General features: G+C 41.3%; 1 protein-coding gene across 1 annotated transcript; it reads right to left on the bottom strand.

Moving 5' to 3' along the window:
- Positions 1-12,281: 12,281 nt before the first annotated feature.
- On the bottom strand, positions 12,282-70,414 carry Sesn3 (sestrin 3). Its single transcript, XM_027415132.2, has 10 exons — positions 70,337-70,414; positions 35,377-35,442; positions 32,613-32,810; positions 30,732-30,914; positions 29,516-29,752; positions 28,087-28,261; positions 23,536-23,654; positions 22,618-22,808; positions 21,545-21,689; positions 12,282-19,781 (listed from the first exon to the last, which is right to left on the bottom strand). Exons 1-10 carry the CDS (start codon positions 70,412-70,414, stop codon positions 19,695-19,697), a joined length of 1,479 nt encoding a protein of 492 aa, XP_027270933.1. The 3' UTR covers positions 12,282-19,694.
- Positions 70,415-72,089: the final 1,675 nt, after the last annotated feature.

Below are 72,089 nucleotides of genomic sequence, written 5' to 3'. Positions count from 1 at the left end.
CAGGGATGGGCCTAGGTCCTATCCCAAAGGATATGATAGACTCTGATGACACCCTATGGAAGGACTCACCATCCAGGGGAAGCTGAAAGGATATGTGATAGGTAGGGTTCCCTAAACTGCAGGGAACTTGAAGAAGCTGGTATGGAGAAGCAGAAGACCGTGTGGAAGCAGAAAATATGAAATTGAAGTTTTATGGGTAAGAAAAAAAAAACAAGATAAGAAGAGATTTGAAAGGAGGGAAGGAGGGACACATTTATCAAGAAAGGATGACAAGTTCCCAAGTGTTACCAGAACACTGTCCCTCCCTGTGCACCAGACTCCCTTGACTCCTGTCTCTTGGTCCCCAGTCTATCTTCCTGTCCCCTCCGAATGGCCTCTGATCTTAAGGTTGACAACTGTCACTGGTCATCATACTGTGGGCTGGGTTTCCTGGCCTCTTATACAAAGAGTTGAAAAGTTTGGCACCACACAGATTTGCAAGATGAGGACAGTAATTTTATCTGGGGTGAAGCATTAACACAGGAAACACAGCAGACTGACAGTGGCCGCAGACTGACGGGGAGTGAGAAGATGCCATTTACTGTGGCACATAGAACTGGAGTCAAGGAATGCTTGTCAGGGCTTTGGGAGGGCTTGGATGGAAAGGGAACAGTGTCTCAGTATCTTTCCTCCTCTACTCTGGGTATGGTGGGAGATGTATGTATCTATATCTTCTATATCTATATTTTCTATAGTTATAACTATATATTACCTACATATCTGCCTCATTATCTGTGTCTACATGGCTGCTCATCTGTTTCACCATTAGCTGTACTTGTCTATACCTTTGTCATTCCTAGTTAATTTCTCCAAGCCAGACAGCACTGTGTTTGTGACTCCTCTTTTATTTATTGGCAGCAGACTTTCCACAAATTCTATAGCCTGCCTGGGGGGGGGGGTTCACTGTCAGTAAGGCTGGCATGTTCTCACAGTGAAGGCAAAGCCCCATCCCACCTTCCCCTGGTGTGATAATGAGGGCCTTTGTTTTCTCTCCAGGCAGAAACCTCCCAGAAGAGCTGGGATTGCACTTTCTTTGGAATCCTAGAAGAGACAGAAGCCCAGGGTGTGGAGGATCAAGACCAGCCAAATGAATGTGGCTACAAAAAGACATTATTTTCCTTTAAGGCAGAGATGACAAGCCCTGGCTGCCTGAGAGAAAGTCTTACAGACTTATAATGGCTGTCCCCAAACAATACGCTTGTCAAATTTTAGCCTGCAGGAAAAAAATGTCAACAACAGTTCCTTTTCCCAGGTGCTGACTTGGTTGGTGACCTTTACACACAGTGGAGATGTGGACACCTGCAAATTCAGAGGTCAGAGATGAGAAAGAATGAAACCCTTGATGGGCCTGCCTGCCTGGTAGATGCAAGTGTACTCTTAGATGTGCTGCTGCGCCCTGTGCAGGACTGGAGAGCCAACATTGTTTGGTTCTAAAAGCCTGCAGTTGCAAAATACACACCCAGACTGCATCTGCATACATACACACATGTACATACATATGTCACGCACACATCTACAAGGGAATTTAGAGACCCTTGACCAGCATCTCTGGGTTCCCAGAAGGTCTTGGTGGAAAGAGCATCCCTTCTGGGATATACACAGCAGACCTGAGTCTACTGCCGCTTGGGAGCAACAGGAACATCCACAAGGCTTTGCAGATCTAGGGCAAAGTGTTTGTTCCCAGCTGTGGCTGTGTGGCCAAGCCTGGCTCCTGGAACATCCTGGGAGGACAGAGCTATGTGAGTCCCAGTGTTCCTCCACCTCCCTTTCCAGCTCTGGAGACACGTGGCAGGGTGTGAGATGGAAAGGGGTAAGAAAGGTCTGTGAGAACATTGGTCACTGCTGCCCTTTACTTTTCTTTGGATTGGAGTCTTGGAGAGTAGAGGAAGCTTCCAGATGTAGCCGTGGTTCTTCACAATCTCCTGGGCTCCCAGAATCCACCCTGGGGAAAGCCACTAGTCTGGGTCCCAGGGTGCCCTCCTGCTCGGCCAGGTGCAGGACCTTGAGGGTCCTGACTGAGATGAGAAGGCTAGTGGTGGAACCAAGCCGAGGGTCTCTTGCTAATTTGCATGTAGAAAGTGCCCCTGGGGGTCCATGCCTGACAGCAAGGGAGTGGGACAGGAGCAGAAGCTGTTGGAAGGCGGCGCTCTCAGAGGGAGTTGAGTTACATCAGGCTCGGACAGACTGCTAACTTCTTTCCAGGTGGCCAGACGGCACTCTGAATGCCACAGTGCCCTCTTTACTGTGGAGCCTCTGAGCATTCCTGTGCCACCAGGGAGCAGCCTGGACCTACCCTGCTGTTCTGACCACTCTTGCACAGTGCCTGCATTTCCTAGTTTTGCCTGAAGAGGGCATGCTTATTCCAGGTTTCTGATTGTGCCCCTGAGCATCTGGTGAGGTAGGACTTGGGCATCTTCCAGGTTGATATCCATCTTCTTGGCATAGCTTCTCTTTCCTGACCCTCTCAGGTCAGCATGGGGCATCCTTTGGTGGTTCTAATGAGCCAGGCTCTCCAAGAGGAAGTTTCTGTCCTTGTCACTAGTAAAGCCCTAACCCTTCTTCCTTTTACCAATTGTTAACATTTTAAGTAGCTGAAAAGTCTCCAACATGAGGCAAGACGAAGAAGGGCTGTGTGAACTGTGTGTCTGTATGTCTGTGTGTGAGAGTGACCACCTGTGTGCAGAGGCCTTTGCTGCATGCTGTAGTAATAGCAGCCACTGTGGGCAGGAGAACTCGACAGCCTCAGTGGTCCTCATGAGTCTCCTCTCAGAGTGGTTCTTCTTGGCCATTAAAGGCTCATGATCAATTCATCATTAAACACATATTTATGCAATACCTACTATATGCCACTTAAGGAGGCTTTGATGGGCCTGTGTTCAAGACCCTGAGTGTCCAGCTGCTAGAAAGGGCAGATGGACAGAGCTCCACTGTATGGCAGATGGTGGAGTCCATTTGAAAGCAGTTGGAAAACTTCTTTGACATTTAGCAGCAGATGGAAACTGATATTCACAATCTGAAGACCAGAGTAGTGGAGAGAGAGAGAGAGAGAGAGAGAGAGAGAGAGAGAGAGAGAGAGAGAGAGAGAGGGAGAGAGAGAGAGAGAATTGAACCTTGAACCATGGGAGCAGTACTAGATTTGAAAGGTCTCCTAACCCATGATGTATGAGTACATGGAGGACAATTCTGAAAAGGATGGAGTGGCCCTGACCAAGACTGGAAAACTTCGGAAGAGAGAGGAAAGTGGCTTTAAAGCAACTAAAAATGTCGATTAGCAGACATCTGTTTGAAGAGGACCTAGCTAGAAAGGGGAAGTGAGGTTGTCAGGGTTCAAGTGTGATTGGAAGGGTTTCTTCTGTGACTGCTGTGATTGGAAGGGTTTCTTCCAGGACTACTGTGGTTGATGAAGGAAACCCAAGCTCTAGGGCAGCGTGGGTCACAACCCCTTTGGGGCTCACATGTCAGATATCCTGCATATTAGATATTTACATTAAAATTCATAACAGCAAAATTACAGTTATGAAGTAACAACGAAAATAATTTATGGTTGCAAGTTACCACAATATGAGGAACTGTATTAAAGGGTCACAGCATTAGGAAGGTTGAGAACCGCTGGTCTAGATGGTTGGTTTATGCACCTATTATTTGTGCCTCAGAAAGGAACTGTTTATACATTGTGTTGTAAGTGCCACTCATAAAACTGACATAAAAAATCAATGTAAATAAAAGGAGAGCAAGTTTCGGTAGAAGAGCTGAGTAGTATACCCTAGACCAATTACTAAGTAGAGACACTCTACTTGTACAAGGGGTTGTACAAGTCCAAGCAATGGAGGCCAAGGGGTGGGGGTAGCAAAGCTGGCATTCTATCACCCTCTGGTCAAACTAACCAGACACGCAGTACAGTACAGAAGAGACTTGGCAGATAGAGTGGCCTGGGCTCACAAGTAGTGTGAGAAAGATGTGTCCACCATGGCAGTCCTGGGGAGAAGAGCAGTCTCTTGTCTAATTCACGCTTGCATCTCTGTGTCTAGGGCTACTTCTTCGCCTTTGCCACACAACTCTGGTCTGCTGCCTGCTCTGCATGTTCATCCTTCATTACCTCTCCCAGCATGCACCTGCCTACTCCTGAGAGAACGGAGCCACCCTCATGGCTGTGTGGCTCCCTCACAGGTCTGCATTGACTTCTTCCTTTATATATTTTGCTTGTCATATCCCACATAGGCAAGGTTGCCAGATTCAGCAAAGGGTGAAAATAGATGCTCCTTTAAATTTCAAGTTTAGTCAAAAATATTGTGTGGTCAATACTTACTCACATTTGAAACATTTTCATATGGAATTCAATTGTCCCTGAGTGTCCTGTAGTTTTACCTGGGAACCTTATGGGAATGTCAGTTTTAAAACTCCATTTCCATGGTTCTAAATGCTTCCAGTGGTTCCTGCTGTCTCTATGGCTGGGGCCAGGAACTCAGATTCATGTAGGTAGTTAATGCAAAGATGAAAGTGGGTAAGAGGGAGACAAAGTGTGTTTGAAGGTAAGGTAAGAAGGTAAGGTAAGAAGCAGAGCAAATATTTCCCCATCTCGGACATTTACATGTAGATTTAAAAACTATGTAATGAATCTCAACTAAAGCAAGCAAGCGCGCGCGCGCACACACACACACACACACACACACACACACACACACACACACACACACACACAACCTGCACACACACAGTTGTCAGATCACTAGTTACAGAGTGGAAGTCTAGCCCAAGCCAAATCACTTGGCCTTTACTTGAAAACCCTTGTTTGGGCTCTTTGCCCCTTTCTCTCACTACTGTCCATCTTGGACCCTGTTCTAGCTTATCTATACCAGCTAACCATGTTTAGCCCTCACAGCCATCTTACTCCTATGCTAGTGCCCCTGCCACACAGGACTACTATCCCCCCCCCCCGCCTGTTCCCTTTCCAAGGCCAAAGTGCTCTGTCTGTCTAGGGGCAGCTCTGATAGTCATCCAGTCTTTCTCTCTAGCAGACTTAAAAGGAGACAGTTCCACAGGACTTGGCCATGTCCCATGGCCTCTGTTATCTCCCCAGTGACAGTTACTTAAGGGCAGTGACCCTATCTTCTGTACTTTCAGATGCCACAGGAAGCATTGTTGCAAACACACGCTTAGTGTATATTTACCCTGGGTCTGAAAACTCATAAATGCATCAGCTGCAGACTGGTGGCAAAGCTGAAGACCAGGGCGCACGCACCCCCAACACTTCCTGACCACACCTGTCCCCTCCCTACTCTAGTTTCAAGCAGTTTCCAAATCAGAACTTTCAGCCCCGGTTGTTTAAGCATTGGCTTCAATGATGCTTCCATGTAGAGCTAGTTAGAGCTCAACCTTGGAAGATGGTTCTTTTTAAGGCCTCATTCCTGTTGGGCACATGTTTCAAAGCTAAACATGGAGCTTTGAAAAGAATTCCACTTTGGCAAAGTCTGTCTTCTGGTTCTGAGGAGGGAAAAGGCCCAAGGAACATTGCTGACTCCGAGACTTTACATAGGTTAGAATACTAGAAAAATGAAAATTAGATGTTATACTTGGCAAAAGAGACAGGCGCTAGTCAGGTAAGCTCTAATTTGGGTAACTTTAAAAGCTTTAAACATATCACCTTCTCATTCGTTGGTCCACCCAGTGACATTCTGGCCTGTCTGAGCTAGGCAAGGCTGGCTGCCAGTTCTGGGACTGATGTGCTGCTGGCTGTGCTTTCAGAGAACTCCCTCTTCAAGGCTTCCTCCAACTCCAGACATCACCGCTTCCTCTGGGAGCTGCGTGGCCAGCCAGGGCCCCTCTGCAAAGTCCAGTGCCATCTAAATCCTGCCTGTTCCCCTTCTTTGCCTGGTCTTTCTCATTCCACGGGAAGAAGTGTCTGAAGAATTGCAGCCTCTGGCAGTGTTAGCCTCAGAGCTGCACAGGATAAAGCTGGAGGTGGGGGTCTCAAGCAGACACTAGAAGTAGCTCTTCATTTTCCACCAGCTTCAAAGAGGCCACATCAGGCCCCTTGGCCAGGACTACAGTGGAGGGACTGGAGATCATGGTCAGAAGGGAGACTAGCATGGGGTGAGGGAAGGGTTCTACTGGGCTAGTGGTTTTCTTTCAATCACCCTGTGTTAGTGTCTGGTGGGTGAAACTGGCATACACGGTGTGCCAGGTGCTAGGAAAGGAGCTTCAGAAAGTGAATAAAATATGGAAGTGGCTTAAATACAGTCTCTGGATGTCTCACCCAATGGAGGAGATGGGCATGGGTGCCATGGGCACTGGAGTTGGCAGCACAGTACAGTGGTTCAGAGCACTCACCTGGTGCCAGAGAGTCTGGCTTGGCCAGGTTGTGTGTCATTGAGCTGGTCACTCCGTTTCCCTTTATCTTGTATTTTGTATTCTGAGGTCACACGCTCACTTCTAAGCCTGTTCTGTAAGGTGCCCGGTGCTGTTTCTCATTCACGTGTAGGAGGTGGAGGAAGGATATAGGTGCAGAGAAAGGAGCAGCTCCCAGGATAAGGTGGGGTGCAGGGGCTTCAAAGAGGAGGTGACATTTGCTTTGCACCCTGAAGACAAGTGGGAGTTCAGTAGACTTGGGAGGTTCAAGGGAAGCTGGAGTCTGGGGTATGTGGTCACAGAGAAGCCTGCGGCTGTGGGCAAGGATGCACATGTGTAAGGTGGAGGAGTGAAAGCCTGCACTGTATCTGGGTAGGTTGGGAAGGGCCTTAAAATCATGGAATAGTCGTTACTTCACCATCTGGCTTTTCATTGCTTCCATAAAGGTGAAGAAGGAAGGCAAAACATTTTAAGGAATTAAAAAAGTAAACATAATCTTCCCAGGGCCACTGAATCAGTTGGTGGAGCTGGCATTTGAGGTGGGGTCCTGACTCTTTGTGATTTTGTGCCCTGTTGCATTGCACAAGCCTCCTGACTTGAAGCCATGCCACTCATGGACCCAATTAGATTGGGTTGCCATGCATCAGACCACACTTCTCAAGAATTAAAGGAACCTAGAATGCCGGTGACATGGACCTTGTTGAATCATCAAGATTTAGGGTGTTTCAGACAACTAACAAACCTGTTAAGGCTGTGCCCAGATGGCTTGGGCCCCAGTAAGTATGACCACCTAGTGCTCTACGCATAAAAATCACCATGGCAACCACTGTTATCTTTGCTTTGGTGTTGGCTTGGCATGGCTGAGAGAGACTCCATACTGGCTGTGTAATTTTGCTTTAACCAAGGGCTTTGTTCCCTTTGTGACCCATCATGGACCACTTTGTGCAGGTTCCAGGCCTGGGGATGAGTCCAATTGCCAGTAAACAACAGGCTAAGAATTCTGCTCCACTTGGGTGAGGCCCAGCATGAGCAAGATGGTTGATAAATGCCAGTCTGATAGCAATGAGTGGTGGCAGCCAGCAGGGAGAGCATTGGCAGGTGGCACTCTATTGTTACAATCCTCGTGTCTGCTTGACTATTAGGATCCTTAGTCCTACAAACATTGTAGCACATTTGCAGGCCTCAGTTTCAGAACCCTGGGCTCCTGGCAGTGGCCAGCTTTACAATGCCCAGCTCTCTGGAGCTCTCCTGGTAAGCAGGCCTTCATGTTTTCCTCCTCTCTGGCTCCTCCCAATCTTTTATCAGTGCTCTGCTCTCTCATCACCTCTATAGCTTTTCTTTTCCGACTATTGCTCTGGAATTGTTATCACCAAGGCTGGTTGACCTTTTGTATCTGCTATCTGAATTAGCTGAAGTGCTGACCTGCCCAGGACTGTGCATGCAAGCTGCGTACCTGCTACCGGTGTGGGAGCTGGAATGGCTGGCTGACTGCTCAGGACCTGGGCAGCAGCATTTGCGACAGCGGGATTGTTGGCCACTAGGTGGGATTCAGGCAAGCAGACAGGGTCTCCAGTGGACAGGCAGGGTGCACAGCAGGGGGGGGCACCCATTGCAGGAGTCTCAGCCATCAAGCAGTGTTACTAACAGATGTGAGGTAGGCTGTTTGGGAGCATAGTGATGGGGACTGAAAGCTGGGCAGCAATGGGGTCAGCTGCTGAGCTCTTTATCAGCCTTCAAGTCCACCGCTGCTGCCTCATCTGTGCGGCCTCTGCTACCAGCCTACTCTGCACAAGAAGCTGTGTATGTGAGGAGAGAGGAAGAAGGAGAGGGAAGGGCTGGAGAGGGGAAGAGGGAGAGCACCCATCCCTAACTGGGCCTCACACTATAGTAGGGAGCAGAGGAGAATGTCTCTCAAGGGCTGTTTGGACCAATCACTGCACTTGTTTGGATCAACCATAGCCCTGCCTCTTAGCACCAATCAGTCATTAATGCTTGTGGGTTCGACCAATCTTTAGCACCAATCCCTTCACCCTGGGAAATGTCACCCCCCCCCCCAGGAGGAAATGGTTTAACTAGGCTTGTGACTACAGGAAGGTAGACACAAATTGTTTCAAACAGGCCTGGCAGGAGCTGCCTTCAGGAGCCAGGTGATCAGCTGGAAGTTTTGTGCTTGTTTGAAGAAGTCATGGAGAGTTCTGGCTAGCTGGTGTTGGTATAAGGCTAATTAATCCCACCGACCATTAAACAGTACGGCAGTCCTTTGCTTAAGACAGGACAGGAAAGAAGTGAGAATCCAATACCTGCTGATCAGAGTCCAAATGCCCCTTCCCCAACATCATGGCTTATTTACAGGAACATGAGCAGCAGGTGCTTACACCATAAACATAAGAACTATGAACAATAGTTTTAACAGATTTTAAACATGCTTTAACAATGCTTAACATCTTACTCAGTGCCCAGAGAGGATCAAATCCTCCCACCTGTCTCAAAACTGGGCCATCATATTCATAGACTTTCCATTTTGTTGTTCTGAGTGGATTCTTCAGCTGGTCTGATTTTTTTTTGGAGACACTCACTGGTCAAGGCACTTAGTCGCTCTGTCCCCCAGAACCTCCTGGGAAAGTAGCTGGGGAGGGAAGACCTTGTAGTGGGCAAGTAGGCAATTGGTAGAGGGGATTCCCATCTACATCATTTTCTGATGTTAGGAGCTGAGACACCACCACAGAACCTACAGATAGCACTTACCATGGGGCACCTGGCACTCACTAGCATCCTGGCATGGACTGACTGGCTTGCCTTAACACTTACTCTTATTTCTTGTCTTTCCCTCTGCTCCAACATGTAGTTTTGTGGCCTCCTTGCTCTTTCTCCTCCATTTTTGTTCCCTCTACCATAAATTCCATGTGAGGACCACGTCTGCTCCACTCCCTGTTGCAGCCAGCCTGAGGAAAGGTATGACAAGGGGCCCTTTTCTCTGCATCACTGGTCCTTGGTTCTTTCCACTTGTCCTGGCCCACAACTCTCAGGAGTCCCTCAGCCGTCCTTCATCTCTTATTGTTTCCCTAAGCCCCATATACATAAGTCTGGATTAGTCTACTTGATATCTTTGCTCAAGTGTCTTAAAGCCATCTCAGATTCCAGATATCAAGACAAGTGGTATTTTATGGAATCATATCAAATGTGAGAGATTCTGGGAAAAGAGACATTTTCTGAGATGGACTTTGTCCCCACAGAAAGGAAACCTTACATTAGAAGCTATAACTTGATTTATAACTTTATTATATAGAAGAAAAGCTCCACCAATAAAATGTAGGTGTTTTTAGGCTTTCCTGAATCTTGTCTATATTCCTAGGTGAGAATGGCTCAATGGACCATCTATTAAATCATATGGCCTATTTAGGACTAGGAAAAGTTAATTTTTTAAAAATTAAAAATATCTGCTGGGTGGTGGTGGCACACACCTTTAATCCCAGCACTTGGGAGGCAGAGGCAGGCGGATCACTCCAAGTTCAAGGCCAGACTGGTCTACATAGCAAGTTCCAGGACAGCCAGAGAAACCCTGTCTCAAAATAAAACAAAACACAATTTAAAAATATCAAGTTAGCCAGAGAAGAAAGTTATTTCATTGTTTGGAGCACATATTATTCTTTTACATCTTAGTAAAACATCATATAGTGTATGGCGAGTCATTTATACCTCTTAGGTCAGAAAGCGTCAAGGTCCATGGTCTTACTGCAGCCAGGTCTGTGTTGATGTCCATGGCTCATGTTACCATTGAAGGCCGTGTGGATGCCTGAAGTCTGGGACTCCACTTGGAGTCATGTTTGTGTCCAAGGGCCACACTGCCACTGGGGCCTATCTGGGTTGCAGTGCTGCCATGTGGGGCAATGGTGACATCCAAGCCCGGATGTTGTGAAGGACCTTGTCTGTGTCCTTGTCTGGTCCTACTGCAGCCAGAATCTGTGTTGAAGTCGAAGGCCTATGTTGCCACCAAAGGCCATATGGAAGCCTGGGGTAAGGGTCACAACCTGTGACCTAGTTGGTGTCTGAGGACCTGTGCTGCCACCTGCAGCCATGGTGTTGTCCAGGCCGAGCTACTGAGGGCCATGTCTGGAACTATGGTCCTGCTGCAGCTGGAGTTTGTGTTGATATCTGTGGTCTGTCTAACTACAAGGGGCCATAGGAACCATGTGTGATTAAATCAAAGGAACATGCTGGGGCAACCCCACCTTTTGCTGGCTCTGCAGCAAGAGAGCTGCCCCCGACCCTCATGGGAGAGCTGGTCCACTGACCTTGGGAGAGATGGCCCCATCCCTCACCAAGGGTATTAAGAGAACTGGCCCTGATGGCAAGGACATTAAAGAGCTGGCTCCACCCCTCACCCAGACCAACCAGTTCAACTGTCATCCAGGGTCTTGGGTGGCTCACTCTAACATCTACCCCATCTAGGACCTGCTGGAATTCATGAAGGAACTGGTCCTGTGGAATGATACAAACAGGATTTCCATGACTTGGGGTGGCCGAGAAATATCTGAGAGTTTTGTTGAGGGTCCAGCGATGATGCAGTACCAGAAACCAGAGGCCTTGAACCAGACCAATGACATACTGCAATGAACATTTACAAGTAAGGCTGATTGGACAAAAGGGTATGCTGTGTGAGACACTGCAACTCCCAATGCTACTAAGATAGATGAAGAGGTATTGGAGAGGCAGGAAAGACAGAGGAGCAAAGAGGTTTTTTTTTTTTTTTTTTTAATTTTCTTTTAGGGGTGACACTGCAGGGGGGAAGGGCAGATATGGAGGAACCTGGGAGATAAGCAGGATTGGGGTACATGATGTGAAATTCCAAAAGAACTAATAAAGAAATTATGTTAATAAAAATGTCAGAAAGCAGAGTTCAGAGTCCATATTTGCCAATGCTAAGTGGCAATTCTTAGATGACAAAGCCAAGATTTGGCTTTCTCTGTAAAATCAAAGTGTCAGCTCCTTATAAGTTATTTTGAGGACTGAATGAGACTATCTATATACAGTACAGGACAAAATGCAGACATACACATAAAGTTGTTTGTAACTTTATAAAAAGCCTTGAGAGTGTGGACTTTGAGTTAGGGATAGTCTGTTTCAGAAGGGATGGTCTTAGTTGCCTGACCTTTTCCCCCTGGAGGTTGCATATTAAGGAAAAGATTTCACTCAGCAAGGAGGTGGTTCTGTCGACCCCTTACTACAGGTGGAATATGTGGCAAGGAGGCGTTTTGTCTTTGGGATGGACTCTTAGGACTTTCATTGGAAAACCTTCACAGAAAACCCTACATGCACCTCCCTATGCTTCCTTGTGTGTCAGGAGCCTCATCACCACTCAGCATTACATATGCATCAACTCCTTCCCATCCATTCTCCTTTCTACTTGACCTCAGGTAATAACACCATTCTCTGAGCTTTTTGATTATACATTCAAGTTCACATCTGAGCTGGATATGCAAAGAAACCAGTGCACACCACCCGATTCACCAAAAAATGTTTCAGATAGGTACTACTTCTCTCATGCTAGGTGTGAAAATCAGAATCCATAGAGATTAGATTACTCTCAATGCCCCAAAGATAGCAGAATATAACAAAAATGGGTTTTAAACAGTTCTGACCCTGTGTTCAGCATCCCTTCCCCATTCTAATGATGATATTGGCAATAAGACACACAAGTAACACCGACATGCCTTTTCTGAGTAACAGTAGTTCTACATTCTGAACAACTTATGCTACTGAAGATCAAGAGATAAGAGAGTGAGACTCAAAACCAAGACATTGTTTTCCACAACCCTCACATATCCCAGAGCTCATGGTTCAGTCATCAGGCAGATGCAAATTAAGGTGAGAATATTCTTCACTGTAAGTAATGAAAGAAAGCAGGATAAGTTTTGCCAATTTTATTGAACCAATAAAATTCCTACTAATAACAATGAAATAAATTCTGCAGGTATAAACGTGATACAGTTTAACAAAACCCATTGTTTTGTACCTATAAATAGATTTTCAAAATGTCATAAAAAGTGCAGTTATGAATTGTTAACATGTTAATACACAGTTCCTTTATTTCAGATGTGTTTGTCTTGATTCACTAACAGTTCCTTCTTTATCTGTTCAAATAATATTACCCATCCCTCAAAAAACAAAAATAACAACAGCAGAACAAGAAGAGAGGCATTAAAGCACGAGGGTACTACACACAAGCTGGCCCGTTTGGTTCAGCTTTAGTCAGAACTGTCAAGTTAGAAACATACAGACAAAAACCAAGCCTACTTATACATACAAGAAGCTCTCATGGGTTCTGTCATCTCCAGAACTGCTAATGCATGTGGAGGGCGTTATCGATAACCACCACAGTCTATATCTACAGAGGGTCTGCTCTGTTAGAACAAGGGTGAAGTGGCTGTCGATAAAACTTGCTATTTTCAGACTTGAAACTATAAAGAGGATGCTGCCACTTGACAGTGAACTTGTGGACCCTAACCTGCATCAATAGTCTATTGGAGAAAGCTTATCCTAACTTAAAACCATACAGAGTAAGAGACGTGTGTGTGTGTGTGTGTGTGTGTGTGTATAGCAGTCTTCAAGATCATGTTATCCACCTTACATGAGTCCCAAGTCACGTGCTTCATAAGGAAAATACAGCAACAAAGCACAGGACTACGAAGGCAAAAAATCACAGCTTCTGATTACATTGAATATAAAGTACCAAGGAACGCAAGGGTAACTCTGTATTAATACTGATGAATTAAGAACTAGAACAGATGCTTCACAGCATGCTACATACATCATTCACAACGTAAGAAGATGATGTCTACATGGAAAGTCATGAAGTTGGCATCTGACTCGTGCAATTCAGCTACAGTCTTCATGGATACATTCATTATGCAGCTGCCTTGCACAAACAGGATTCAGAAGGATTTTCAAGTTCAACTCCTATTTCATAGTTAAAAGCTACATCCAGTTCTTCCATGGGAGGGATGTTTCTTTCAGGTTTGAAGGAGGTAAGCCAAGTGGCGAGGTCATATTTCCAGGGTGGCCTGACAGGGCTCTGGTTTACTTTGCCCAGACTCTGTGCACCTATTCAATTAGTAAGGAGAAGATGCCAAGTGGCCTGGTACTTGCTTTCAGGTCCATCTTGTTTTGGATTAAAAGAGTCAATGTGACAAGAAAGAGATAGGAAAAATTTCTACTTTCTCTCTCTGCAGAGACATCTAAATACAAAAGAAATGTTTATACTAGTTGTAAAGTATGGATCACTTTCCTTGGTGGACAGGGTACCATTCAACTCAGCTTCTATTTTGGGAAACCAGTGAGATTCAGGAAAGATGTCTCTGCTTTGCAAAGGAAAATCCTTGGCCACTCACCTGATACATTTCCTTCATCCTACCTTTTGTTCTTTTATCAGACTCAGTTAAAGTTTGTAAAGATCAATGAGGAAATCAGGTTTCTTCTGGATATAATGTGTACATTTAACTCAGTGGTACCCATGAGCAACATTTCACAGACTCTCTTTTAACATTCTTTCTGTAGAAATGATACATTCATTTTAAGAGGTTACTTGAAGTAAGAAATAAACAGTTTTAGCAAAATTTTACATACCAAAGTTATATTTATCATATTTCAATTTTTAATGTTAGGGGTCCTATGTACTATAAAGTGGGGTGCTCATTCTATAGGCTACTTTGTGGCACATGCTGGATTACCTTAAGTGTTTCCACATGCTTTCAATTCATTCTGTACTTCATGGCAGTGCAGACCTAATTCAGTTAAAGCTAAATAAATACTTCATTATGTACCACTTTAAGCCACCAGGTCATTGCCTAACTAGGTTCCCTTCTGCACTCTTGGGTCCTTAAATGCATTAATCGGGCATTGCAAATAGGGTGCTTGTGTCTGGGGTGGAAACATCTGAGGATCATCAGAGATCTCAGATCTACACTCCCAAACAGGACCGCTCACCATCTCTATGTGGGCATATGGCTCCTGTTAGGAGCCTGGCTGTAGGGAAGAAGCAGTGTAATGTCCTCCTCCTCAATGACACTATCTGGGCATATACAAAGAACAACTTGGGGGGCAAGACTCAAGCCAATACATGTCCTTCTTATCCCACAAAGTAGCTTTTCTTCCAGTGATAACAGGGGAGGATTGGGATTAGAAGCTTAGTTAATTGAGTCAAATACTCTTGTACTTGGTTTTGTGGGATTTTTATCTACATTGCACAGCAAATAGGCTAATGTGATCCAATCTGACCCTCTAAACAAATACCTTTTATCAGATGTCCTTCTATGAAGAATGTGTTTTCGGGCCCAAACACCACCAATGAAATGGATGACAACATACTGTTCATTTGCTGCCAGGGATTCTGTGTCCCACTGAAGACTTAGAGGCTCATCCGGAGTGTGGGAGAATTCTAACTCTGCATTCAAGCAACTGGGACTATTACCAGTATTTACCATCTAATTGGGACCAAGTTAGGCTAGAAATTCAATCACTTTGAATTCTTGCTAAATGTTAAATTCTGCATGGTAGAAATAGTTCAATTTCTGTATCATGTATAAATATAAAGGTTCCTACTTTGATAGAAGGCAAATGTTTTATGATTTATTTAAAATATGGAGTAGTATTACTGAACAACAGAGAATGAACACATGAGAAGGCTGGGTGCTCTGAATTTATAGGCTCTTTGGGGATGAGGTAGAGGAGAATAAGATATTTTGGCAGCTGGGAAGAGGGTATGAACAGCAGGGGGTGGGCAGGACAGAATGGATGCTGTGATATATCTTGTAAGGTGTCCAAGGCAAAAAAAAAAAAAAATAGATGGATAATGGAGAGACTGGAAGGGGGTTTGGGAAAGCCATATTTTTAATGATGGGGGAAGACATACAGAGAAAAAGACATACTGGATGCTCAGCAGGTCGCTGGTGATGTTCGACACAGACAGGCGTGGGGAGGGGAGAAGTGTGAGTGGTGGCTGAGGCACTTGGAGGAAGAAAAAGGCAGGAAAGGGTGGATGAAGGCTGGTGGGAGCTCCCACCTGTATAGCAGGTGCATGTGCCAAGGACAGCCAGAATCTCAGCTCTGTGTTCCAAGTGTTCCTGGAAACTTTTCTTCCTCACAGGGCTCAGCCTTGGTGCACACTTCCACTCCAGACCCACTTCACACCAGCCTTTTCTATTCTTGGTCTTCCCTAAGCAGGTACTGTTGATGGGGCCAGTTTAGCAGTGGAATAAGCTGCAGATGTGTGGGTTAATGCTCTGTGAACTGACAGGATACACTCATGTTATGGCCTGCTGCAAGGAAACAGTGAGCCTGCATCTGAGTCTTCAGAGGCAGAGGTACAGTAGGGAACAGTGCACAATGATGGCCAGATACAACTGGTTCCAACTGCATGGACATGTGGCTTACTGTGCCCTTTTCTGAGGATTGCCTTTCTGTTTGCTGGTGAGGTACCACTAAGAATGCTTATATACTGCATATGTGGGTGGATCATCTTGCATGTTTTTTATTCCATGCAAAATGGTCTGTTTTGCAGAGAATGAGAGTGGTGATTTCTAATTGTCCTTAAACACAACACCAAGTAAAAGCCTCATTTGCCTGTTGCAGCACATACCATTTCTATGGCACATTGGATTTATTCTTTGTCCTTATCTTACAGTTTAAAGGAGCCTTGCCATTATACAGACATGCACTTGCCACTGGAAGTGATGACTATTTTAAGTAGTAGTCAATCTATAACTGTTTGCTGATAAATTTACTTTGGTGAGGCATAAAATTCTATGATTTTGGATTAGCAAAACCTTCTGAGGTGCGGGAGGAAGTACTTCCCTGGATGATATCCATTAGATTTTAGAATGATGTAGAATCTTTAACAGACACAACACAAACAAAATAGGTGTCTGGTTCAAATTTTACATGACCTTTATATAAATCTTACTTGAGTTTTCTCTTTTAAAAATAGCCCTGTACAGCTGTGCTATTACTGGGTTTAAAACTGGTTCAAAAGGCCAAGGCTACACCCAGGACTCCATGTCAGCTACTCCTGATTATTCCTTGGACTGAGACAAGGTACTTATTTTTAAAAGTAGTCCACCTCAAAAGCCTTTTTCCATCAGAGTAGCCTGAGTCTGCCTGAGGAAGCCACTTCCAGGGCAGCATCAGAGCACTCTGACCACTCCCACAGTCAAGTGGGTTGAAGATCAGACCCACTTTCATGTGTGAGGGTGCTTACATATTTCTTTTTCTCTCTTTTTTAATTTTTGAGACAAGGTGTCACTATGTAGCTCAAACTGGCCTTGAACTCACTATGTAGCCCAGGCTGGACTCAAAACCACCATCCTCATGCCTCAGGCTTCCATGTATTAGGATTACAGGTATGTGCCACCATGTCTGGTTTCCTTGATGTTTCTGATAGTGAGCTGAGAAATTAAGAATTAGCACAGATGCTGGCAAATGTGAAATTCCATATTGGACAACATTATTCCAGCATGTCCATCAGGGTTATCAGGCTGATTTTAACACAAGGAGCAAGGAGTTGAGGGCTTCCCACTCAGATGTGCTCTTCCCACACACTCACACACTTGCTTCTGTTTGGCACAATGTGAGCCCTGGGTGTAGCTCAGCTTACCACAGGCTCTGTTATTACACCGACTGAGTCAGATAGCTCCTTTGAAAAATATCACATTTCAGTATAAAAAGCTACACTATAAATTACTACATTGTAAAGTCAATACTCTGAAAAGAAATGCCACCCTGGAAAACCGCATCAAAATTTCAAGTTTGTACTGGATGAAGTGGGTTGACAGGCAACTCTTACAGCAGCATTCAAGCTGGGAATGCTGGGTGCATCTGTAGCATGGAGGTGGGGCCACCTTCACAAACCAAGTTTTTGAGGCCGGTTCACTGAGGTTCATAAATACATTGCTGTGTTTTTATTCATGGTTCCAAGTCAACTTGTTTTTTCTGATTATTGATTGGTCTGTTGAACTAAAAGGAAGTTTTTCGAGGAGAGATATCTATTAAAGGCACTAATATTTCCACAGTCCAATCTCTACTTACATTTAAGGGGCAACACAAAACCAAAATCAAAAAGTGACCGCTTTCCCTTTTGGTTTAAAGCTTTTTCAGGGATCTGAATTTCTCCTCTTAGTCTGTTTACCTGAACAAAAACATGGGGCTATGAAATGAAACAGTTTTCTATCATTTAAAAAATGCAATAATAAACTATATCCTAAATTCGGAAGCCTTAAAATTGGGGAAAGCACACATGGCCATTTATGCCACCACCTGTCTTTTGCCATTCCTCTAAATACTTTCCTTGTAGTTCATATATATCTAAAGAAGATGATGAACGCAGTGCACACAACAAACAGAACACAGAGAGTCTGGCACAAGCTCTCTCAACAGTCTCTAAAGGAGTCACCCTGTCTTCAAAATCCTAGTGACTTCTTCCTCACATGGAGGATTTAAACAAGATCCTGGAGTCTAAAAACACAGAACTACCTATGCTGACTGCTCTGTAGCCATTGCTGTTCTCCTCTCTAGAACAGTGCTAAGCAAAAGGAGCTAACATCCCAGAAAAGGACGGCAGACAGGACAGTCTAACAGAATACCAGCCCACAACTCTTTCATAAGAGAAAAAATACACCCACATAACAGGGAAACCCTTAGTGAGCGTTCTGTGGGAGCTCCCGGATGACTTACTATGAGAGAGAGACAGGTATGTTCGACGTTAGCATGTATGTGTAAAATACAAGTCACCTTTCATTGAGTAAGGTGCTTAAGCCGTGCAGCTGAGTCCTCTGGGTGCTGTAGCAGCTCTCTAGGCACTTCACTGGTTCATTAACATAATGCAAATTAAAGCTATAAACACATAAGGTTGTGCTCTCTGAAGATAGTCTAATCAAACAACACAAATTGATGCAAAAGTGTGACTTTTTGGCGGCCTTTTTTTCTCCCCTATGACAATGCATTTCTTATTTTAAAACTAGTTGTCCAAACAGATTTTTCTGGGGAATGAATGCTTTGGCATGGTGAAATCATGGGTCAACCTCAGCAAGGTAAAACTGAAAAACACCAAGCACAATAAAGAAATTTGAAGATCATTTCTTTATGGCTCTGTTTAAAAGGACACTTCTGCAGTGACATGATAGGGAGAAGTTGAGTTGATTTTTAAAAACATTGCACTGTTTTGTTGTTGCTCAATCACATTAATGCACAGAAACACAATTGTTACCTTTGAATAACAAATGACTTAATCTACTAGAAGAAGAAAATCATGTCAAATAATTTCCAATAGTGTAACAGGAAAAAACAGGGGCATGTTAACTAGCCTTCCTTAACTCTCAGAAAAGGAGAAGGTGCAAAGAGACATTTGGTCGGGGTTATCTGGTGTGGGTTTGTGTGTGCCAAGTGTAAGCAGCACCGTGGCCACCAGCTACTAGACATGACGGAGGACCACAGTGCAGGACTCAGGAAACTGTGCCTAAGTCCACTGCCACACAGGCAGCCATGTGGGAAAATGAGGCCTCTGTTTTAGAAGACAAAGAAAGTAGCTGAATTTGGCATTTCAGTAGCATGCTTTTGAATTGATCATAATTAATTTCACATTAAATTATGGACGATGTCTGTATCACATTTCACGTTATTGCCAATAGCAGTGTAAGAAAACAATTAGAAAAACAAAAACAGAATAGTGCCTGATTGTCCCCTGGGGACACAGGTGTATCCCAGGAGCAGCTTGGTTCAGCAGCACATGTTTTTCCCAGACTCAGGGCACAAGTGGGCATTTCAGAGCCGTAGAGGACACCATTCTTTCCTGAATGTTGATTCTGAAAAACAACTTCTTGAGCAGATGGTAAGCACTTTTTCCTTATTTTTTTTTAAAGTAAAGAAAAATAATACACATGAACTCCAAAGTCCTGAAGTGAAGCATTAACAAACCAGTTCATGATTTATGGTCAGATCCAAAATCCAACTCTAAGCAATGTAAAGTAGTGCTCGTCAGGGTTACTTTTGCAATTGTTAGCAATGTTAAGCATTGAGAAATATAAAACACACCATTGCACATTACAGCCAGAAAAAAAAAACCAAACAAACAACCCCCCCCAATCAAACCCTAACAACACTAACAAAACAAAACAAAAACAAAAACAAAAACAAAGGACCCCGACAGCTAAACTTGGACACTAGGGAACTGAATAACTGCTGAGGCCGCTTCACAAACAAGTTCTGAAGAAGAGTCCTGTGTGAGAGGCCCTGACACATGCTGGCACGCTCCTGGGGGCGCTTCAGGTCAGGTGCCTAGTTATGGCACGCAGGGCGTAAAGCAGCTCAGCTTGCATCCGAGCTTCCATCAGAAGCAGATTCACGTGGACCTGGAAACCAAAGAGCATTGGCTCAGTAATTACACAGCACAGTGCAAGAATCCGTAGCGGCTTTCAGGCACCACACAGGTTATGTGTATCCAGATACTATGAATAGGCCTGGGTATGCACGTATATATGATGAACATTCAAAATTGCATTGTGGATAGTAAATTTAAATTAGAAATATATTCTTAGCATTTAAAATTTTAAATTAAAAAGTAAAGTTCAAAATATACTACCAGCATTAACTTTAAGCCCTAGAGTAAAGCTCAACTAAGCTTGATCCCACCAGAAGCCCACCACTTCTTTTTTTCTTTTTAAGATTTTATTTATTTATTATGTATACAACATTCTGCTTCCATGTATATCTACACACCAGAAGAGGGCACCAGATCTCATAATGGATGGTTGTGAGCCACCATGTGGTTGCTGGGAATTGAACTTAGGACCTCTGGAAGAGCAGTCAGTGCTCTTAACCTCTGAGCCATCTCTCCAGCCCCAGCCCACCACCTCTTACACAGACTCTGATAAAATCTCAGGGTACCTTTCTGGGAAAAACCTCTACACTTTCTAAACAGACCTCAGGGAAATGTTCTACCATGGAGTTGTTGTCATACCTTCCTATCACTTGAATGTGTTGTTGGATGTATTCTCTTGATGAGAACAGGCAGTCTCTAAAGGGAGGAAATCTATTGCAAACATAAAATAGCACAAAGATGCACTGAGGCTGAAGATGAAATGGGTAATATGCCTAGTGGATGACTAACTTTACACTTCAAAAATGATTTAGAAGTGAAGCTATAACATACTTTGTCAAGGTCATACACTTCACTGGGGACTGTTAGAACCCCCAGAAGTAGTTTCTTACCTACAGCTTGAACATGGTAGTATGAAGGAGATCTTAGATTCAATGCTTCAAAGGCCTAGAACCTAAAGCTATAATGTTGGTAAAGATTCTTAACACTCTCTAGCTTCTAATCTAAATAATAATTCATAAACACAGATATTCTTATATAACAAAACATTTGGCTCACAGGTTCTTCACTCTAAGGCAAAATACTGAATTACAATAAGAAACTTTTGTTGTCTTTGGTGGCTACCAAGAGTTTCTAAATGGCAGTGCCTTCAAGGCTGGGTATAATTCTAACGAGCACTGCTTCCTATGGGTTTTTAATAGTTAGAATGGTAAATTTATTGGTATTTAGATCCAACCTTTTAAAGGCTGATGCTAAAATTAATGTTACACACTGTGCTGGCTAGTTTTTATGCCAACTTGACAGAAGGTAGGTTCATCTGGGGAGAAGGAATCTTAACTGAGAAAATGCCTCCATAGGATTGGTCTGTGGGCAAGTCTGTAGGGCATCTTGGTTGATAACAGATGCGCATGGTGCACTTCACTTCAGGTGGTGCTACCCTTGAGCATGTCTTGGGTGCTATCAGAAAGCAGGCTGAGCAAGGAAGCAAGCAGTGTTCCCTTTCTTCCAGGTTCCAGCTATGACCCGTGTGACCTGAGAGCTGTAAGCTGAAATAAGCCCTTCTTCCCAAAGGTGCTTTTCATCATGGTGTTTATTACAGCAATAGAAACCTTGACGAAAACATATACCATGTTAGAGCACACATCTGAAGTTTCAGGAACAGTCAATATCCTTTAGATTAATAGCATATGAACAATAACAGTTAGTTCAACAGGACCAATTTATTAATACCACCCTCCCTGTTTCGTGACTGAAAATGTCATGCTGAACATGTCTTTGAGGTTTGATGACACTGACCTTCTCTGAGTGTGTGAACTGCCGCCAATAGCTGTCATACATGCGCTTTGTGGTTCTTTCAGGGTAGCAGGTCACTGTCTTGATGTAAACCTTCAGGCTCCGTTCAAGTAACTGGTTAACTTCCCCATAATCATAGTCATCATACCTGTGAGTGACAGCACTGTGGTGTGAAACTCAAATTTCCCTGCTTAGACCTTGCTGTTCAATGATGTCATACACCCTTTCCGTTACTCGGATTCTGTAGTGAAACTGTAGGAAAAACTCCATTGTCACAGAGGTTAAACTCTTTTAAGGTATAAAAGAGAAAAATTACAAAGCAAACATACAGTTTGCAGGTGGTGATCACTATTTAGAGAAAAATGGACTGGATGGTGGCAGTCCAGAGGCAGAAGTAGGCAGATCTCCGATTTCGTGGCCAGCTTGGTCTACAGAGTAAGTTCAAGAATATCCAGGGCTACACAGAGAAACCCTGTCTTCAGAAACCAAAAACAATGAGAGTTCCAGGCCAGCCTGGTCTACAGAGTGAGTTCCAGAACAGCTAGGGCTATACAGAGAAACCCTGTCTCCAAAAATCTAAAAAAAAGAAAGAACAAAAACCAACCAAATAAACAAAAAACAGAAAACAAAAACCAAAACCAAAAAAGAAAGAAAAGAAAAAATGGATTTGCAGCTTGAGAGGATTGAGCTATGATTTTAAACAAGGCAGGCAGGTGTTCTCTGAGAGATGCATTTTAGAAAGTACTAGAAGGTATTGAATCAGCAAGTTAGGCCAGCCAATAAAGGCTAGTCAGATGTTACCTGGAAGAGGATGAAAACCCCGAATCTAACACATTGTAACGAGTCAGGTGATACTTCAGAACAATGGAGCAGAAAAACAGCCTTAAAACCAAAATTCGGAATACTCCAAAATCCAAAGCCATGTGAGAAAGAGATCATGTTTAGGGTTTGGCCATTTTTTGATTTTAGGTGGCATTTCCCCCCAAGAAAGATGTACTCACAAACAGGCTATAAATAAAACTAATGCTTCAATTTCCACTCAGAAATATATAAAATTGTCTGCATAGTGAACATACCTGATTCCAAACATACAGTGAACGTAGTTGAACAATGCTCTGCGTAGCGTGGTCGTGTCAACATCCTCATGGGTGGCCATTGTGTTGTAGGTGAGACTGTAGACCATTCGAAACTTCTCATCCAGGAGATGCCCAATGTCAGAGTAAAGTCTGTTCACCAGTGAGAACCCGTGATTTTCCCAGGTGTAGTCCTGGATGCAGAAAAATTGTCCACTTACAAAATGGGCATTCTGTTGAACCCTCCATTTTTTTTATTTTAAAAATAAAATAAAACTATTGAAAGTTAGTGGGGGTTATTTCCAACTCAGTAACAAGAATTCTGTCAGGTTGCAGAGTGCAGAGCCAGGGTGTTGTCTCATAGGGTCTAGGGCTTGGCATGTTTGTGATGAACTCTGGCCACCTCCTCTGGACAGGTGCTATGCACATGATACTTTATCTGAAAGGATCCACAAGTTTTTGACTATTGCTATGTCTCCAAACTTATTCAGGCATGCAGGAGTCTGAATTTAACTCCAGTCCCCCAGAGTCCCATTGTACTGTGGGAGGCTGGTCCTAAAGTACAAACTACTAGTGTAGTCAAATCTCAAAATGCCTTATTATAGACATCATCATAATTGCTTGATTTCTTCCCTACCCCTCCAAGAAGGGCATGAATATATGTAACTATCTAGCATAATGCAGGCAATTAAACCAAGCATACTGTTTCCCACTAACTTCCTAAGGATGAATATATTGAAGTAATTACTTTCCTATGAGAATATCAAATAGACTGGATTGAAAACCTGGTTAGATAAAAAGTTTTAAGATACTATCAAAATGTCTTTTGGCCACTTTAGAAGAAACTTTATTTACATTTTAACAGTTATCCCTTTGAAGGGCAATCCTCTCCAGTTTCTCTAAGTTAAAAGCTCTGTGTACCTGGGCTCGGAATGTTGGTAAATGCTCTTCTCCTCGCCTGGCGAAGTCCTCATACCCAAAACCTGGGTCTTCGATGTATCGAGAGACATCAGCTGTTATGATAGTGTCATCTTCAAAATCTAAGGGACAATGAAGGCATTCAGGATACTTACACAGCTAAGACAATGAGCCTAAACCCCAGTTCCCTCCACTCTTTAGGTTTTCAAAAGTGACAGTGTTGACTACATGGTTTATATTCACATAAAATACCTATTGGTGATGTTCTAAATACAATTTCCTTACCAAATATTGGGCATTAAGATTTAATTATAGTTATGTAGAAAAAAAACCAACTAAATTGAAATATTTAAACAATGGTAACAAAAGATCAGTATGTCATATTTACTAATTTAGAAACAGAAGATAAGGCTTGTGAATCTAAGATTTAAAGCTTGTTTGATCTTTTCAAGGGGATAAAGTAGGTTATGGGGAAAGAGAAGGATGACTGAGTTTGAAGACACGTCTTTTAAAATTATACCTGATTACATTTTAGCAGCAAAAATTCCTTCACTTTAGTTCACTATTAGCTTCCAGAAGGCAAACCAGTCAAGAAATGAGGCATGGAGTCCCAAGACAAGGGGCCTTCCAAGTGCCCGGCCAGCCTCTCTGTGCATTGGCGAACAATCACCACAGCCTGAACATGCATGTAGGAGCAGAACACTCCTGTCAAGAGAACTGCTGAGGCTGTGGTCAGGGCATTGCCCCAGAGTACAGGACCACCAGGGAGGCAATGCTGCTATTTACAATAGTTATGCATGCTTGATGGTGAAAACCCTCTACTGAGAAACTGTAAATGCTTAGTGTACACTATTTTAAGCTGAAAATAATTTTCTCCTAACTCACTGTTTTTAGATTATTGTCTTTAGTGTCTTTACCCTCCCTGATTTCAACTATGTAACAGTGAATAAACACTGTTTTTTTTTAAAACTTTGTTTTTCTTTATTCCATAAATGAACATACCATTCTCAAAATAAAAATGTAGTTCCTATGCAAGGAATAAGTTCTTTGTAAGTAGTCTAATTAATGTTAAATTAATTCAGTCTTTAATAAAAAACTAGGTAAAAAGTTTAAGAGTTTGAGCAACAGTCATATAAATTCTCCTGAAAGACTGTACATGAATATTCTAGTAAGAAAAGGTCTCCTTTTTATCTTTAAGTTGGAGCCATTGACTGACTTCAGGCTGCATAAGAACAGCAGAGAGGATCAAATTCCTAGGCCACACAATGTGGAACAAGTAACATTGAATTCTAACCCTTCATTACTCAGGCAGGCAAAGAAGAACTGACATCTGCTGAGTACTTTCCTGCATGGCAGGTGTAATGCTGTACTCTAACAGCCATGTTTTTCTTTAATTTATTATATTAAAAAGAAAAATCCACTTAGGAAACAAGTAACTATTATTTCTGATCTGAAGCTTTTCTTTTTTCTTGTCTTTTCTTCTTTCTTCAGTGCGAGGTCATGTACATATGGGGCAAATACTCCACCCAGGAGCTCTGTCCCCTTGCCATCTAAAGCTTTTAAGTAGTTTTCCTCTATGAAGAATGCCCTGAATGAGGGCTTATGTGTAATACAAACTCGTAGCCACCGACTCTCATACAGTTCAGAATCCATTCAAATTAACATTAGCACAGTAATGGCATCTTCAGAGCATCCATCCCATCTCACCAGAATCAAATGACAAAACATAGGTTAAAGTACAATCACAGCCTGATGAGCCTACTAGGAAAACTAGAGTTTTGAGGGTTGCAAAGTAAAATCCAACCAAGAATAACTGTGGTGCTGAACTGTCAGATTCCTTGGCCCATGTGCCACTGAATTAATTTGCAAATGCTAACACTGGACTTGACTGTCACAGGACTTTCTTTGCCTTTGATATTAGTTTTTGTTTTGTTCATATACAGTTCTAAACATTTTAATTTCAAAACAAATAGTAAGTAACCATATAAAGGTGGATCCCAGGAAAAATCTCCTAACATAGAAGTAGCATTAGACAAGTCCCGTTTCCTAAGCAATCTGTCCATGAAAAGGGATATACAAAAGTCCCTCGACTACTTATAGTTTACTATATTTGGGTCTTAAGTGTTCTTCCAATGTCCACATTGGAAATGCCAGACCTGAGGAAGTAGAGCATCATATGAGGTGTTTAAGGTTAAGGGTTCCCTCAAAAGTGACTGTAGTACCTTGGTGTCTTCCTGGATTTATGGGGCCACAGCCAATCCAGGCTGATGTCTAATACAGCAGCTCTGCATTACCTGACCATCTCAGTATTTGTAAGAGTCACAAAGAACTGATAGACACCTTTCTTTCTAGATTTACCTTGAAAAATTACTACTCTGGTGATCACCAATCTAAAATTAATTCTGATTTTACCTAAACAAATACCTAACTGTGTACTGAAAGAAAACAGCATTTTACATACACATATATACAATTTCTGGGGGGTTTTGTTTTTGTTTGTTTTTTGAGTCAGGATCTCTCTATTATGACTGTATAGATACAATTTCAATAGCTAAGTAGTTAGTAATGTGAGATATAAGACACTCCATTATAGTAATGAAGTGATTTTCTCATAAAGATAACATAAACTAATACAATAAACATGAATTTTCTTCAGGATTAAAAGATTCTCAAGAGTCCTTCCCTATATGGAATCTGGGAGCTTTGTCATATTAATTCTTTCTTTAAATATGAAAAAATTAATTTCTACTTTCATTCTAAAATTGATAAATATATTTGTATGCATGTATGTATGTATGTGTGTGTATGTATATGTGTGTGTATCTATCTATCTGAAACTTGATTAGTCACTGTACAGGATCATTTTTCTATACTATCTTTCTATAGTTGGCAAATTTGGTACTGGTATGGTTAATAGTAAAAATATTTAATACAATGGAATGAGTGCTATATGATTTGGCCTATTTATTTAAATCAGAATGTAGGAGCTGGAGAGAGGGATAAGCTATTAAGAGCACTTGTTTTTCTCTCTAAGGACCTGGGTTCAGTTCCCAGCACCCATAAGGCAGTTCCCACCCACCTGAAACTCCAGTTCCAGGGGATCCAAGGTCTTCTTCTGACCTCCTCTGGTACCAGACACATGCACACATACACATGTTGCATACACACACACACACACACACACACACACACACATATATATATATATGTGTGTGTGTGTGTGTGTGTGTGTGTGTGTATGTGTGTGTACATACACAGATAATACACTAATAATCTGAAAAATATTTTAAATTGGATATTAATTTTGAAATAGGTTCAAGATTTTTTAGTTAAAAATTCTTTTCAAGTAGTCTGTGTAAGGGTTCAAGAAGTTGTGGCAGCATACACCTATACTCCCAGCAGGTTTCTGAGTTCATGGTCAGCCTGGTCTATGGAGTGAATTCTAGGACAGCCAGGGCCACACAGAGAAACCCTGTCTTGAAAAGAAAAAAGAAGTCTACTTGGAACCTAAATATATCTTTCTATTATTTCAAAACAACCTAAGAAGTAAAATATTTACATTTTGAAAGCTCCAGTGATCTTACAGAAACTAAAAATGTTAGGGTAAATGGATATTAACTCTAATAGCATTGTCTGCCTTTCCCTACCAGCAAGGCTTCCCCACTGCGGTATTAACATAGCTACTACATTACTTTCCTTTACTTCTACTTGTTCTCTGTATTTTTCAAGTGGTGTGTGTGTGTGTGTGTGTGTGTGTGTGTGTGTGTAGGTGTAGGTGTGTAGGTGTGTGCATACCAGGGAGGATGTATGGAACTTAAATGAAAGCCTGCAGGAGTTAAGTTCTTGCCTTTCACCCTGTGGGTCGCAGGATCAAACTCCAAATGTCAGGTTTGGTGACAAGTACTGCTGAGCCATCTTACTGACCTCAGCAACTGACCTGCTTTAAATATGTATCCAGCACAGAATGAGGACAACAACCCTAAAATTTGTCTCAGGATTAGTGATAGCCATGTGTTGTGTAATAACACATTAGTCAAAGACTGAATGCATATATGAAGGTGGTTTCTCAAAATGATACTGGATCTAGAAAATTCTTACTGCCTGTGACACTACAGCTAACATATTGCAGTCTCAGTCATTTCACATTTGTGGTGACAACCCTATGAATGGACCTAGTGCTCTGCCAGCCACATAGCATGTACTGTGATGCTACACAAAAACAGAGCTACTAATTTAATGTATTTGCTGTCTGTGCTTCCCATGTTATTGTTGAACACACCTCTTTCACTGATCAAGCTGTACTGTTGAGTATCATGCCATGTTCTGCTGGCAACAGCTGCATACTCTCTATGTTCAGATGCTGCAGCAGCTTCTAGGTGTGTGTGAGTGCATAGCTGCAGGTTTCTCAGAATGCACCCCACTGTGATGAAGCATAAGTGCATGGGGCAAAAGAAAGATGACAGCAGATTCATCTTTATGGAACTGCATGGAAAATACTAAAGGCTGGCGGCTAATGGTCTTTGAACAACTAGCCAAAAGCAAGAAAGAGCGCACCTGAGTGAGGAAATGAATGGAAACTCTCTCCAGGAACCACAAAGAGACTTTCTTTCTTTTCCTTCTCAAAACGTGTGGTCATTTCTTCCCTAGTCGTCTCTTCATCTCCCCTGTCTTCCTGAAGCCTCTTCATCCTTTCCATTAAGGCTTCTAGCTCACCTAGTGAATCCACAATCTGGAAAGAACGTGACAATGTTGGTGTTATGGCACTGCAAACTGCTCTAGGAAGCCCCTCCTCCTCCTCCACCTCCACTATAGTACACACAGAGGGCAGTTATTTAGGCTGCAGCAGAGATGCTGGTCAAATGATGTGAACTTTTAATTGGCAGAAATATTTCAAATGTGGCAAGGGTAGGCAGGTATATAGAGACAGAAGGTAGACGAGTGACTGCTTTGGGCTAGGCATGGGGGAAGAGGACCTGGGTATGATGCTAATGGTTATGGAGTTGCTTTTTATACTGTAATAACATCCTAAATTTTATTGTTGCCAAATGATCATCCTCACAACTATTTGGTTGTACCCTTTCAATGGGCAAATTGGGTGGTATGTGACTAACATTTCATTGAAGTTATTTAAAAATACCCTGAGTTTTTTATTAACTCCACAGCAATTATATGACATATTCAAATATTTTCAGGTGTATGAGTCTGCCTCAGTTATAAATATAAAAAGATTATAGGTGTGTGTGTGTGTGTGTGTGTGTGTGTGTGTGTGTGTGTGTGTGTGTGTTGAAATATAGAATTCTAGTGTTTGGTACATAGTAAATTGTAATGTACTGAAAAATGATACGTTTTCCTTAGTTTTCCAGCATCCTACAGACAGATGCAGCATTCTGAGCTCTGCTGTGCATGGGTCTCATTTTAAAGGCCTGTGATACTGAATGTATCAATACTCAGTTTTTGTTGTTTCTAATGATATATCTTTGCTTAAGGTGCCAAGAAAGTGTAGGAAATCCAAAGAAGGGTGTAGACATCATGTATGCCAAGAAGTTAAGGCCAAGAAGTCATCTGGGCAGTGAAATATCTAGAAGGACATTGAAGAAGAGAAAAATAAAGTAAGTTTAGTGATAAATTCAGTCTGATTTTTCACTATCAGTGAAAAGGTAAACTCTGTAAATACAGGTGTGTGTTTAAAGAAGAAAGTTTAGAGTCTTCCTAGTTGTAGTGTCTTCAACTTTTACATGGAGATCACAAATGGGGCTGCCAGGAATCCCAGAGTAATAACAACTTAAAATTTCAGGTGTTGGTGGGCAAAGATACCATATAATAAAGCCCAAAAGTTAAAAAAAAAAAAGTTAAAACTTCAGGTACTGATGAAACTTTTACAGTGCTAAAAGCATCTTTCAACTACTTAATATCCTATCTGGTCACAGTGAAAACTCTCTAGATAATATCAATAAGGTCCCAAGAGAAATAACTGAGAACGAACCCCAAAGTTGCTGCCTGCAAGGGATGTGTTCTCAATGCTGTTGTCATTAGCCAGATCACAGACGCAGAAGCTGTTCACCGAGATTAGTCTGAATCCATTGGAGATTCCCGGCTCTCTCTCAGGGTTGATGCCACTACCAAAAACAAAGCTGGCCAAAGCATGATAGTGAGCCAGGAGGACCACGGCGTGCACTAGCTCAGGCAGTGACCAATTATTCTCTCCAGTTTTGACAAGTTTCTGAAATGAGATAGTGAGCCAAGGTCAACATAGAAGCCAGAGACTCACTCATACACTTGTTGTAATGCAAATTAAAACCTCTTTTAAAATGCTTCACACATTACAGATAGGCCTTTGGTCACACAATGTAATGTGCAAACTACCAAAGCCCCACAACATAATTATGTGGTGGCATCGCCTATAACTAACACACTACAAAATCAGAACACAGACCTAGAACCATGTTGTTCTTCAGAGTCCAGAAGTTACCAAAATCTAATATTAAAAAAATAGAAACAAGGTGCTTGCTTTAAAAACTGGACGAATTACATAGATGTGGTACAACAGCACAATTGTCTAAAAGGCATTTTTATGTATTATTGGCATACTACATGTGCATTCATAAGCAGATGTCTGAGATGGAGGTGAAGGCTTCTCCTGGCTGAACACTGCTGGACAGCACTGCATCTGACAGAAGGAAGGAAGATACCTATTTTTTTTTTTTTAATCTGGCCAGTAATTCCCACACTAGCTGGCAAGTCACTTTTGATTTACAGAACCATTTCTTTATGAATCTTAAATTATGAAATGTTAGAACTAGCAAAGGATTTAGAACTCACAGATCTCCCCACTTTATAGAATTTATTAACAAAAGGGCACATATCACTGACAATAGCAGCCAGAAGCCAAGCATCCTTGATGCTAGTAGACTTGGATCTCTCATCTCTTTGACAACGGAAGCCAACTTTTCTCACAGCCAGTCACATCACAAATTCAAGCCAATGAGTAACGCTTGAGAAGGATCAGTTTTTATTTGCATTTAAATAAAAGCCACCAAATTTCTAATTATCTTTTCTATATGTAATACAGCATCTCTTATTTCTCAAGTTGCTAATATATAGGTGTTTAAAATTAAGTCCTTATACATATATGCATAAGGCTAAGAAAATACTCTCAAGCTTCAAATGTAACTCAGAGCCTGTAGAGAAACACCCAATACCTGAATGTGCTCTTTCGTGATCAGCCAGGGCCGGTGTGCCAGCAGCTTGTTAATTTCATTAAGATTTCTCAGTCGTTGTGGTACATATTCCAAGCCATTCAGCCACTCAGCAATCCCTCCAGTCTTTAAAAATTCATCCACATGCATGTTTATTAGGTAGGAACACTGGTGTCTGGCTGCAGCCTAAAACACAGAAAATGAGTTTCCTGAGAACAGTCACGAGCAGGTCTTTCCACAAGCAAGTAATTTAGATGGAGCCAATATTATTTTTCACTCAGTAACTCTTTTATCACAAAATTCTCCTTCTTCAAAAATGCTTATAACACTGTTGTTGTAGATTCTTGAATCAATACATGAGGTGGATAAGCAGTTCAAAGCAAATGCCTGTCATATGAAGCAACCACTTTCTTTCTGAGTTTGGTACACACAGACCTGCAACTATTCTAGCTATTTTCAGGAAATGTGCAGGCATGGTGCAATTTTGCTATGGGGAAGATACAGTATGTACCACTTGAAATTCAGGAACTTCTTAGAAACATGTATCCTAATCCAGATTCTTGCTTATGTGAAGACTTCTCTTACCCTCCTGTGGGATAACTGGAGTAGCAACATCTGACCTCAGGGACATGCTTAGACGGTGATCCTCTCCTTATGCAGTCAATGTCAGCAGAGTGCTGTCAATAGGACATTCATGTGAAGTACTTTTGCCCTCCCTTCTGTGGCTGCTGCTTGTATAACAATCTGTTTTATTCTTCCCCATCTCTGTATCTCTGCTGTCTTAATGAGTGACCATTGTCAGTCTGCTGACAGTCTTTACCATCATTGAAAACTTCTGTTAAAAATCACAGTTCATCAAGTTCATGTCAGAAAGCACAGAGTGCTGCTTTGTACTTGGTGACACTCACCTCCTGAGTCCAGGGCAGCACTGCTGGCTGCTGCTTTTATCTTTCCACACAGTGCCATGGGCTCATGCCCCCACTCTCTTCCCCACTGGCTGGCCAAGTAGAACACAACTTCTTCCTTCCTCTCACTGCTCTAGGACCTCCATCACAGCCTCCTCCCTGGTCCTCTACTTGCAGATAACAAAGTCTATACTTAGAAGCACTGTGATTCCTTTCTTATACAGATCTGTCACTAGTGACAATGATACTTTTTTCCTATCCCACACCAGGGCCAGGGATCATCTTCCTGTATAAGATGACTAAGGAAAATGCCCCTGATCAGCTTATGCAGAAGAAGATCCCAAGAATAATAGCAAAACTGTAAGGATTATTCAGGACCTAAGAACCATCTTTAACCATAAGAAACTAAGTATGCAAAATAACTCTACTGTAGGTTAAATGCTAAACACTTTAAGTGACTTAAAGCAACTCTGAATGTATTCAAGGGATATGGTATTCAAAAAGCCAGAGGGTTCTTCAGCTTTGTCCCATGTAACTATACTCAGCTTCACACACATGCACACACATGCATATAAACATACATATTGCACACTTACACACATATACATATATGCATATGCACACATACACACATGTACATGCAGTCTCTCACACATATACATACACACAGACACATACATACATACATACACACATGCACATATACCCCTCTACATATACATACACACAACCATATACGCACACACTCACCCCCCACACATACACATCCCACACATACAGTCTCCCTCACACACTCACATACACACCAACCCACACACCCCCAACATTCACACACACACACATTTCACACATACACATGTACAGTCTGTTACAGGCCCACTCACCCACACCCTTCCCCCAAACACACACCTTAAAAGGGACTCAGAATATGTGAAACCTAGTTCATGACAGTAGGGAATGGCAGGAAGTAAGCACCTACCATGATGGCAATGTAGTGCCTGTCTGGGAGGGGAAGGGGGCCATCCATACGCAGCATGTAGAACTGGCTCCTCAGGAAAGACTCCAGGTACTGAGTGTGCAAGCCCATCACCTGTGTGATGTTGTCCAGGCGACCAGATGTAGAGTACTCTTCCACAAGAAAGTTTGTTCGTTCATCCACCGTGTTTGCTTGGACAACCTTATAATCAAGAAGCAGAGAATGTTGTGACTACTGTGATGTAAAGACAGTTTTGGTTTACAAGGACTCTGCCTCTACTGAAGAAATACATATTCATTTGATGCTAACAGACACTGAAATTATGCAGTTGCTCATACTAGAAACAGAAATTTAAAAAGAGAAAGTACCATTCAGTTTTGGCTTTGGTACCACAATTTATTAAACAACAAATGGTAAGTTATCAAACATTAAACACACAGCTATAAAGCTGAGGAAAGAAAGCTCCATCTGTCTTTGCAGGCAAACTCCAGAGCCTGCTGCCTGGCCATTGTCACACAAATGGAGTGAGGCAAATTCAGCAGCATTTGGTCACATGAATTTGCAGCCTACTCTCATCAACTGACAAATTTAATTATATTATTTTGAACAAATATCTGATCCTTTGATGTTTTTGCTAGTCAACATTTTTAAAAGCTTTGTGAAATCTTTTTTTTTTTTTTAGAGACACAGGAACATATGATGACTTGTGGAAAATTTTAGTTGAAAATTAATATGGATACTAGATCCTGTCATTGCTAGTTTAAGCCTATCATAGTAATTACTAAAAACAAGGCATGAAAACTGAACTTACATCCTCCATCTAGGGACCAAAGAAGCTTTTCAAAATAGGTAATATTCAGCCATGTACACCATGCCAGTGTGATGTCACATGGTGGTGTGAAGAGTGTGTTAATGAGTGTGGAAAGATGCAGCTCTATGGGAATGGATGGGCACTAAGTGTGACCCCATCATTGTCTTAGCTCTCATTTGTGTTTTAGAGCTATACTTTAGAAGTAAGATGAACATGCTTCTCAGTTTAGAGGTTAGGAAGAGATTCTGGATTTAATTCAACCTTGTGCTCTAGTTAACAGCAAAGTGGTCTGACTAGATCCCATTAAGTACAAACTGATGGTCCTTGAAAGACTCACACTGTAGTCATCAAACTGCTGTTATATGAGGTTCTTTGTCCCGGCTGGTCCTGCCACCCTTCTCAGCCCCAAAGAAGCACACGGATGATACATTAGTTATAAATCTGATGGCTGGTGACTAGGGTTTCTTATGGCTAGCTCTGTCTTAATTATTAACCCATTTCTATTAATCTATGTATTGCCACGAGGCTGTGGCTTACCATGTAATGCCTTGGCATGTTGTTACTCCTTCGGCAGCATTGTGATTCTTTCTGGCGAGCTCACTCTGTCTACCTTTCCCAGAATTCTCCTTCTCTGGTAGCCCCACCTATCCTTCCTGTCTGGCCACTAGCCACACAATGTTTTATTCATCAACCCATAAGAGAAACATATATACAGAAGGACAACCCCATCAAACTGCTGTCTTCACAGCTGGCTTCACAGTTCCTTTTACCCCTGGGGAGGTACACATTATACAAAGGGACTGATTATGGATAAAGACTTAATCTTAACTGGAATATATGTGAAAGTGAAGCTGTGAAGAAATGCTAGTTACACTGGCATAAATACAAAAGGCAACTTCACTGCAGCTAATTATGGAACCCTGGGTATTCTCATTTGCCCATTTCCCTGTTCAGTCAAATGGAGGGACTGAGCTAATAGTTAAAAAAAACAATAGGATACAAACCCAAATATAATCAGGGCTAGAATATTTTACTATTTTTTATTTGCTTTCTCTAGAAGTTTTCAGTCCTCACAGGAGGTTCACAATGCATCACTAGATTCATATGCTGCAACAGATCCTAAAAATGCTTTGGGAGGTCAGTCATATGCATTAGGCCATCATCCCACAGTACAGCCCTGGGCAACCAGGCAAACAGGCATAGGCACAGCAGTGACTCTTGTACATGAAACTGCCACCTCTGAGCTCTGGAGGCATACTATTGTCACTTTAGTTTTGATTCAATGAGAAGGCCATTAAAGCAGGGACAGGAAAGTGAAGGGTGCCATCCTAGACATCCACACACAAAGACATCTGTGCACAACCAGGGCACAGTGCTATGAGACAATGAATCCATGTGTACAGGGCACTCCCTAAGCAGACATGTAAGCCCTCAACAATGTTTTTCAGCCTAATGGTGGCCAAAAGGCATAACAAAGACCCTAACCTCACTGTCATCATCCACAAAGATGTCTACCAACAAAATAGGCACAAACCTTACTCTGTACCACTGACAGCCTCTCTGCCTTGCACTTACCATTTGTTAACAAAACCTTACCAAAGACACACAATTGTTGAAGTCTGTAGCATCCTGTTAATCAAACTTGTAAATGAGAAAAAGAGTAACTACCAGTAATGAAGACATTGTTTGTCTTTTAAAGGTGTAGCTGGATACTCATATTTCATTTCAAAATATCTTTTTATCCCAATTGTGCAATACAAATACTGTGAAATGCTGGTATCTTCAAATCTGAAAACCTTCAGACTTTCTTAGTGAATTTGAAAAAGACGACTCCACATTTTTGTGACACGAATAACACATTAAAGAGTAAAACACATCTACTTTTGCATGAAAAAATGGATGTGGTTTTAGAGTTAGTTTCAGACCAGACAATGTATTAAACACAAATGAACTTACTTCCTTCTCTGGGATAAAGGCACTTGGTCCTCTTGTTAGGGGTTGAGACACTCTAATTCTTTTATCCTGTTTGTAAAAGAAAAGTTCAATGTGTTATGATGATCTTTCCAGAAAACTTGAATGATGGACATTTACAGCAAGCCAACAGAATTATGTAACCCCAAAGAAGTTTGGGGTCCAGGACAAAGAAAATCCAGAGCAGTACTGGTTGTATGGATGTGAGATAAAGAGACAGACGTCTACCACAGTCATCATACTTTAGCCTATAGTTTACACGATTGAAAACCATTGACCTGCACAATAAATTTATACCTGTTAGTACACTGCTACAGTAGGACATTGTTGAGGATTATTAATATTTTGTTCTTGCTTAAGTCTCTCTGTATAAATCATGCAGATTCTAATGAGATTGCTTCCTTCTCCACAGGCAAGCCTAAGTGCAGAAACAAGGAGGCCCCTTGAATCCCTTAGCCAGGGGAAGACTGAAGGAAAATAACCACTTGATTTTCTAAGATAAAGGTAACTCTGAGTTGAGAATCAGCTTTTTGTAGTTTCTCAGAAAATTGGGAATCAATCTACCTCAAGACCCAGTAATTCCACTCTTAGGCATACACCCAAAGCATGCACACTCATACCACAAGGATGTTTGCTCAACTATGTTCATAGCAGCATTATTAGCAATAGCCAGAACCTAGAAACAACCTAGATGCCCCTAAACTGAAGAATGGATAAAGAAAATGTGGTACATTTATACAATGGAGTACCACTCAGCAGTAAAAAACAATGACATCTTGAAATTTGCAGACAAATAAATGGAACTGGAAAAAAGCCATCCTGAGTGAAGTAACCCAGACCCAGAAAGACAAACATGGTATGTACTCACTCATAAGTGGATATCAGATGTAAAACAAAGGATAATTAGCCTATAGTCCATGATCTCAGAGAAGTTAGGTAACAAGGAGGACCCTGAGACATACATGAATCCCCCTGGGAAGGGGAAATAGACAAGATCTCCTGAGAAAATTTGGAGGGGGGGAAAGAATGGGAGGGGAGAGGAGAACAGGAAGGAATGGGATGTCCGAGATGGGGAAGGACAGAGAGGGTGAGCAAGGAAAGAGATATCTTGATTAAGGGAGTCTTTATGGGGCTATCGTGGAACCTGGCATTAGGGAAATTCCCAGGAATACACAAGGATGACCCCAGCTAAGACCCATAGCATCCTTGGAGAGGGTGCTTGATCTGGCCTTCCCCTGTAATTAGACTGATGAACAACTGTGTTATCATCACAGAACCTTCATCCAGTAACTGATGGAAGCAGTTGCAGAGATCCATAGCTAAGCATTGGGCTGAGCTTCCAGAGTCCTGTCAAAAAGAGGGAAGAATGATAATATGAGCAAAAGGGTGAAGACCATTTTGGGGATATCCACAGAAACAGCTGACCTGAGCTAGTGGGAGTTCACTGACTCTGGACTGACTGTAGGGGAACCTGCATAGGACCAAACTAGACCTTCTGAATATGGGTGACAGTTGTGTGGCTTGGGCAGTCTGAGGAGCCATTGGCAGTAGGACCAGGATTTATCCCTAGTGTTTGAACTGGCTTTTTAGAGCCCATTCTCTTTAGAGGGATACCTTGCTCAGCCTAGATATGGTGGGGAGTGCCTTGGTCCTGCCTCAAAGTAAGGGACCAGAGTTAATTGACTCCCCATTTAAAGCCTTACCCTTGCTGAGGAGTGGATGGAGGGTGGGGTAGGGAGGATGGAGGGAATAGCAGGAGGAAGGGAGGGAGTGGGAACTGGGATTGTTACGTAAAATGAGAAAATATTGTTTTTAAAATAAAAAATAATAAAAATAAAAAAATAAACTTCGGAAATACTACACCATGATGTAAAAAGTAACTCAGTGGCTCCTCATCTGAAAATAACAAAGCCTCTTCTAAATGAGCCTATACTAAGATCCAGACAATCTAATGGAAGCTGACTGGTAGTCCATAGGTAGATACCTGGGTATAAACATTCTGTCCAGACTGAATTAAGGCTAATTAGTGTATATTAACAATTCCTCAGGACTATACAGTAGAATTACATGAACATGATGCAATCAAAGAGCCAGGAGAAACAAAATGTCACTCAAATGCAGATGCAAGAGGAAACAAAAGAAAAGCTCTGAGTGGGTATCAACAGAGAAACCAGTGGCGTTGCTATGGATTTCTGGAAAAAAGTAAAGCTTAAACATGGTCATTTATATTCTTTCTCACCCTCCCTCCCCTTGTTAGTGGGTAACTTTAGTAGTTTTTGTTCCTTACAAATCAAATAGCCTACCAAGCACAAAATAGTTATTTAAATCCTTTAAGTCCCTTACTTCATTAGAAAGCAGTTTTAAAACAAATTGGCAAAAGTAGGCAATTGAGTATTCCAATGATTCTTTGAGAGCATAATTGGATATTGTGATAGACCAAGGAGAGGGTAAGAAAACAGATACCGCCCCAACCCTTCTGAGCTTGGCACACATTCTCCATCAACTGTCAGTGCTCTAGCTAAATGTATACATCACATGACAACTTTAAGCTGCTTAAGTTTCCAAACAAGTGACATCTAGATTACAAAGCAATGACATAATTCCCAATCGATTGCTCAAGTACACCAGAAGATGGTACATGAGCTGGATTAATTCAGAATTTCTCATATTGGTATTTCTTGTCTACACTGACTAACATTGAATTTGTCTAGAAAAAGAATTCAAATAGAAGATGCATATTCCCCTGGCTCGCCTCTGCAAATGACAACAGATAAAATGTCAAGACAATTGTGGAAATGACACCTGTTTGAGACTAGCCTAGGCTACACAGCCATCTTGTCTGTAGAAACACAAAAGGAAGAATTTTAAAAAAGAACCAATGCACCCCATCTATAGAACTTAATGAACCAGTATGGGAAAAGCAACTTCCTGGATAACTAATCATTTCCAATAAAGAAAGCAACTAAGAAGCTGATATAAGAGGGGAATCAAGCTTGAAGAGAAAAAATGTAAGTATGGAGATAAGTGAACACTATAAAATAAGAAAATACAAAAAATTCAGAAAAAATTAGAGAAATACAGGGTAGGAAAATGCACATACTCTTTCATGTAAGTATACAAGGTGTTTCTGGAAACAGAATGAGGTACTACTGCTATAATTTATTTACAGTTTGAACCTGTTTCTTTGCTTACAAAAGTACTTTCTGGAACAGGCAGCATTTAAATATGGAATGTGTTTCCATTGTAAGGTAACTATAGGTTCCTGCATGCAGACAAATACAGTATCATTTTTAACCCGCTACTGAGAAGGCACACATACATGAAGCTAAGTATGCCATCTACCTTACACGGGCAGGCACACATAGTATCAGCAACCACCATCTACCTTGCTGTTCCAACTGCAGGGTGTGCATTACACCTGAGTAATGCTGGTAGGAGCATCCTTATAGCAAGAGACGTTTGGCATAGTTTCTGCTACAAGATGACTTCCTGGGGTTTAGATTAGAGTCAACCTTAGAAGAGTTGCATAGTGCTACAGAAAAGCAAAAACACCCATTTTTATCACCTGGGAAAATGTCCACACAATATACTGATTTCAAAAGTAGAAATATGCTTGGGTGCATTTACTGTATGTTTATGTGAATACCAAGTTAATAAACAGAGATGAGGATCAGATCTGTGTTAGCAATGTCATTCTGGGGGTGACACTGCATCTGGGCCATAGAGAGGAAAATGGCAGACCTCTGGTAAGAGCCCAGAAGAGAAGTGGTGCAGTCTTACCTGAGGTACTCACTGCCTTTTCAATAAATTGAATGGAGGGCTAACCCTATTTTTCTCTTTTCTCAGATACACACACCCCATGTATAATATATGTCTATATATAGCTATTACACATGCTTAGTATGTAATATTGTGTATATATGAAAATATACCTACATGGATATGTATACTATATGGATATGCATGGTTTTGTTTGAGACAGGTCTTGCTATGTAGCTCTGGCTGGCCTGGAACCCAACAGTGCAGACCAGGCTGGACCTGTAGCAATCTTCCAGCCTCTGCCTCCTCTAGGATTACAAGTGTGAGCATGACACCCTCCCTCAGTTACACTCTGTAACTGGTGCCATTTTTGAAATTACAACCTTGTCCTGCTTTTGCATGGGACAGCCTTTCTGGTGTTTCTTTGCTGTATCAAACAGCTGCTTTATACATTTTCTAAAAGGCTGAAAACCAATTTTAAAAATGGTCACTCTGAGCTCATTTTACTTGAAAAAAAAAATCTACCAGCCACTTTTTATCTGTATGTTTTAAGGTCAGGTCAAACATAAGAGAAATAAAAAACCAAAATGACCAAGAGATTTGCTTTAAACTATACACTAGAGTTCTAGTGAGCCTTTTGCTTTTTCTTGGGTGTCTAAAATATTGAAGGACCAGCTTCCTACTTTATTCTTTCTCATAACCATTCTAAAAGCCTAGGATCTTGGATGCCTATACGACGGACACTGGTTACATTCGGCTTAAATTTAAGTAAGTTTAAAGCAGTTTCCATCTACACTAGTCACACTTCTAGTGCTTGACAGACTCATCTGACAAAAGCCGCCAGGCTAGCAGTTCTGGCACCACTGCAGTAGAATAGCCAGTACTATTCTCTTCACTTTCCCCCACTAGATGTGCTGAACACCACTGCCCCTCTTTTTAAAATTAACATCACAAGGAATCTATCTTTAACCAGCATGTGATACCAAACTGTGAGTGACCAGTAGTGCAATGGCAGCTCTGTGAGCTTCTTAGTCCTGAGAAACTGAAATTCTCAACCCATTCAACACAGCCGAGCTACCATCCTATTGCCAGACTCTTATAAGCAAACTGCACCCGAGAGCCTTCTGAGAGCCTGTGCAGTTCACACTTGCTCTCAGCTCTGCCCTCACTCAGCCTCCACATGAGCCTCATGGCCCACCAGGACATATTTTCTACATGTCCCTTGCATTTCTTTCACCACAAAGAATTATTCTCTCAAGTGAATACCCTCTTCCATGGCTTTCAATGTCACACCACAAAATTCAACCACAAATCTGTAGTACTGGAGGATGGGGGTAGGGGTGGGGCTCAGTGACAAGGGCTTTAAAGGAAAAGGAACAAAAGATGTCTATCACAGTAGCCACTACTCATACAGACTGCTGGATTTTAAGTTCAATCATATTAAGTTACAGATTTAAAGTCTAAACTGCCTACTTATGTACCCAGGATTCAAAAGCAACATGGCAAGAGGGTTTCAAGCCATGCAATTCTAGACTATTCCATCATCACTAAAAGTTCTGAGGTACAGTAAGGCAGGGCTTCATAGCACTGGCCTGATTTGGGGGCAAGAGAAAGGTGGAAAACAACTGTTTCACAGGATTGAACTCAGAACATGTATAAGTAAAGGGAGAAAAACAAGATGTAATTGGGGAAAATGTAAAAGCAAGAAATTAGCTAGCTAGAAAAGCTGAAGACACCATTTCTCAGCCTTCATTTGTTAACAACTTTGAAACCACTAAAAATGCAGAGGAAATTATCTATAATGCTGATTCCAGTGTTGGAAAACAAAAAGAAGCATAGGGGTATATTATTGCTTAAAACAATAAGAATCTAATTTGTGGCTTGCTTTCACATATTTTAGACAACAGTCAAAATGTGCTTATTTTATCTACAAGACTTGATCACTTCAATCAAGAAAGAATTGGCCATGAAACAGGAACTATACTTTGTGCCTGCCAGTCTTACACTCTCTGAGGGACTTTTCCAGGGTTGCCATCTCAACAGTGCTGCCAGCAGGTATGCCCCTTTCTGAACAGTGCAAGCAGACAGGGTCTACTAGACAGAAATCAGTTGAAATTATGCCTGTTAAGCAATTACCTGCTGGCAAACAAAACCTTGAAAGGATAAAGTTGAGATATATTTAGATTAGTTATTTTGATACTTAAGAGCTAAACAGTTTACTAGATCACCTTATATAAATTAATCCCAATAGAAAATTAAGACACTTGGAAATTAGCTACTCCGAAAATCATGAGTCTTTAAAATTAATCAGCAAATTACTTGCCCCTAAAAGGCTGACTGCCAATGAGAATTAATTGCTACATTCTAAGCTGCTAAAAGATTTAAATTATTAAACTTAATTTTTTACTTATCTTTCCTTGAGTTTGTGTCATTAAAAAATGCAAAAACAAAATTTGTACTTATTCATATAAAGCTATTCCTGCACTTAACTCCACAGAGAATATGAATAGCAGCATGTGTGATTAATTTTATAAAGATACTATGTATCTTTATAACTACAATCTGCTTAATGAACAATCTGGCAAAGTGAAATCTAACCCCTCAGCTTTTAATGATAGGCTCAGATTAGAGTTCAACAGTTTCAACATTTTTAATGTACAGCAACAACAAAAACATCTTAATGATTACATGCGCCCTAAACAAACTTTCCTGTAAATACAAGAAATTTGATTGTTCTTGATGATGCGAGCAGTGCATTCCAGTTACTGTCTGTCCTCGAACTGACTGCAGATGCTCCATCCCAGCCGAATCACTGAAGAAAGACCAGGGCTAGACCATAGGCGCTATGCTAGGAAACAATGTAGATGCCTCTATTTGGTTCCTTGGTAGGTAATTTCAGGTTTCTGACTTTTGCAGACACTAATGACATTGTATATTTCAAAAGGAATGGCCCTATAGAAAGAAACATAGAGAAACTGCTTTAAAAACTCAATCCAGGGCTAGGGAGATGACTTAGCAGTTAAAGCACTTGGCACCAAAGTGTCATTCCCTACTTCCAGTGTGAAACTGTATTTTGAGAAGAAAAATATAATAAACTTTTTAAAAAGTTATACCTCTCTCTGGTTTGATTAAAATGTGCATTTGCATTTGCAATACTAGTATGTCTGGTATCTACAGCCACTTAGTAAGAAAGATCTGGAATGAGTATAGCAACAGCACAAGAATCTTTTACACATGACCTCTCTCTTATTCTGAGCTAGTGTTTCAGGGAAGTGCATAACATCAAGAGCTGGCCTGGACACTGGACACTGGAAGTTCACAGACATCCTAAAGAGAATCCAAAGCTCCCCTCATTGTGGGAATGCCATCTTGCTCTAGAAAACTTTGTAAGTGTACCAATTGCACTTGAGTTACAGAAGCTGTGGCAATTTGAACAAGAATGGCCCTCATAGGATCATACATTTGAATGAGTTGCCATGGTCATGGTGTCTCTTCACAGCAATGGAACATTGACTAAGACAAAGGTTGGTATCAGGGTCCAGGGTATTGCTGTGATAGCCTGTCCATATTGCTTCAGAATGTAGACTTTGGGACTTTGGATTAGGAAAGCAGTTAAATGCTTTAAGCAGGACTTAATGGGCCATACTAGTAGAACCATGGGAGACAGCACTGAGCACAATTTGAAGAAGTTTCAGAGGGAAGGAATATTGGTAAATGACCTAGAGACAACATGTTATATTGGAGACAAATTTGGCTGCTTTTTGCCCTTGTCCAAAAAGTCTGCCTGAGGCTAAATTGAAGAGTTTTGGATTAATGGCACTGACAGAGATTTTAAGACACACTAGTACTGATTCTGTCATATGCTTATTAGTGGCCACTTTAATGCAACTTTATAATGAAAAGGAGCAAGGTGAGAAAGGAAAAATACAAAATGTACAGTTTGGGGAGAAAAGGAACGAGAAACTATAATGGAACTAAGTCTTGTGCTCAAGGAGATAAAAAAATTTAAAGAAAAGCCTGATGCTAAATGGAATAAATGGTGTAAAGGGAGTGATGGCCTCAGGGCAAGACCCTATCCAGCTAAGCTTTCAACTTGTGAAAAGGTATTAAAGAAAAGCTTAAGCAATGAAGGAAACCATTGAAAAAAGAAAGCTAATGAAAAAATTTATTTGAATGAGGGGGCCCAATTCCAGGCCCAGCAAGGAGAAGAATTTAGCAGTTTCAGTTTCATGGTTCCATTCCAGCTTTAAGTCAAGGATACAAGAAAGGGGTTGTGGCATATCCCTCCATAGCCAGGGAAAGCCACTGAAGTTTGGTATGTCTCAGTCCCTGCATCGAGGCCCAGAGAGGCCATTGAGTAGAGCTGTGAAGGTCAAACTAGGATTTTGTTGGAAACTCCAAGATGTTGGAGATGCTAGAGTCATAGGATATCCACCAAGGAGAGCTGCTAACAGGATGTAGAACCAGTCCAAGAGAAATAAGTGTGTTATATTGAACAAAGCTGAAAGCAGTTAGAGATTTGAAGAATGCTTTGACATCAGACATGGAGATGCAAAGTCTGGAGTTTGTCTAGCTGGTTTTCAGTTTTGCTTTGGTCAAGTATTTCCTCATTGTGCTCTCTTTTGGAATAATAATGTATTCTGTGCCACTGTATGCTGGAAGTTTGTGATCTGCTTTTGGATTTGGTTTAACAGGAGTTACAATTAAGAGATTGCCAAAGTCTCAGGAGACTTTGGACATTTAAACCGTCTATAAGACTATAGGGGCTTTTATAGTTGGACTGAATGCATTTTTGCATTCTGATATGACTACAAGCCTATGGGGCCAGGGAGTGGAATGGAGTTGTTTGAATAAGAATGGCCCCCATTGGACATATGTTTGAATGCTTAGTCATCAAGGAGTGGTACTACTTAGGATTAGGAGGTGTGGCCTTGTTAGAGGAAGAGTGTCACTGGGGTTGGGCTTTGAGGTTTTAGAAACCCAAAGCAAACCCAGTGGTGCTCTCTCTCTCTCTCTCTCTCTCTCTCTCTCTCTCTCTCTCTCTCTCTCTCTCTCTCTCTCCTGTTGCCTGCAGATTTGGATATAGAGTTCTCAGATCCTTCTCCAGCACCACATCTGCCTGGATGCCTCTATGCTCTCTACCATACTGACAATGGAGTAAATCTCTGAACCTGTGAGCCAGCCCCAATTAAATGCTTTCCTTTATAAGAGTTGTCATGGTCATGGTGTCTCTTCACAGCAATAGAACACTGACTAAGACAAAAGTTAAGACTATCAAATCTTTCCTGGCCATGTTCCAATTCTGGGGCCATGAAAGCACTATCACAAAGATCCTGTTACAGGACAAAATTGACCCTGCTCTAACAGTACATACAGATTTAGATTCTTAAGTGGAAGTCTGAAAACATCTGTACTCAAAAGCACTGCATTTACCAACTCTATCACAGTTTCCTTACCTTCCCCCTCCTTAAGCCACCAGTCTCCTTGCAGGTTGGGACAGTACTCTGTTCATCTCTAAGCACTGGTATATGACAGAAATTAGTGGAACTTTTTTTAGTGAATTAGTTCAAAGATCCTTAGCAGTCTTCATCTCAGGACAAAAAGGATAGAGTGGGATATCAAAACAGCCCCAGAACAAAATGAGACAAATACTAACCTGCATGCACACTGAAGGGTGAGTTCTCCCTAACCTAGCAACAACAGCCCTTCAGTTTCACTCACTGGATAATGGAAAACTGGGACTGTGGTGTTGCATACCCGTAATCCCATCTCTCAGAGGCTGAGCAGAAGGACTACTCTGAGTTCAAGGCCACCTTGGACTACACAGTGAGTCCCAGAGTCAATAAGTGTTTCCAGTTATGGGATGGTCCTTAACTGAACAACAGTTCTGCTTAAAAATGAAATGCAGTTAGTAGACACTGTATTTGAACTTAACTAATGGCAATATTCATTATTTTTATTAAGAACAATTCTGGTTTTCCCCTTTAGCATTTCATACAATATCCACTAAATGACACAAGATATTTAACACTTTTTAAAAATATAGACTCTATGACAGAAGACTTTGCCAAGCTGGAGGCAAATATTAAGTATCTCTGCAGTGGGGGTGGGAGAGGGACTAGGAAGAGAGGAGGGAGGGGAAAACCACAGCCAGGATGTCAAATAAATACATAAATTTATAATTTATAAAAGTACCTGTGTACATTTGAGGTAAGGTGAGGCCAAGTAAGTTGGTATTCAACACACCTCTGATGTCAAGTATTTGCAACTTACAAATGAAGCCTATTAAAAAACAAGAAATGCTTAGACACAGGCTGTCTTAGGGTTTCTATTACTGTGACGAGACAGCATGACCACAGTAACTCTTATAAATGAAAACATTTAATTGGGGCTGGCTTACAGTTTCAGAGGTTTAATCCATTATCATCATGGTGGGAAGCATGGCAGTGGGCAGGCAGACATGGTGCTGGAAAAAGAACTGAGAGTTCTACATGGATCAGCAGACAACAGAAAGAGAATGACACATTGGACCTGGCTTGAGCATCTGGGACCTCAAAGCCTGCCCCCCCCCCCCGTGACACACTTCCTCCAACAAGGTCACTCACACCTATTCCAACAAGGCCACATCTCCTAATAGTGCCACTCTCTATAAGACTATGGGGGACATTTGCTTTCAAGCCACCACACCAACTATGGGATCACAAGCTTCTAAAAAGACTGACTACCTGAAGACATCTGAATCCTGTACCTCCAGAGTGATAAAAACATCCAAAGGTAAAAATATTAAATCAAATACTGGGCCAGATATCCTTTAAGCTTCAGAATGAGCACTGCACTAGTTAGTTATTGAGAGCAGAATTAAGCCCAGAATCCCACTCACTTTGAGAGTCAGGAAAGGTGAATTCTGTCGCACCCTCTATGAGAGGTCACAGGGTAGCACATACCCTGTACACTAGAGAGATGGTGGGCAGATTTCAGTCAGAGGGTGCTGCTGACCTCTATCCTGAGCCTCTCTGTCCCTCACTCAACTCTTCACTGTCTACCCACTCAGACCCATCTAAAATCCAGCGCTGTGCATCTTGTGCTCTACTCTTGCTAACTTCAAGCTCTTCTGTGAATTCAAATATAATCTTAAGATTCACAATTGCAGTTTCTTCCTCAGAGTTGCTAAGGAAACCACAATCTTGTCACTTCTTTACAACTCTAAAGGATCCACACCAGCAATTCCAGCATCCCGCACAATGAAGGAAGAAATTTACTGGGTTTGAATTAAGGAGTGGGAGGGGAGGTGGCCAGCCCAAGGCTCATCCAGTCCCCTTCTCTTCCTTGCACACTCTAAGATCATATTGTTACCTGAGGAAGCTGACATTCTAGAAACATCAGTAGCTTAAACTAGTAAATGCAGGGCTGTGCATCAATTTACTAGTCCCCACGTACCATTTGGTTCCTCATTTACTTGTTTTCTTACATTAAAACAAACAGGATCAGCAATTTGCCATAAATTACCCTAAGTTCTTAGAGATCAGTAATAAATAGTTTGCATGCTGTGACACCAATTTGGACAGAAAAAAAAAAACCCTTCTTTTAAGCCTTTAAGTATTCAGAGATACTTAAAGTTTTTGGCTAAAGTCCAAGAAAATAAGGAGAGAACTATAAGTCTTTGTACCTGAGATAATACAAGCCCATAACAGCCACCTAACTCAATGTTTCCCTACTAACACACAGGCAATGTACTTTCCTGTCACTAATTATAAGGTCCAGTTCCACAGAAGTATTAGGAAGGCCTGCATTTCTACAAAAACATTTAGGCTTCTGGACTGCATAACAACAAAACCTTACCTTTAATCTTAGAAAGCTTTTCCTATTAAAATCACATTTCAATTAGATTAAGAGAACTTAAAACTGGGAGTTCTAGAAAGTGAAATCCCCATAATCAATGACTACAGCTACAGAGCATTCCAGTATTCAGTAAATGCTCAGGAGCTAACTAGTCCTGTAGAAACAAACAAGGTCTTGGCACCAGGGAGATGGAGTTCTATAGTCTATAGAGCAGTTTGCCAAGACAAAGCCAAGGAGCATTTGTTGCTCTAGTGAGAACAGGGCAGTTTTCAGTTATATATTTTTAACATGGTCCACTTACTCAGCTTAAAGAAAGCAGGGTCCTAAACTAGGCACATTTGATCCATACAGATTCACAAAATATGTAAACATTTAGTTAATGAATACCAGTCATTCTTTATACACAGAGTGGTCAGGAGCAGCAAGGACTCAACTTCACTTAAACTGAAGAAGTCACTTTCACACAGTGTACCAGGAACACAACTACACAAGCTAAAATGTTTGACTTCACATCAAATTATGTTACACTTTTAAGAAAAATATTTAAAAGAACAGAAATTTCTACCCCTAGTTTGAAGGAACCATCTCTTAATTTTTGCCTGGAATAGAAATAGATCTGGCCTATATAGTAAATGCCCATGGACTTCACCTCTGTTCAAGTTCATCAGTTCCCCAGACTGTAGACTACAAGATTATGCCTTAATATATGTGAGTAAATTTACAATGGATTATAACCTGAATTAAACCCATAACTAGACCCAGGGAGATGACCTGGCAGAAGGTGCTTGCTTCCAAACCTGATAACCCAGATAACACATGATCCCAGAAGACTTCCATACATGCACTGTCGCACACGCGCGCGCGCACACACACACACACACACACACACACACCAGGCACTCATGCACCCTAAAATAAGCTCCTTTAAAAATTGCTTATAACCTTTTAAGTATTAGTAGCTCTCTATTATCTTAAAAATATGAATCTCAAACTGTTTTGGTTATAGTTATCATATTAGAAACTAGATCAGAGAAAACTTGAAAAACACCCAATTTATTAATTCACCGAAAAATAAGAATAGAAGCCATTTGCACAGCTCTGTGGGAAAGGATGTGGTTAGTATCTGCCAGTTCTAAATTCAAGCTCCAGTAATCTTCACCCACCAAAAAATAACAGTGAAAATAAGAATAATAGGTCCATTACATAGCAACAAAGGGGATTGTTTGGAAACTATAATTTAGAAAAAAATTGAGGAGAGTTTGTCTTATATTTGTGCAAATATCTGACTTAATTAAACACAGCTGGATTCTCATGTATAATCCAGAATTTCAGTTGCTATAGGTCATAGTGACTGAAAATCACAAAGAGAATCTGGGCACAGAAATATGTGGCTGGAAAGCAGAACAGTCTTACTTTTTTATTTATTTACATGTGAGGAGGTGTGCAAGAGCGTGTGTGTGTGTGTGTGTGTGTGTGTGTGTGTGTGTGTGTGTCTGTGTGTGTGTGTGTGTGTGTATGTGTGCATGTGTGTGTGGAGGTCAATGGCCAACCTTGGATGACATTCCCAGGTGTGGTTCACCTTGTTTTTGGAGGCAGGGTCTCTCACTGTCCTGGAAATTGCCAAGTATGCTAGACTAGCCAGTGAGCCCTAGGCTTCCCTAGACTTCCCAGTGCTGAGATTACTAGTGCACACCTATCATGCCCAGGTTTTGAGATGGGTTCTGAGGACTGAACTCAGCACTGTACTAACTGAGCTATCTCTCCAGCCCAGAATATCTTAGTGGTCCTCTAAATATGTCGTTAGCTGTTCTTTTATCATACTCTCAAGTTTCATGACAGAGCTTTTACAGAAGCATGTTACCATATGGAATCTGAAACTGTACCAAGCTTCTTATGCAGTTACATTAAAATCCACTGGTTCACCAGGTGGTTTGAATGACTTGTTTTGCCCATGCTTGATTTCATAATACTAATAATCTCTCATCATTTATAAAATATGGATTCACTGAGCTCTGCAAGCTGCAGGTATTGATACATTTTTGTTTGTTTTTATAGTTCATTTAGTTTAGCTTTTTTTTTTTTCATACTAATCCCAGTTCTCTCCCTCCGCTCTTCCCACTCCTCCTACCTTTCCCTCATCCCACCCCACATCTTCTCCTCAGAAAGGATAAGGCCTCCCATGGGGAGTCAACAAATTCTGTCCCATCACCACCTTTGAGGCAGGACCAGCACCTCTCCCCTGGCCCACCCTAGGGTCTAGGCTGATCGAGGTATCTCTGCATAGGAAATGGCTCCAAAAAGTCAGTTCATTCATTAGGGATAGCTTGATACATTTAATACAGTATTAAAAAATAAAACTTTTTACCATAGTATCACATCTGGTGAGTTTAGGTGTTGAGGTAATCAAGCTCATGCATGGCAAGACACACATTTTCTAAAACGTTTTTCTTCTCAAGGCTTTGCCATCGGCAGGAAATCCTGCTAGCCATTTTCCTTTAAGTGAGAGTCTGACTTTGTTCAGTTTTGTGAAGCTGTATGCTGAAATATCCAAGTTTGATGCCCACAGTTAGAGTGCCTAGCTGTTTACAAAAGTGGTTCACACTCCATCACAGGACTGCTTTTGCTGGACAAGCAGGAGAACTCTGTGCATTTTCTCCATTTTGAAACATAGATTAAATCATAATCCTTCAATAGTGGAGACATGACTGAACATAGCATTTTTTTCTGTTTCATCAAAGACTTTCTGGAGTAAACCAGCATCTTTTCTTGTGAGCACTGAGTGGTAAGGAATATAGTTATGGCAGGGACGGTGCATTCTATTCTATGATCTTTTTGAAGATTTGGTTTGTGCCCTTGTCCTGGGGTTCTCCTCCCATATATATTCCTGTAATTGGAACGTTTGGTCTTTCCACAGTGTCCCACATTTCCCACGAGTTCATTTCCTGTTGTCTTAAATTTTTTCGTATTCTTTGCTTATTTTCCCTAGAGCCTCGACTTTATCTTTGGGTCCTGGCATTCTACCTTTTGCTTGATTCATTCTACTTGTAAGGCTTTCTCTTAAAATTTCTTGCTGGTTTACTGGGTTTCTCAATTCCATTTTAATTTTAGCCTGAGTTATCTTTAATGTCTCTATCTCTTTGTTGAATTTTGTTTTCAAATCCTAGATTGTCTTTGTCATTTCCATCAGCCTTATGTTTGCATTTCTTGGGCATCACTCCAAAATTTATTCTCTTTATTTTCCTTCTTTAAATTTACTGACTCTTTGTGTCTTCCTTAAACTTTTCTTTGAATTCTTTGATGAAATTCATGATTGTTATTTTAAATTCTGTGTTTTGGGTATCTGGCCCTGCCATATTGTCTTTCTCCATTTAATATACTATTGGTATGTAGCCTTTATTATTTGGAAGGATGTTCCACCTATTCCTAAAGTCTCCAGGACTTTTCTCAAGAAGGCATGCTGAATTTGTCAAATGTCTTTTCAGCATCACTCTAGATGATTGTACTGGTTAATTTTATGTCAACTTGACACAGGCTGGAGTCATGTGACAGGAGAGAGCCTCAATAGAGAAAAATGCCTCCATAAGACTGAGCCCTAGACAAGCCTGTCAGGCATTTTCTTAATTAGTAATTGGTGGGGGAGAGCACAGGTCATTGTGGATGGAGTAATAACTGGGCTGGTGGTCCTGTGTTGTATAAGAAAGCAGGCTAAACAAGCCACAGAAAGCAAGCCAGTAAGCAACACCCCTCCATAGCCTCTGCATCAGCTTCAGTCTCCAAGTTCCTGTTCTGACTTCCTTCAATGACAAGCTATGAGGCTAAAGTGTAAGCTAAATAAATCCTTTCCTCCCCATCTTACTTTTGCTCATAGTGTTTTATCTTAGCAACAGAAACCCTAACTAAGATGGTTATGTGGTTTCTGTCCTTAATTTTAGGCATAATGATCTGTTACATTTATTGACTTAATATGTTGAATCAACCTTGCCTCTCTGGGATCCTATCTTTCCTTCCTCACAATGATGGATTGTAACCTGAACTGTGAGCTAAAACCAACCCTTTCTCCCCAGTTGTTTGTCAGGGTATTTTATCTCAGCATCAGAAACAGGAATCAAGACGGCCTAAAGGAGAACAGATTTGTTTTGGCTCATGGTTCTGATGGTTCAGTCCTTCATGATGGAGAACTTGTATTGAGCATTTGTATCATGGTGGCAGAAATACAGGATGGGGCCAGGACAAGATATAGCCCAAAGAAATGCTCCCAGTGATCTACTTCCTCCAACTAGGCCCCAACCTTACACCTTTTTACCAGCTCCAAATACTGCTATCATATTAATCCACTGGGGGTTATTAATCTACTCATTAGTCCACAGCTTTCAGGATCTGTTTCTGGACATGCCTGTAAAGACACAACCAGAGTATGCTACTCTAATCCTCGAGGCTACCTCAGCTGACAGTCACAATATGAGGAACCATTTCTGGACAGTAGTCATTCTAAGCATTGTTCCGACATCCTAGACTCACCTCAGTCTACACACACATGAACACACAGACAGACAGACAGACAGACAGACAGACAGACAGACAGACACACCACACACACACACACACACACACACACACACTTAGTAGAATTATTTCACATCATCTAAATATTGTGACTCCTCATTCTGACAAAATCCAGTGTAGTCTTTGACAGCCAGGATGAAGAGCAATATAGTATGATTATGAACTGTGAAAATAATTATTTCCTAATAATCACAAGGACTTACATTTGTGATTTTGCTGTTCTTTACTCCCATTTTTTCTTGAGGGTCGACCATTTAGGCTTTTCAATCCTGTACCAGTCTGTGTTGATTAATACTGATAGTCTGTGTTCTCCCTAGCCTGCACCTACTGCTTCAATGTTCGTATACTAAACCCATAATTATTTTTACTTAACTCAAAATAAATAAGATCATTACTATGATCTAAGCATTATTAAACTTTAAGCACTAAAAGACCATTTAACAAGGACTGGAGAACTGCATTAGGTATTCTAATTTTAAAAGAACACTACACACTTTCAAATAAAGGAAATCAACCAACTAATCAGCATGTACTAACCAAATTCTCCATTATTAATTGATGTAAGTATGTTTTAACAACACAGGAACTTAAAGTGCAGAAGTATACAAAGTATCAATGCTCTTGAAAGGAGCTCCCACCACTTGATGACTGATACAGAGAGTAAACAAGGATAACAGAGTGCTACATGACTAAATGTGGGCAACAGCTACACTGTAGCAAGATCCGGAAGGCCTGAGCTCTTGCCCCTTTTAACCGCTCAAAGACCTGGTTACTGGAGGAGGCGTGGGTCTTCCCATCTGGAAATGATAAACAACCATAAAAGCCCGTTTGCATTAATGTGGCATGGTTACACTGTGATATGGTCTGAATGGTAGAACCTTTTCAGAAACAAAATAAGCAGAACATTATAAATGCTTTCCCTGTTATTCTTGCTAATTTAAATAAGTTTTAGTGCTTTAAAAATAAATATTTTAGGGTAGCTAAATGGCTCAGTAGTTAGGTGCTTGCCACTAGGGCTGACCACCTGAGTTTGATCCCTGAGGCCTACTTGGAAAGAGAGAATAACTCCCCAAAGTTGTTCTCTGATTCCCACATTATACCCACCATAAAAATATAATAACAATAAATTGACAAATAATAACTTTCCTTAATTAATAAGCTGACAAATTATTAGGTTTTGGATTCTATGGCTAAAATGTTATAAAGCCAAGGCAGAATTATGTGCTATGTAACTTATCTTTTTACTATAGAATGACTTTAAATATGTTGAAGATTCTTTTCAGTGTTCTACATTTTTTGTTCTCTGTGAGTGATGCAGCCAGGAGATAGGGTGCTTCTGTGTGTTGTGGGGTGGTGGTGGTGGTGAGAGGTATGTGTGGGAGGGTAAGGTCCTGATTTCCAGACCAACTCTAGACTGCCACATGTGGGCCACAGCACATCCACTTGCTCTCATGTACACACCACAGACACATCCATAGGCAGGTGCATGCACACACACACACACACACACACACACACACACACACACACACACAGAGAGAGAGAGAGGGGGGGGAGGGATGGAGGGAGGGGGAGGGAGAGGGAGAAGGAGCGAGAACATGAGGATTACTTGATCTGGATGTACCATAGGTTTGTGTGGGATTGTGTGTGCACATGGAGCTAAAGGTAAACTTTGGGTGTCATTCCTCAGGAGCTATCCTTTTGAAGATTTGTTTATTTATTTTATGTGTATGAATGTTTGCCTGCAAAGTATGCATGTACACATGTGTGTGCCTGGTGCCCATGGAGGTCAAAGAGAGCATTAGATCCCCAAGAATTACAGTTACAGGTGGCAGTGATATGCCATACAGGAACTAGGAATCAAACCTAGGTCTTCTGAGAGAGCACCAAGTATTCTTATCCAGGAGGCCTCCTCTCCATCCCCTCCACTTTGTTGTTGTTTAGACAGAGTCTCTCACTAGACGAGCTCAACAAATAGCCAAGCTGGCTGGGTACTGAGCCTGAAAAGTCTGCTGTCTGAACATCCTCAGCACTGGGATTAGAGTGTGTGCCACCATGCTTGACTTTTTACCTGGTTGTGGAGCTCAACTGAGACAGCTCCTCAGCTCAGTGCTGTGTTTCAACTTTTCATAACTTTTGTTAGGGAGTTCCCAGGATCCTGACAGACCTTTCAAGTATTCCTGCCCAAGAATGACATCTCCTGAAACCACAATTTTCTCTGATAAAAGATGAACTATGTGATCCCCAATGTGCTAAGCTCATTTGTCACTGTCACAGCACACATGGGTGGGTTGATAGGTCAAGATGTTGCAAGCTAATGGCTGGCCCCTGGACTACTGCTGGCTTAATATCCTGCTTTTCCCTCACAAGGATTGCTTCCATATTCTCTAGCCATGGGGTTTATTCCCCAAAGAAGCATTCAAATAGGCAAAGGCCACAGCTGCAGGCCTCCTGAACAGTTCCTGTTGGCTCTTTGGGCTAATTCTTTCTAAGGCAAAGCATTTGAGTTCCCAGGTACACCCAGATTACCATTTCCCTACGAAGATCACAATGGCAACAGTTTTATGACTTTTCAGCAGTTACCTAAGTAGTAACAAGACCTTGGAGTTCAGTTCCATATGACAAAGTACGTTTCCTGATCAATCAATACAGGACATATTGGCCACTCCAATGGTGGCTTTACCTTGTGAAGGAGAGCAGAAGTCAAATTACCAAGGCATACTTATCACCCACCCATAACATTAGAAAAATCAATTTAAGTTACAGTTTGGACAGACACATATATTTAATAGGCAGAATTTAGTTAGCAAATGTTTTCAAAGAATTAATACACCAAGACATCTGGCCTTCAAAGTTTACATGTAAATGAGAACCTCTTATATTTGAATGATATTTGATTTTCTAGGAAAAGACAAGCAGGCACTACACAAGAATGCTGTAGGGAACAAGGAATTACTCAGTTCCATCGGCTCAATTAATAGTTATTTCTCTTCTGGACAAATCATGAAATATTGATTCCCAAGGCTATATGATAATGACAGTCTTCTTCACAAAAGTTGACAAGTATTTTCCCCAAAAGGATGTGCATTTTCTAATTTAGAAAACACAATAGTTGTATTTATTACAAATAATAACTTTAAAGTGAAACTGTTCCCTTATTCTACACCTTCCTACAGAAGGAAAGATGTATGTTACCATAGTATTTGTGCAACACTGGACCAGCAGGAAAACATTCTTTCATGAAGTAGCAATAACATCTCAACTTCATAAAGTACTTACATAGAAAAAATGAGATATGCTGTGAAGAAAACTCTAATGCCGCCTCAAGAAACTGTGAACTCAAAATTATACATTCAGGGCTGGAGAGATGGCTCAGAGGTTAAGAGCACTGACTGTTCTTCCAGAGGACCCGATTTCAATTCCCAGCAACCACATGGTGGCTCACAACCATCTGTAATGAGATCTGGTGCCCTCTTCTGGTGTGCAAGTGTGCATGCAGATAACTGTATAATAAATAAATAAATAAATAATTTTAAAATTAAAAAATTTATACATTCAAATTTCAGTCAGACTAACATTTCTGACAAGAAATAAAAATTTCCCTCCCTAGAGGACTATATGTTTTCTGAGAAATGCATGTAGGAAGTTCACAAGAATTCCACATTTAAACACTCTTCTGTTCTATACAGTAATATATTTGAGGGATTGGAGTTTTATCTGTTCTGTGGCCATTGTTAATAGGAATAAGCAAAATCTAATCATATATAAAACCCCAATGGGGGATGTTGGGATTAGAGTTCAGTTGCAGAGTGTTTGCCTTACATGTACAGTAATAGCTTTCAATATTTTATCAATTCATGCTTAGTAATAAAAACTATAAAACAAGAATAATAAATATTGTTAAAATAATCTTCAATCTCAGCATCTCCAATTAACCTTGTCAGTTTGGATATTCCTTCTTCTGTGTCTGTCTTTTTAAAAATTAAAACATCACATACTTAAAAGAAACCAGACTTTCCAATTCTAAAGTCTATTGTGGGTGCACCCTTACTGGCCTTCACTGATGGCAAGGTGGTCCAGCAGCTAGTCAAAGGGATCTGTCTCTTCTATGGGTGTGGGCAGAAGGAGGAACTAGAGGGGCAGGTTGTCAGCTGTCTTTTAAACAAGATAAGTGATCTGAAGATGACAAATTGTAGGGACCAGAAAATTCATTTTTATTAAACTTTAAATATTGTCATTGCTTCCACTATTTCAGAGACAATTCTGTTTAAACATAATCAAGAATAACACATCATCTAGTCAGTATTTTCTTTCTTTGCAAGAATACTACCAGAGATAAATAATACTTTTTTCTCAGGCCCTGGCCCCAGTCCTAATCTTGTTAGAGATTCTCAAGTTTACTGTCAATTTGAAGACCAGCACTGTCACCCCTTAATCAAGAGAAGGAGGAGTTGTCCAAACTAAAAATGCTCCGATCAAGTGCTACTCAAAGAAAGGCACCTTATTCTGGTGGAGTCAATGGTGCAGTGGCTGACGGGTAGCACTCTCGTGCTTTACTGAAGCCACATTGCTATTTTAGACCATAAAAATATGTTTTTAAATTTCCTTTTTTATGAGACTCCAAGTCAAAAAGCTGACTGTCCATTGCCATGGAGACAGTTCTATTTAAGGCACTCTATTAGTCCTTCCCTCACAGAAGACAGAAAAATGGTCAATAGAAAAGCATCTCTCCCCACGGTTTTGAATTAAGTAACTGCAATTGCTTCTTCAGCAGCTAACACCTGAGCATCTGGAGGTGTGGTAAGGAGCCATGTAATGAGTCTCCTCTTTCTTAAGATCAACAAACAACAGGCTCAAGTTTAGCACTAGAGACAACACAAGGAAAACACCCATTAAAACGAAATTAGAATCAACCAAACCGAATAAAATTAGTTATGATTGCTGCTGTAGATAAGATATAACTGACTGAAGCAATCTGTGCTTTTCAAAGAGCTGGCTTCCACTTAGTGGCATGTACATGCATGTGTGCATGAGCGTGTGTGTGTGTGTGTGTGTGTGTGTGTGTGTGTGTGTGTGTGTGTGTATCCATGTGCATGTAAGATACAGGTGTGTATCCTGGGCCTGTTCTTCATTTACAGACTTCCTAATGTCATCATCTGATACTTTGCCAAGGCAAGTAAGTGACCATAAATAAAAACACACCTATAACTTATATAAAGGCTTAATCTTCTCCAAGGACTCAAAATAATAAAGCAAATACATCAATCCTTGTTCTTTCTTTAGGATATGTGTCCTAGTTCTCTTTAAGGGAAAAATTATTTTCATTGTGAGTTTAAATGCCAGTCTTTGGACTCAGCAGTTAAGAGCACTTGCTACTCTTGCAGAGGAACCAAGATGGATTCCAAGCACCCACATGGCGGCTCACAACTATGGTTCCAGGAGATCTGACTCCCACTTCTAGACTCCTCCAGTATGGCACTGCCCACATGTGGGGCACATATAAATGCAGGCTAAACACCCATACACTGGTCTAGATTATTGGCCATGTGCTTCTATAACTAGATCAATTTAGAATCACCTCATGTTATACTTTAATCTTTCCAGAATGAACTTTTAAAAGGAAAATCAAGTTTCAGTGTGTGTTTGGGGGGCGGGGGAGGCAGTCAATCATAGTAATTTAGAAAAGGTATTTGTTCCTACCAAGACCTAGTTACTTCCTACAATTTGTTATTAGTGGCCAGGTAAGTTCTGTGAGTAACAGACATGCAGAGAACCAAACCTTGAGTGGTGCTAAAGAACTTGCATCCTATGCATTCACTGACTTCAAGAAGCAAGTCCTAGTGCTAGGGACTGAAGAGCTTACTACTTGTATGTAAATTTCTCTTAGAAATAACTGAAAGCTAATTATGCATTGTTTATATTCCAAAAAAAGGCAAGCATCTGCCTCTTAACCCAGCTTTTCCATGGACTTACATCTTTATCTTAGAACTCTTTCATCTGGAATTGTCTAATTTCCAATAGACTGCACAGTATACCTTTGTTTTAAAGTTTTACAGTTCTTGCCAAATAGTTAATTATCCATAAGTACTAAAGAGCATTAAATGACTATGAGGAAGGAAAGAAGGAGATGGGCTCCAGGCCTCTGCTATGGGTATGTAACATACACCCATCACAGAGAGGTAAGGAAAGTAAAATAGAACCACATAGATATTAGTGAATAATCAGTAAAGGAAGCAAGGTACAAATACATACATTTCATGTGTGTGTTTGCCTTTAAAAATTCAAAGCCATCCAGAAGTAAAATATTCCATTACATATGGCTGCTTATGTATCAACAAGTTGTTTTTTTTTTTAAACCAACAATTAGTTAGTGATTGTTTCACAACAGACTAAGAAATATCACCCATTGAAGTTCTATGTGGGCAAGAGCTTGTCAAAGTGCTTCCTCTGGATCTAAGTGCAGGGTTGTCAACTCTGCATTTAATGAGACCAAAGAGGCTTGAATTATGCACCCTGAACGGCTGTCACTGCTCTCAGTGTCAGTAGATTTCTAACATTCCATCCAGGTACTCTCACACATCTGTGACCCAGATAAACACTACCATATTATAGTCACTGATCAAATGCTTAGTTCCCCATTTTGAAAACTCATCCTCATCAGAAGTATGGAACACTTCTTTGAAGGATTACCTTATAGTGAATATCCCCCCTCGCTACATCCCTCAGGCCAACACTCATGCAGCCTGCATCAGGTGGTACCCTAGTCAGTTCTGGTAGATGTAGACATTTCACTTACATGTCACATTTCATGGGTGCTTTTGTCAATGTCTGGTAAAGGAAGGTAGGCAGGGAACTAAACCAAGAACAGAAAAAGACATAACCTTAGCACTATTTACTGTAGCTACATATATATGTTTCTAAGTATGAACCAAAGCCTAAAATATTACCCAGGCCATTGCAGAAAGTATGCAAACCTTCTTTTGAACTATAAAATGAGGGATATAACCATAACCTTGAAGACCTTTGCAAGACCCAAAGGTACACTACAAAATCACTGCTTAGGTAAAAATGATGATCTTCTCATTTTCTGTTCTTTGGTAACTAGCACAAAAAAGGATTTCATGTATGAAGGAATAAATTAATTAAAGATACATAGTATTTAATATAGATATTAACACACTTAATATTTTCTTGTCTGAGAATGTGAGGGCTATTTAAAATAAATAGTATTTGACACAGAAACATAGTGTTATTAAAAAATCTACAGTTTTACAAAGAAAGTGTTTCTACTTACCTAAGCATGTTTCCCTCATTTAAAGAGTGCCAACTAAAAAATAGGTTTTCAGCATAATCAAATGAAATTAATAGTTTACAGTAATTTCCTTTATGTATTATTGGGGATTAAATCCAGGACCTTGAACATGTTGGACAAGTAATCTGCTACTGATTCATATCCTGGCCAAGCTAAAATAATTTCCAAGTATAAACAACTTAGCCTAAATAATATTAGAACCTGTATCTTATATATACATTTGATATCTATATTATTACATAATACTAACAATGTATTTAAACATAATATATACCAGACAATGTATTTAAAACAACAAAACCACAATATAAATAGGTAGGCTACAACACAACTGAAAATTCACCAATTTCAAGCAATACACAGAAAAGTTTTCATGAGAAGTTAAATAATTTTCCTTGTGTGTATGTCCAAATCAGTACCCTTCTAAAATGTTAATTAAGATAGACAGTTTGTAAAGAAGCTGTTACTTGGCTCTCAGGACTTCCTTTCTTCTGGACACAATACCTAGTAGCCAGGTTTGCAGGCCCTGCAGACCTTAAATATCCACAGCAATCTACCACACAGTGGCATCTTAGGTGTTTCTGTGGGAACTCTTAGTTGTGGGATATTTGTACATTGTGTGAAAATGTATTGCTGTGATCGGTGTAATAAAAAGCTGACACAGTAATGTCCATGCTTAATCAGAGCTGTTTTTAATGATGTTGCTCAGAATGGTTTCCTCCCAGATGATGACTGAGAAACTAATTTAAAAAAAAAAAAATGGTGCCAAGTACCACAAGAGTAACAGAAAAAAAAAAAAAAAAAAGCTGACCAGCCAATAGCTAGGCAGGAGGTATAGGTGAGGCTTCAGGACAAAGAGAGAACTCTGGGAGGAGGGTGGAGTAGCCAACCAGCCAGCCAGCCAGAGGAAGCAGTATGAGCAGTATGGAGAGATAAGGCAACGAGCCCCGTGACAGAATGTAGATTAAAACAAGTGGGTTGATTTAAGTTATAAGGGCTAGTGGGACAAGCCTAAGCTAAGGCCGAGCTTTCATAATTAATAATATGTCTCTGTGTCATTATTTAGGAGCTCTGATCTACAACAGCATGTTCCAGGAATCCCTCTCTCCAAACAAAGCCAGTTAAAGGATGAAACTATGCTGATGACATAGCCCAGCAGCAGATGCACAGAACTGGAGTGGAGGGGGTTAGCAAGCAGGGGAGATCACCAATGCAGGCCTTCTTACCACCTTCAACTAATGCTCAGTTCAAATGCTGACCTGAATGATAGAAATAAGCATTCATGTCATTACTTATCTTCATAAAGCATTGTAAAGGAATTTACCAAAAGGTGAGGATATTTCTTGGGGGGAGAGGGGTCTTATTCAAGAAACATAATACCTGAAATATTTCTAAACAATCCTTTTTCAAAGATACTATAGCAGTACTGGGTGATACAGTGAGATTAAGTCATGACTGGTTGGTTGGCAGGAAGAGAGGTCAAGTATGCTGGGTAGTTTGAAAAAGACATTCTGAGATCAGGAAAAACTGGCTGCATAATTGAGGGTTTAAAAAGATAAAAGCAAAAACTAACAGGTGAAAACTGCAATAAGCACTTCAACTCTGTCTCCCATGTGCACAATCCTGGGTTCAACTGCCACTACAAGAGAGAAGAAAAAAAAAAAAAAAAAACAACCTAGATCTGTCTGAATCAATCTTGTGATTAATCATATTAACAGAGTATGACCCAGATTGTTAATAACCTCATTTAAAATCATTAAGAATGAAAAGAGTAAAAAACATCTAAATTTGAGATCACACCTGTTAATACTCTCTTGAGGCTCTAGGTTCCTATTTGATACAGTTAATTTTACTTAATAAGACTTGATAAGTTTTTCACATTAAGAAAACTGTGGAATACAGTCATTCAGTGTTTATATCTGTATACTGTGCCATACTATGGATCTCAAATTGGTTTCAAATCCTGTTTGCTTGTTGGTACTATGACCTATAGTCAGTTCCAAAAGCCCTGAGTCCCAGTTTCTTCATTGTTACAAAGTGGGATCTGGGTTCAGTGGGTAAAGTTCTTGCTGTGCAGTGCAAGCATGGGGTTCTGAGCCTGTATCCAGCATCCACGCAACAAACTGATCAGAAGACACCTGACTGACTCAAGGGCTGGGAGAGGGAGCAAAGAAAGGAGGATCCAGAGGCCTTGCTGGTGAGTTTCTGGGCCAGTGAGAGACCCTGGTTTCAAAAAATAAGGTGCAGAGCAATTGAGAAGATATCCAACGTCAACCTATGTCCTTCACACACATACACAGATAAACGCAACCACACATACATGTACATATAAACACACACACACACACACACACACACACACACACACACACACACACACACACGTGTGCAAAGGCAAGAGAGAGGGGGAGAGGGAGAGGGAGAGGGAGGGAGAGAGAGAGAGAGAGAGAAGAGAGGGGGGGGAGGGAGAGGGAGAGGGAGAAGAGAGAGAGAGAGAGAGAGAGAGAGAGAGAGAGAGAGAGAAAGAGAGAGGGAGAGGGAGAGGGAGAGGGTGAGGGAGAGGGAGAAGGAGATTCTTCAAGGGTTTACTGTGACAAATGTGAACATACATAGGACTCAATACCTAATAGGCACTGGCAATACAGGGAGGATATAATGAAAGCTGCCTTGTTATTGATATTATAAAACATACTCAAAACTGTGTCACAGTCTCAGATAAGTATAATGATCTAAAAATCCATTTTTAGTTACCCCTTTTGGGAGCTTCCTAAATATTGGACACATATGTGTAATTACAATGATGAAATTAATTTCTTCAACTGCCCTGCTTTAGCTGTTGTACAGGGAAAGGCAAAAATGAAATAAGATATCCAGATGCATTCCTCTATTACAACTTGTTGATTTGTAGAAAATAAAGTGAAAATATGTACCTTATACTGGTTAGGAAGTCACTGGTATAAGAAGCAATCCAGCCCTAAGCTAGGCATTTTTAAATGTTTGGTTGTGCTTATTTTTATGTGAACTTTATTCTTCAAGATGAATGAAGTAAAGCACCTGTCACAGCTTATCAGAAGTTTCAGTGGTGGAATGTGAGAGTTTTCAACCCACCATTGAGTTCCAAAGGACAAAATATCCTGCAATTTTCCTATCTGTAACATCTATGTCTTCTCCTTGGTGGCAACCAATATCCTGGCTTCCAGAGCAATGGATGAGTCATTTTTGGGTGGATCTTAAAGGTACAGGCTAGTTACGGGGTAGTCAGAGCCTACAAAACATTCTGTTTCATGGTTACTACAGGAGTGCTTGATGACCACAGTGCCTACAGCGGGCGTGGGAGCCTTGTAAAGGAAAGGGCTTGGAGGAGAAAGGAAAGGCCAAGCAAAACCCTTTATCAAATGGGAACCTCAGAGATACCTACAAAGCATTCTGGAAACTGAAGATATGCCCTTAGCTACTTGTCTAAAACAGTCATTCTTTGCAGACCACTGGCAAATTCTAAGGTGTACAACACAAGTTCACACCAAAGCAACAGCTGTCTTATATTTCTAAGCATGCCTAGCATCTGAGGCTGGTGTCGACACACTCTTTCAGTAGACATCCTTACTCTTTATGACAACACTATCCAAAGGCTAGTAGGATAGTTAAAACAGTCTTGTGACTACAAAAAAAAAAACAAAAAAACAAAAAAAAAAAAAACAATGAAATAGCAAAACAAATGGTCAAACAACAAGTACACTTTATTTTCCAATCATCTTTATTACTGTACTTCTGAAAATGTTCCTTATAATGACAGTAGAACCAAGCCAGAAAGAACATACACTGGATATATTTCAGAAATGGTGTGATTGTATTATATCAACTCTATTGTGCTGTATCCAATAAGAATATACTGTCAATACCTATGTGATTAAATAGAGTCTCATCATTTAAGAGAAAAAAGCAGAACAAAACAAAAACAAAAACAAAAACCCTTCATGAACCAGATCCCAAATAAAAAACCATCTGGTAAGGCAAAAATCCATGTAACTTGTTAGTGCTAAAGAAGTACGTGAAAGACAATTGATAAAGTAGCTGGACAGCCTAGCACCCAGGCAATAGCAGAAGAAAAAGGGTGGGAAGATTAATAGCAAATTATACTTTCTTTCTCATACCTATCACAATGTTATCTAAGATAGGTCAGATGATGCTAGCCACTTCCAGGTCTTAATTAATCACAGAGATTAAATAGATCCCTATCCTACCCTGGAGACCATAGGATAGGCAGCTGATTGCTGCTGAGCTTCCATACACTCGCACACTGCATCTGCATCCTTTCCTTGACACACACATACACAACTCTCATGTGAAGAAAGTAGCCAGGAGCCCTGACTGTAGAGTTGTGCTATGTCCCATCCACACCAGTGGTCTTGCTTTCCTTTGTCATATAATGCTTATTATCAGAGCGCTGGGTCAACACTTCTCTTTGGTCTGATTCTCCCTTTTCCCTCTACTGCTTCCATATGCCTCTGCTTCCAAGCCTTCCAAACTAATTCTGCTACTCAGGGTCTTCCTTTCCTTTTTAGCCAAACACCAATCAATTAGAGTATAATGGACACAGCCTTGGACCAAACCTTTCTTCACTTGCTTCACATAGCAGAGAGACTAGTTCTTCGGAACCAAAGTTTTGTCCTGTCCCCTAATTTCTACCACATAAAGGGATGCCCATGAATATCAGAAAAAGATCATCTGCAGTTGATCAAAGTCTTACCCTGCCAAGAGGGAAGCTTCCAGAACATCAGTAAAGAGGTGCCAGGGAATATCTACAAGCATCCCCACACAACAGAGGTGACTGGTTGGCCTCATCCGTATTTTCTGCCTATGATATCATGGCTTTCTTTTTATTTTCTCCATCGAATTTCTTCCAATTGTAGCATACTTTACTGTCTATAACTTCAGCACAACAGTTTTCAGATGTCCCACTCATGGAAGCCGTTCAACACTCAAAAACTATTGCAAATGCCAGAGAAGTTTTATTTATGTGTTGCTTGTAATTGTCAATAGTTGCTGTAATAGAAATTAAAGCTAGGGAAAGTTTAAATGTTTAATTCACCTAAAATAAAAGTCTATTACATGTTAACATGAATCACATATCTTTAGGGAACTTTATTTTCCACAACAAAACAGTGAGATTCACATTTACATTTTTGCAAATCTCTTCAATGCCTGCTTATCATAGACAGCTAGGTTTTCTACATTCATTCACTGTGATGTTTTGACTGAAGAATGTTTAAAGAAAATTAGATATGTGATTGAAAAAAAAGAAGACAATTATTAATACTTTTCTTTGACATCACATCAAAACTTGTAAATATACCTTCTGAAATCAAATACATGAACTTAACATTTTGTATTACATTAAGCCCACCTGTCCGTTTTGCATTTTGAATAGATATTTTCTCTATGCGATCTTAATAAATACTTCAAAAATGAGTAACATGATTCTGAAAATTCAAAGAAAACAACTGACAATATTAATTGTCATTATTAAGACAATCAACAGGCAAACCCAAAGGTTATACCTACTGTGATGTAACAATTTGGTTCTTGACTGAAAGGCAGCGGGAGTGGGGGAGGGGGAGGGGAGGGGGTGGGAGAAGCAGTTTTCACAAACTGGTTCATTGGGTTCTGTGTATCTTCCAAATGTTGGTGCTCATATGTGCTATCAAAAAATCACATCCATTAATATAATGTCTCTCCTTCACCTGACAAGGAAAGACTTTAAAAATTGAGACGCTTGCACCAGGTATGGTGGTGCACACCTTTAATCCCAGAACTAGGGAAGCTGAGGCAGGTTGATATCTCTGTGGGTTCCAAGCCAGCCTGGTCTACATACTTTGGCCAGCTATATAATGAGCCTGTCTCAAAAGCAAAACAAACAAATAAACAAAGACATAGATATTTTTTGGATTTCTAATTTAATGGAAACAAACATAATTTTACAAAAATTTGCTAATTTTAATATGTGTTTTCTTGAGTACTCAAATCTGAGGAAGCAAAGTCTGTTTGACAGAGCTCTTCTGAGTAAAATGGGTTATATGAAAAACTGGCTGATTAAGCTGGGTACTAAACTGCAACACACTTTTACACATGAGACAGGTAACTTGCTACACAGAGTTGCTGTGCACCTTCCCATTGCCTCACACATGTGAGAGATGAATCCTAGAGGGTAAAGATTCAAAACATGCTTCCTGCTTCTTCAGCAGCATTCTTAAATGAAACTCATCATTTCCCCCATGCTGAGTGGTGCCACTTCCTTGATTTATGCTAAAAGGGTCGCACAATTATGCCCACACTGCTTTTATACACAGTAAAAAAAAAGAAAAATAAGAACAGTTTTAAGGTTCTAGCCTCAAAAACAGTTGTTGACTATGTCTAGTATGTCCTAGATACACTCCCAGAATCCAGGGCCTGGTGTGAGGCATGACAGGCCCACAAGCATTCCAGAGTTGAGAGGTGCAGCTGACTCCCTGCTGCTCTTTCCCCTTTAGCTTTTGCAACCCAGGTAAAACCGGCTAACTTTTCTAATCCCAGGTCTAGGTCTCCTTGGAGAATTCCACAGAGGCTGAGTGTAGAATGGAGATATTCCCTGGCAGCCTCAGCATGGCCGGGAACACTAGATAAACAGTTCATCACAGCCACAAAGGCTAGCTTAAGGGTGCTTCTTATTAGCTGTACTGCAGAGACTCTGCCACCTAAACCTTCTCAGTGTTGAGAGAACCCTGGGATGATGCAAAGGCATTCCATAAACTAGCAAGGTCACTGTCTTCAAAGGAACAATCAGATGGTAAGATTAGGAAACTCCTGCTTCATAACTCTTCCCTGAACTGAATAACTAGATGGATGCTCTTGCTTTACCCTAGGCCTTCTCTGTTACACTAGCTTTAGCACAGGGTCTTTTCAAGCCAATACCAATTTCCTTTGACAAAGGCATTTAATTAAATTATCAGAAAATCCAAAAGCAATGTATCACATTACTCTTAAAAGGAGGATGAGTGTGAAGAGATGAGGATACAAATGGAAATGTGAAACCAAAAACATGCATAAGGGTTATTCTCAATAAAAATCATCATGACCTCTCTTTTATTAGCAATCATTAAAATTCCTATGAAAAGTGACTACAAAACAAATTACTCAGTGTGTATTAGTGGCTATAATCCTAACACACAAAGGAAAACACAGAGACTGAGCTTTTGATTCTTGTATAGTGTCATTTGAGGGTTTGCATAGTGCTTACATACACTCTCTAAGCCACAAAGCTACCACAAGACAGGTAGAAACCATGTGTGGTCTACAGGAAAAAAAAAAACTGGGTTTCAAGGAGGTTAGCTAACTTACCCCAAACTGAAAGACCAGTGCCAAAGATCAAACTGTAAGCATCTTATAAGTTATGGGAAGCAGCAGAAGCCATTTCAAAAACTAAATCTTACATTGAACTTGAACTATTAAGTTTTTAATACACAAAGCAACAATTTAAATAAGTATTTTGCTACAAATTAATAATTATTTATATTACTAAGTTGTGTATTAGTGTATATATATACATATATATGCACATGTATATCAATACTGTAATAAAAAGTTCTAATGTATATAACCACCACTATCATCACCATCATCAGCATCATTGCCATCATCATCATCATCCCAACTTGTAACAAGATAGTTATGATAGATTCAAATGTGTAAAAATTGTGGGTACATTCTTCATGTATCTATATTTTTAATTACATTAAAAATAATTGAACACATACTTAAATATTTAATCCAACTCAAGCATTTTAACATCCTAAAGCATCCTAGGACTTTATAGAGAGCACTTTGAAGAGAATTGCATCTAGGTTTGCTATCACAAACTCACTACTTGTTCTCTGCTTAGGTTACATAAGATAATATTAACTTAAAAACCACCTCCCAATCAAAAATATAAAACCCAACAAAGCTCACTAGCTAAAGGCAGAAGATGGCTGGCTACCTGTCCATCATGTAAGTAAATCTATCCCATTGAGTGAACTCCATAAAATTTCTAATACTGACCATTTTGATTAGATTAAGTGAGGCTCATATGGGTCAAACTAACATTTTTCATTTTATTTGATAGTCTCTTTGCTTATAAAAACATCAAGAAGTTGTAAAAATATCAAATTGCATAAGTGAGAAAATACAACAGCCACAATAAGATGTATTGCTAGAATTACTTATAGTCATATTAAAAAATCAGTGGCACACGCCTTTAATCACCGCACACGGGAGGCAGAGGCAGGCGGATCTCTGTGAGTTAGGGGCCAGCCTGGTCTACAGAGAGAGTGCCAGGATAGGCTCCAAAGCTATACAGAGAAACTCTGTCTTGAAAAAAAAAAAAAAGAGAGAACCTTCTCAGCATGGTGCTGCACACTTGTAATCTCAGCACTTGGAGAACTAAAGAAGGAGAATCAAGAGATCATGGTTAGCCTGAACTACATCGAGAATAGCCCAGGCTATACAGTGAGAGCCTATTTTGTTTTAAAGAAATTAAAATGTTAAATCTTTTAATTTATATCAAAAAATTTATTCACCTAATAGCACTAATAGTTCTACACTCAAAATATGTGTAGTATGCCACCTTACTTTTGAAGTGGCAGGTGAATGGATTGACAGTCACCTACCTTTCTTAATGTGCTTTGCTACTTCATGTTTGAAATTAAAGATCACATCTCTGTAGTTGTAACTGGAATTTCTTAAAGTAAAGTGCTTTACATTTCAAGTCTTGCTATGTTTCCAAATGTAAATAGTTTCCCCCTTACTAAAAAGCGCATTCAACTGTGTAATGACAGAGCAGGCAGACTTAGATGGCTCTGATGCCCTCTGCTCTTCTATGACCCATGTTACCAAATCAGAGACATCAACAATTTCCCTTTATTTTGCAAAAACAGTGAACCTAAACTGTAAAGACACTTCTAAGAATAAATGAGATTCTCATATAACATACAATTCCCTGTTCAGACTTAGTTAAAACAATTTATTTCCTTTGAAGGTTAATTCAGTTCCTTTTGAAGTTTCCTTAGAATTCATCATATATGTTGCATAAATTAGGTTGGTCACAGACAGAAAAAATGCCTTCTGCCATATGTAAGGGTAAAGGCATTCTCTCACCATTAATGACAGTTCTAATAGCAAAGGGCCACTGACATGGGTGTAGATGATGATGTTCATTCTTAAACTATGATCGACACTCAATTAAAACCCAAAGTGCTGTAACCCATTTGTCCATTACTGTACACCATTAAATGGACACAAGAAAATGTAAAGAATCAGGCTGTGAGAGCTGTAGATGATTACCTTTTGTTTTACATAGCCATACTTTATCAAAAAGTAAAACAGGTCATTATCAGAAGTAAATGTTTATTGTGGCAATTTTAGAATGATGAAGCATTTAACACTAGATACTGATTTCTTTCTAGAATCCTTAAGAATGGCAATCTTAAAAAGCTTCGAACGTTGCCAGGTCATGTCTTAACTGGCAAACAATTCTTTTCCTATCTAAACTCATTTCATGCTACTACATGAGTCAAAATTAAATACCTTGTAGCTACTATAAACTGGATACTGGCAAAGGTGGTCACCACAATTGTAAAATAGGAAAACTTGTATGTCCAGTTTGCAGAAACCTCTCTTTCTTCTAGTTATGGCTAGAAGTGGGGGTGGTCTTCCTAGGTAATCAGAAATACTAGTGCCTTAATAACTAGAAGAAAAACATAAATATGTCCTTAGTGCTAGTGTTATGGATCCATAATCAAAGCTCTTTCAAAAGAAAAATAAAAAGGTGTGAAGCCTAATATATGGATTCCAAGTATCCTATTAGCCAAACAAATTGCTATTAACTTTAAAAAATTATTAAAATTTTAATGTGCTTTGATTGAAACAGAATTGTACCACTTAAGCAAGTCAATTATAGCACCTTCCCCCAACATTCAGTTAAAGAAATACAATTTCCTTTCATTTTAACTGAGAGTAAATTGAATTAAACAGGTCTCGGTTGTTCCCCCCCTCCCCCCGCAAAGACAGTTTCAGCTTAAAAATTAAGAAACATTATTTTTTTAAAGCTAAATTCAGATGCCATATGGTCCAGCAGTGAAAGAGTTAACATTCAACTGAGCTGAACCAAGCTTCTGATCCATTACATTTCTCACAAGCTGCCCTACAATGAGCCGAGCAAGTATCAACTGTAATTTGATCCAGGAGTTTATGGGGAAAAAAATAACTGCACATACTCAACATGCACATTTAATAAAAATCTGTTTTAAGAGAAACATATCCAATAAACACAATTTAAGGCGTATTTAATTGTTTGATTAACTTCAAACCTGCAATACCTTTGCTTTCCTGACTCTCTCAAATAAAATAGGAGAAAGGAGGAAAAAAAAAAAAAAAACCAGCTCCACTGCAGGGGAAAGAGGCTTGAAAAACAACTTTGATTGGCACTTGGCCTGACCCACAGAGGAAGAAAAACAGTTTTTGGACAAAGAGCGCAAATATTTGAGCTTGCTTATTTATGTGCTTGCTTGCTTGTTTTTCTTAATACATAAAGAACAATCCTAAAGTGACCGTAGATAGGGAAACTGACAAAAACGGCACTGTATTCATTTTAGCTCTCAGATATGCACAGCTCAGCAATTTTAATTCATCGGTGCTGGGCAAACAGAAAGAAGCACCTCACCTAATGATCTCACTTCGTGCAATGTAAAAATAGAGTCTGGAGTAGAAACGGATTATATTATTCACTGAGGCTGTTCGGATCTGTTAAAAACTCTTCTGCGCCTACAGGGGCATTTTGTCATCCTTTCTTTCCCTTCATCCCCATCCCCCACGAAGCGATTAAGCTAAGTAAGCTAAACAATACTGGAGTAAACTTTCTATCAGTCATTCTGGAAGGCAATAAGCCGACCCTGGGTCGGATTTTCTGTATCCACACCGCGGTGGGGGGGATGATAGGGAGGGCGAACGAACCCACGTCCACTCCAGCCTCCACCTCCATCAACCCCAGCCGAAGGCTCTGGAAGATCCAACAGCGTTTCCCATGGGCATAAAGTTCAAGATGCCTTCACAGTGCCTTTCGGGAGCCACCAAGAGAATGTCGGGGGCGGAGTGGGGGGAGCCCGGGCACGGTAGGCCTGGCAGAAGCGACCCAGTCAAAGCAAACAGCCTCGGCGGAGAGGGAGCCAGGCTCCTGCAGACCAGACAGGCTGCAGTGATTTCAGGCCAGCCTCCATCCCCAGCCGAGCCGGTCCCTCCCTGCATCCCAGCATCCCTTCAGCCTCGGGGCAGAGCGGGCAGCAGCCCAGGGCCGGGCGCGGGGACCCCGCGGGAGGACCCTTCGCGTCTCGCCCCCCTGGGGCTCCGGCCGGACCCCGGCCATGGGGAGCGTCTGCCTTGCCGCCGGACGCGGCCGCGCCGTACCTTCCGCAGCACTTTCCGGCAGTTGGTGCAGAGCAGGTAGTTGGCCGAGGCCGCCGCGCTGCTGCCACCGCGGTTCATCGCGCCGACGCCGGGTTGTCACCGCGGCTGCTAGCGGAGGGCCGCTTCAACGTCCTCTTCTCAGGGGGTCGGGAGGCAGCTACAGCGCAGCGGCTGCCCGCGCGAGCTCGGCGGGGACCGCGGCCGTGGCGCTCACCGGCCCGTTGTTTCTCCCCCGCCCCCATCGCCAGACCCCCGCCCCGCCAGCCAGGACGAGCAGCCGCGCCGCCTCAGCGCCTCAGTGCAGCCCCGCCCCCGCGGCCCGCCGCCTTCAGGGCTGCCGCGCCGGGAGCCGCCCCCTCCCGCCAATCAGACCGTGCCGGCCACGCCCCCTTCCGCACCCGTAGCCAATGAGTGGCGTCGGCCAATCGCGGGAGGCGAGAACACCTCGAATCTCCGGGCAAGTTAAGTTTATCTCCGAGGCTCAGGGCTGAAGGGTGACCGCGGGTTAGTGAGGTGGGGAGGGGAGGTGTGGGGGGGGGTAGGAGGGACTCTCCAGTTGGCCAATGAGAAGCGGAAGGTGTGATGTATGCAAATGAACCCGGGACTCTGGCGCCACCCTCAGGACAAACCACGCCCCCTCGGCGAGGGAGGTCGGGGCAGAATGGAGTGAGATTAAATAGCTGGAAGCTAGAGCTCGCTAGAGGATCTGAGACCGAGCTAAACATTTCCTGATCTCGCGGGGCCGCGGGGGGGGGGGGGGGGCGGGGGGGCGGGGGCGGAGCGGGGGCGAGCCGGGTGGACGCTAGAATGTTCCTTCCTCTGGGACAGTGGTTCGGCTTTCTCTCGGTCGAATCTAAGAATAGCTATGAGGAAGACTGCGGTCTTGCACCTCTTTGCACTCAGAGATCTCAAAGAACTTCATGCTTTCCTCTGTGAGTCTTGTGTGAAAGACCAGCTAGCTACCTGAGGCAGTAGGGAGAGTGGTCTGAGCTCTATACAGCTAATGGAGTCAGCGACCCGGAGACACATCTTTGGTATAGGGGTTTTTTCTTCTGTCCTACAATCATTCTCACAGCAGAGAAAGTTCCTTTATCACGAACAGGTCAGAGGTCACACACACACACACACACACACACACACACACACACACACACACACACATTCTGTCCTAGGCAGCTGCTTAGGGAGCACAATCCCTGCTTGGAAAGGTAGGTTCTGAGTACGAATTGCCATTATTGGACTGGACCTTCCCTCCCAAAGCTGGCAACGGCGAGTCAGGTTTAGCTTCTATGTTCTGGAGACAGAACGCAGAAGTCACTGCGGAAAGCTCTGCTGGTGGGATGCCCAACCCAGGCGAGTGAGGTAGCCAGGTACCCCGAGAAACCAAGCACGGAACGAGGACTGCAGACCAGTCTCCCGCAGCCGGCTCCCCAGTGAGAACAAAGACCGCGCTGAGCGAGCACCTGATTGGTGCTGGGTGCTCACCGGTGTCGCCGGCCCTTGACAGGGCGCTTCTGCCACTGGCGCAGAGCACCAGGCTCCCAGGAACTGCAGTTCCCCAGCTGGCCTTGGCGGAGACCACACCGCACTGCGTGCTATGACATCACCTGTTTTCGCTCTTGAGAAGCTCATCTGTATTCTCGGCTTCTCCTTTTCTAAAGGTCTCAAGTGTGTCAGGATTTGTGAAGGCCTGCGGTTTGCAGAATGTTATCTGTGGAGAGGATTTAAAAGAACTGACCCACTGGTTTACGTT

The sequence above is a fragment of the Cricetulus griseus genome, chromosome 4 (genome assembly GCF_003668045.3).
Source record: "Cricetulus griseus strain 17A/GY chromosome 4, alternate assembly CriGri-PICRH-1.0, whole genome shotgun sequence".
NCBI lineage: Eukaryota > Metazoa > Chordata > Mammalia > Rodentia > Cricetidae > Cricetulus > Cricetulus griseus.
This window is presented reverse-complemented; position numbering and strand designations above follow the sequence as displayed.

What these genes read in the sequence shown, in the direction of transcription:
- Sesn3 (XM_027415132.2), bottom strand. Translation starts at nt 70,414, where the DNA reads ATGAACCGCGGTGGCAGCAGCGCGGCGGCCTCGGCCAACTACCTGCTC. An exon ending in GGCACTACATTGCCATCATG is followed by an intron (nt 30,915 to 32,612) that starts GTAGGTGCTTAC and finishes TCTGTGTTTTAG; the next exon opens with GCTGCAGCCAGACACCAGTG. An exon ending in CCATTCATTTCCTCACTCAG is followed by an intron (nt 23,655 to 28,086) that starts GTGCGCTCTTTC and finishes ATTGTCCCTTAG; the next exon opens with ATTTTGAAGATGACACTATC.